Genomic DNA, 72,089 nt, shown 5'->3' on the forward strand with positions numbered 1-72,089 from the left:
ATGTCAAAATTCAGCAGTGTGAGTCATTTTCTGGATGCGTGAAACCGGCTTGCATTATTGACATGCAAGGTAGGCGTTCCCATCCAAAAAATGACTTTAAGGCATGTGCGCCTTATTTATACTCCCGCGTCATTTTGACGCACAGCAGGGGACGGGCCTTAAAAAATTGCACACAGCCTGGTTTGCGCCATTCTTTAACGCCTGGGTGAGGGCAGGCGTTAAAGGACCTGTGGGCAAATTACCATGGTCTTTGACCATGGAGGCAGTCCACAGGTGCCCTTCCCTGCCCCCAGAGACACCCACTGCCACCTTCGCCCACCCATGGAGGACACCAATGGATGGGGCGACCCATCCCAGATAAGTACAGGTAAGCAGAGGTAAGTCATTTTTTATTTTATATTTAAGTGGAATAGGGGGACCTAACTTGAGCCCCCCTACATGCCACTGTGCCCAATGACCATGCCCAGGGGACAGAAGTCTCCTGGGCATGGCCATTGGGCAGAGGGGCATGACTCCTGTCTTTCCTAAGACAGGAGTCATTTCAATGGAGGTTGTGCATCAAAAAATGGCACAAGTCCGGTAAGAGCCATGATTTTTAACTCTTGCCTGACTCACACCATTTTTTTACGCACAACCCCTATTCTTCCGTACGCCTGCGCTGCCCGGTTAGAGTAATTTTTTTTTACTCCCACCATCCCGCAGCGCTGGCTAACGTCAATCCATAAATAAGGCGCCCGACTGGCGCGTTGGAATGGCGTTAGCTGGCAGTAAATATTTTGACGTGAACCAGCACCGGCGCTGGTTTGCAACAAAAAGTATAAATATGGGCCTTAATACAGCCACTGAACTTACACAGCCAAGCAATGGTGCAGCTACAGGATCAAGTGTGGCTGAAAAATATGCCACATACTTCATTGTATTTCCTTGTAACTATGTCAAAACTGAGAGAGAACATCTCTCTCTCTCTCACAGCAAAACAAAGAAAAACGTTTGTTGTAATTGGGCATTCCCAGAGCTGGGACTCGGCACAAGATTCCTCTCAGCTCAGAGAAGGCATGCATGCATTTGTCATCAAATGGTACCAGATCAGACCCATCCTTGTGTGTCAATCTCTGTAAGGGGTTGGATAAAGGAAAAAAAAAAAGTGAATCCATTGGTGGCAGTAGGCAACCATTTCCAGAAACATTCTGACTTCCCTCTGAGTAACCAGGCAATTCATCTGCCTGATTGCTGAAGTCCTCTCTTGGGACACCTTTCTTTCACCTCTCTCTATGTGGTGATCTAAGTATCGGACTTCCTTTCTATAATACTGTAATATTGCTGGGAAAACTTTATGTCCTTTTTTTCTTAATGATTCAAAAGAGCCATGGTATCTCTTCTGCAGGCTTAGAGTATTTGACACAACCAAAAAGTCGTCTATTTACTGCACTAAGACTGAATGACAGGGAATTATAAGGAACTTCAAGGTCGTCAGAATCTGATAAAAAATTTATGGTGATTCTGTATAACTCTGTGGAGTACAACACCATGTTTAATTATGACTGCTCAATTTAAAAGTAAAGAGGAATTGGTTTTCCTCATGCAAGGGAATGGAGAATAATGTCTGGCACAAATAAATGACTGTAAACTATTCTGCTTCACATGGGATCTCAGATAAAATCACTGCTGAATTCGGTACACAGGACAAAATGGAATAACAATCTTATTCACTTTTCTCAAATTCTGAACTGCAGTATTTTCCATTGGGCTTCCACAATCCTAAAATAGGGGAATTACAAGGGCTTCCCAAAATTTTCTTCAGAACATCTTGCTCAATCAGGCTTTCAATTAAGGGTGTTATTTCTACAAATATCTCAGGTATCATGATATAAAATGATATCCTCGGATGTACTGCATTTGTCTTCACTATTATTTTGACTGCCTCAACTTCCTCTATGAGACCTATATCCTTTCCTGAAAAATCCTAAATCTCAGGAAGAACTGTCTTTCACAATTCTTTTGGCAAATCATTATGGCCCTCTTTACAACATTGGCGGTAAATCCCGCTTACCGCCGTGCAGATGACTGCCAACACACCGCCGCGGCTGCAGAATTCCGCCACAGATATTATGACCCACAGTTCTGAATCTGCCAAAATCTAGACACCCACACAAGTCCGCCACACCAAAGAACAGTGATAAACTGGGGAAAACCAAACCTCCACCGTCAAGCCAACAGAAATACGCCCACACTATCACGACACACGAATCCACACGGCGGTCTTTCAACCGCAGTATTCCATTGGCAGTACACACCACCGTGCTCAAAATACACACACATTTACAAAACACAGCCACATTGGACAATTCGAAATACACACACCTGATACACATACACACACCACTCCCACACACCTAATACAATATAAAACACACGCCCACATCACCCACAAACCCTTACGACAACAATTCCCGAACGAAAGCCAGAGAGAGACAGCACCAGCAAGAACAACAGAATCCACAGGCACACAACACCATCACCCACAGAACTTCCACACACCTCACACAACACCCCACTACATATCAGCACACTTATCACGCCACACTCCACCCCACACATCACCTACACCACCCCATGGCACGGCAAAGACACCCTAGGTTCTCAGAGGAGGAGCTCAGGGTCATGGTGGAGGAAATCGTCCGGGAAGAGCCACAGCTATTTGGATCACAGGTGCAGCACACCTCCATTGCAAGGAAGATTGAGCTATGGCGAAGAATAGTGGACAGGGTCAACGCAGTGGGACAGCACCCAAGAAATCGGGAGGACATCAGGAAGAGGTGGAACGACCTACGGGGGAAGGTGCGTTCTGTTGTCTCAAGAAACCACCTGGTGGTTCAGCGACTGGCGGCGGACCCCCACCTCCTCCCCAACAACTAACAACATGTGAGGAGCAGGTCTTGGCGATTCTGCATCCTGAGGGCCTCGCAGGAGTAGGTGGAGGAATGGACTCTGGTAAGACAAATCTTAACTATGACATCCCCCACCCTACCTGCATGCCATCACATACCCCCACCCCTTGCCCTCACCCCCATCACTCCAACTCCTCACAAATGTCCCAATATCACAAACCACACATCCTAACCCCAAGCCCTGCATGCAACAAGAAAGCATGGACACCCATCACTAAAGCATGCCCACTGCACATACCCATACACCCCCCTAAACCATCATCACACGATGTCCCACACAGGAATGCAAGCACTGGGGTACACGGTCACCCACCCATTGCACACCATGACACACACAGATGTAATAAACATCCTTTTATACCCCTGCAGGACCTCTACCCAATGTCACTGGACAGGAGGGTCCACACATGTCCACACCACCAACAGAAGAGGCCCACAGTGATGACAGCACCTCTGTCCAACTGGATCTAGATGACCAGCCCAGCCCATCAGGGACCTCTGGACAGTCGGTTCCCCTCACACAGTCACAGGCCACTACAGAGATTCCCCCCTCTGGAAACACCACCACAGCATCCACCCAGCGGGCCCATACCTCCGTCCACAGGACACGTCAATCAGCTGTGTGTCCACCACTACAGGGAACCCAGTCTAACCCACCACCCCAACAACAACAGGGACCTGGGGGCAGTGGTAGTGGGCACACGGTCCAGGGGATGGAGGCCCAGGAACACAGGGGAACTGGAAGGGCTGCTGTGCGACAGGGGGCGGACAGGCCAAAGGAACCCACTCTCCACGGGGCCCTCTCCACCATCATGGGAGCCTACCACCATTCCCAGGAGATGATGGCAACGCTACTGTCCAAGTTTCAGGAGACCCAGAGCCTGCAGGAGGAACAGTATATGGGCTTCAGGGAGGAACTCAGAACCATCAACTCCACCCTGGGCACCATCGTAGGGGTGCTGAAGGAAGTACTCAACACCAGGAGGGACACTGTGGCACTACAAGGGGCCCCTGACACTAGCATGGACGATGAACTGCCCACCACCTCCGCCGGCGCTAGTAGACAGGAGGCACAGCCAAAGGGACACCACACCAGCACCCTACCCCCTGCAGAGGGAGAACCACCTCGCAAACGGTCCCTGAGACCCAGGAACAAGACAGAGCACGATGCCAAGACCCCCACCAAGAAATGAGACCACCCTGATTGTCATCCTACTGTCCCACCTTGTCACCCTGTCCATACTTAAACTGCCTCAGCTCCACTTCCTATGCCCCTTTGGACAATGCACCTGTGAGACTAATAGACTGGACTCTGCCATGGACATTCCTCCACCATCACCCCTCACCATTTTACTACCCCTCCAATATTGAGCACTTAAATAAACACCCTAAAAGCACAAAACAATCTGGAGTCTGTCTGTGATTTCGAAATAGTGTATTAGCAATTACAGTGGCAAAATGTTCATTCAAATGTAATGTCAACATACCTATGTCACACAGCTCTAGTCCATGAGGAATCAAAGCAGATGTCACACAGTGGGACCGACATCTGTGAAATCGTAAGGGAAAGTGACAACTCAGTGACCATACACTGGGTGAAAACGACAGACAGTAGAGAGGCAGTAGTGTTTAAGTACATGTAGTAGGCAGGTCTGTATTCTTACCTGTGTCTCACTGGAAATATTGCTGGATCACTGAGTCCCTGTTGTTCATGTCTTCTTCCTCTGCTTCCTCGTCTTCACTGTCCACAGGCTCCACAGCTGCCACAACACCGCCATCTGGACCATCCTCCTGCAGAAAAGGCACCTGTCGTCGCAAAGCCAAGTTGTGAAGCTGTCTTATCCAGGTGTCTGGTTGACACCTGTTCGGTATAAGTCAATAGGGACGCTCAATGAAGGACCACACGCCAATTATAAATACAATTTAGCTTTACTAGAATTGCAGTTAAAATGTAGGCATTTAGCACATTAACAATAGTAGAATAAGAATAGCAATGAAAAGCATCTATTTATATATATAAGCAAAGAATTCATTGACAGATATAAGTTTTAATTAACTGTATCCTAAAATGCATTGCACTACGATATTCAGGAAGCAGAATATAAATAAGTTGAATACTTCAGATAAGCTTTGATTTACTGTACACCAAAATGCATGTTTCAATTACTGCAGCAGGCTCTCACTATGATGTTCAGGAGGCAAAATTTAAACAAACTGAATACTTCATTTAAGCTTTGATTTACTGCACACCAAAATGCATGTTTCAGTTATTGAAGCAGTTCACACTAATAGGTTTAGAAAGCAAAATATAAACAAGCTGAATACTTCAGGTTATAAACACAGTGCTGGCATAAATAATCAGTCATAATAATAGAGCAGAGAAACAAAGGTATTTTATCCCTGTGTGGAAACTTAACTTAATCCACGACATGCTGGGGAGCCCTCTACCGCCTGCTTGGACCTCTCTCCCCCTCAAGCACCACGAGCAAACAGGGAGGCAGCGCTGGGCCATGGCAGCTTCCACAATTCCATCTGCGAGCTTCCTAATCCCTCACCCACACTTCAGTGCTTAAATAACTCGAAGCTTGGATTCTATCTCACTCTGGCATTTTCTAGCAATGTTATTAGTACTTGGCTGCTCTGCTCTGCTCCAGCCTTTGTTTTCATTCCATCTTCTCCCTGTACTCTTGTTCTCAAGGTTGAGACGGAGTCTTCTACACAAACAAGCATGAAAATAATATCATGAACTTTTCCACGATGTTTGGGAGGGGGTTTCAACAGTCATTACGCTCATCTACACTGCTCAAGCTAATTAACCCTTCGCGTTACAATGTCTTCCGCATCTTTCCCTAATACTGCACAGAAGCATACAGCAGGCCACAATGATCTGGCACACCTTCTTCGGTGAGTACAATAAGGATCCACCTGTCATATGGAGGCACCGGAACCTGGCCTTCAGGAGGCCGAAGGTCCGCTCGATCACACTCTTAGTTCGCCCATGGGCCTCATTGTAGTGTTCCTCTGCCCTTGTCCTGGGATTCCTCACTGGGGTCAGTAGCCATGACAGGTTGGGGTAACCAGAGTCACCGCAAATGGTGAGGGACAACTGTTAGACACGCACTAACCTGTAGGGATATCCCCAGACCCAGACAACCATTCCCACTGACTAGCTTCCAGGTGCTCACCTAATAGCCACACACGGTACCTCTGGAGTTGACCCATCACATAAGGGATGCTGCTATTCCGCAAGATGTAGGCGTCATGTACTGAGCCAGGGAACATGGCATTCACATGGGAGATGTACTGGTCTGCCAAACATACCATCTGTACATTCATTGAATGATAACTCTTCAAGTTTCTCATGTGTCCCATCAATGGCACCTATGATGTTGGGGATATGTCACAGGGCATAGAAATCACCTTTCACTGTAGGCAAATCCTCCACCTGAGGGAAAACAATGTAGCTCCGCATGTGTTTCGGAAGGGCAGACGACACTCTGGACAACACGTTGGAAAACATAGGCTGGGACATCCCTGATGCTATGGCCACTGTTGTTTGAAATGACCCACTTGCAAGGAAATGGAGTACTGACAGCACCTGCACTTGAGGGGGGATTCTTGTGGGATGGCGGATAGATGACAACAGGTCTGGCGCCAACAGGGTACACAGTTCCTGGATTGTGGCATGGTCAAGCCTGTATGTGATAATCACATGTCTTTCCTCCATTGTCGACAGGTCCACCAATGGTCGGTACACCGGAGGATGCCGCCATCTCCTCACATGTCCCAGCGGACGGTGCCTATGAAGGACAACAGCGAGCACGGAGTCAAACAACTCAGAGGTACGTACCCACAGCTTACACAGAACACCATTCATACACAAAAAGTGGCCTGTATGTGTGTTGAGTCTAGGCTTAGGTATGTGTGACGAGGTTGAAAATGAAGCCATATGGGCCCCTGAAATGGCAGCTGCCTGACCTCTAAAATGGGACGATGGGATGTGAGGTAACTACGCTGGGGTTCTACACCGTCGCGGTAGGTGGTCAAAGACCGCAGCGCAATGCTGCATTGGTTAACATTGGACCCTATGGGTCCCAGGAGCCAATGACAATGTACGCCGGTGGTGATGGTCCGCACCGCCGCAGACGTGACCGCCATTTTCTATCTGTTCAATCACTCGATGCCTGATCTTCGCCAGGAAAGGACCTACACTGCAAGTGCTGCTGTGACCTTGGTCTGGAAGAGACAATGGCTCGAGTGTCTGGGGAAAGGGCCCCTGCCTTCACATTGGAGGAGTTGGAGAAACTCGTGGATGGGGTCCTCCCCCAGTACACGCTACTCTACGGTCCTCCAGACAAACAGGTAAGTACACTGGGAGCATGATGCATGGGCTATGCCTGTTTGGAGAGGGCTGGATGTAAGAACGAAGGGGGGAGAGTGCGGCGTGCATGAAACAACGGTGAATGCATGTGCCACATGGCAAGGGTAGGGATGGGGGCCAATCACTTTGACGGTGCAGTTGGTTATAACTTTCTCTTCCCGCTGTACAATTCATGTAGGTCAGCGCCCACCAGAAAAAACATATTTGGGTGCCATCGCCAAGGATGTCCGGACCCTGGGGGTCTACCAGAGACGGAGCACCCACTGCCAGAAAAGATGGGAGGACATTCGCCGCTGGAGCAAGAAGACGGCGGAGGCTCAGTTGGGGATGGCCTCCCAACGTGGGAGGGGTGCCCGTCGCACCATGACCCCCCTGATGTTTAGGATCCTGGCGGTGGCCTACCCGGAGTTGGATGGGCGTCTGAGGGCATCACAGCAGCAACAAGGGGGTGAGTACACTCTCATTCTGCTGACTTTGCGCGCAGTGGAGGGTTCCGGGTGGGGGAGGTGGGCTGTGGGTTTCCCTAGGCCAGGGTGAGTTCTGTAGCCAAGGTCTCTCCGTAAGGCAGGCCATGTGGCACCCCACCCCACCTCTGTAGAGTGCCAAGTACACCTAGTCATGCCCCTGTGTTATCTATGTGTGCAGATGTTGTCCATAGCCTTGTAGGCCATTTCCCAGGAATTGAACAGTGGAGCCCAAGAGCGCGGCGTAGTGCAGGGGGCTTCGTGTCCGCCAACAGTAGCTGTAATGCATGCTCTCAACATGTCTTTCTTCTGTCCCCCCCCTTTTTGTGGTCTCCCTGTTAGCATCATCAGGCGGAGGAGCAGTGGCACCGGAGCACCAGGGGGCTTCATCCCACATGGCCATGGAGGGCCACACTATGGACTCGGACTTCACCAGTGGGACAGAGGGCGAGGGGAGCTCCACGGTAGGGACATGAGCTGAGACCAGTGACATGGACTCGTCCTCTGATGGGAGCTCCCTTGTGGTGACGGCAACATCTGTGCCACCCTCATCTACAGGTACAGCCACCACCCCCCCCTTCCAGCACCGCCCTCTAAGCAGCCCCTAGCCTTCGCCCCGTACACGCTCACCCAGAAGGGTGGGCATCTTCTTCGTCCCAGGCACCTCAGGCCCTGCCCCAGTCACCCCTGCTTCCCTCAGTGAGGAGGCCATTGACCTCCTCAGGTCCCTCACTGTTGGGCAGTCTACCATTTTGAATGCCATCCAGGGTGTAGAAAGGCAGTTGCAAAAAACAAATGCATTCCTGGAGGCCATTCATTCTGGTCAGGCGGCCCTTCAGCGAGCTCTTCAAACTGTGGCCTCAGCACTGATGGCAGCCATTGTCCTTGTCTCTAGCCTCCCCCCTCCAACTTCCTCCACCCAGACCCAATCCCCTCTACCTCAGCCTATCCCAATCACACCTACAGACCAGCATGCACACACGTCAACACACAAGGGAAGCTCAGGCAAGCATAAAAACCACACATCCCACAGACACTCACGCAAGCATCACACACATGCAGACACACCAACATTCACTGCCTCCACTGTGTCCCCCTCCTCCTCGTCTCCCTCCTCCCTCCCTGTCTTGTCTACAATCACACCTGCATGCCCTACCTCTACAGCCACTATGTCCCTCTCCGGCACACCCACCACCACACCCCGCTCACGTGCAGTCACCACCCCCACTACCATTCACACGTCCACTGTGTCCTCTCCCAGTGTGTCTGTGACGCCCCCTCCCAAGATACACAAATGCAGGCACAAGCCCACCCAACAGCCATCCACCTCAAGACAGCCTCCAGCGCATGCACCTTCACCCAAAGTCAGCAAACGAACACCTCCTACAACCACCACCTCTTCCTCCACTCCCATACCCCCTCCAGCTACCCATACCAGTGTGTCCCAAAAACTTTTCCTGTCCAACCTTGACCTCTTTCCCACACCTCCCCCACCCCGTCTGTCTCCTAGGTCCCGAACTAGCACCTCAGCCACAACATCTCCGGGACCAGTGGTGCCTGTAGTCACCGGAATCTGGAGTGCAATGGCCACTAGGGCAGCCAGTGTGGCACGGAGCCACAGCACAGACAGTCCCCCACCTGTGAAGCATCAGAAGTTGGCCAGTGCCCAGTGGAAGAGGGGGAAGACTCCAGCCACCAAAGTCTCTCCCAGGCGTCCCGGTGGGAGTATGGAGTCAGCTGTGACACCAAGGTGGGGAAGGGCCACAAGAAACCGGGCAAGTCTGGGAAGAGCAGCACGGCAGAGAAGACCGACATCATCCCCGCTGCCCAGGAGGCCACCGCCATCATACCCGCTGCCCAGGAGGCCACCTCCAGCACCAGCCCAGCTGACCAGGACAGAACCGCCAGCAGAAGCCCACCTGCCCAGGACAGGACCACCAGGACAAGCCCACCTGCTCAGGACAGGACCGTCAGCACAAGCCCTGCTGGGCCATGAAGGACCGCCAGCAGCTGAGTCCCTGCAATGGAGATCGCTTCCTCAAGCACCGCTGAACAGGTCACCGCCGTCTCAAGCACAGCTGAACAGGGCACCGCAGTCTCAAGCACCGCTGAACAGGGCACTGCCGTCTCAAGCACCGCTGAACAGGGCACCGCCGTCTCAAGCACCGCTGAACAGGGCACCGCCATCTCAAGCACCGCTGGCCGATTAGCGGCAAGGGCACTGGCGCTACTGAGTCCCTCACGGGGTGAATGAAGCACTCTGGGCACCATGCCTCCTCCAGAACCAGTGGAGAATGTCATCCACTACCTCTGTCCTTAGCAGGATGAAGCACTCTGGGCACCATGCCCCCTCCAGAACCAGTGGCGAGATCCATCCACTACCTCTGTCCTTAGCAGGATGAAGCACTCTGGGCACCATGCCCCCTCCAGAACCAGTGGAGATATCCATCCACTCCCTCTGTCCTTAGCAGGATGAAGCACTCTGGACACAAAACCCCCTCCAGAACCAGTGGCGAGATCCATCCACTACCTCTGTTCTTAGCAGCATGAAGCACTCTGGGCACCATGCCCCCTCCAGAACCAGTGGAGAGATCCATCCACGACCTCTGTCCTTAGCAGGATGAAGCACTCTGGGCACAAGGCCCCCCTCCAGAACCAGTGGAGAGATCCATCCGCTACCTCTGTCCTTAGCAGGATGAAGCACTCGGGGCACCATGCCCCCTCCAGAACCAGTGGAGAGATCCATCCACTACCTCTGTCCTTAGCAGTATGAAGCACTCTGGGCACAAGGCCCCCTCCAGAACCAGTGGAGACTGTCATCCACTTGAGAGACTGTGGCTTTGCACTCCCCAGGATTGAACAGTGGGCAACCCACCCACTGTAGAGACTTGAGAGACTGTGGCTTTGCACTCCCCAGGATGGAACAGTGGGCAAGCCACCCACTGTAGGTAGAGACTTGAGAGACTGTGGCTATGTACTCCCCAGGATGGAACAGTGGGCAAGCCACCCACTGTAGAGACTTGAGAGACTGTGGCTTTGCACTCCCCAGGATTGAACAGTGGGCATGTGGCCCCCTCGTGGATTTGGCGTTGTGCACTCAAGCGGCTGAGGTGCCCCCCTTTCCCTCCCCCTGATCTGCCTGTTTAGTTGCTCTCTGATGCCCCTGCAATGTTCTCTCCGTCATGGTCAGGGATCTTGTGTGGACCTCGCCCATACCGTGTGGGCCCAGTGTTCCACGGACTTAATTGGAGCACTACCTGGACTACTATGCTTGGTATATATTTTGTAAATGGTGTATATATACATTTTTGCCTACTTGATTTTAATATATTACAATGGTTACACTCATTTTCTATTGTCTTTGCATTCTTCCGGTGGGTTTGGGGGGTGTAACTGTGATGTATTGACATGCATTAGTGTGTGTGTTGTAGTGGGTGGGGGTGTTGCGTGCTGCGTGTGAGAGTCACTCTCTTTTCCCTCCCACCTCCCCTGTGTTGTAGGTGCAGTACTCACCGTTGTCTTCGCCGCCGGCGTTCGTGCTCCTGGTAGAGGAGCAGGAAGACTATTGCAGGTAGAATTTGGAGTTCCGTCTCCATGGGGTCCTCGTTCCTTGTGGGGTGTGTAGAGGTGAGCGTTTTCCCTTTGGAATTCCAGTTTCTGCCGTGTTTTTATCCGCTGTGAATCCGCCCCGGAAAAGGTGGCGGATTGGCCTGTCATAATAGTGTGGGCGGTACATTGTCCTCCGCCTGTCTGTTGGCGGTGACCGCCATGCTGTTTGTTTTTACCACCGTGGCGGTCGGAGTGTTAAAGTGGCTGTCTTTGTTGGCGGTTTCCGCCACGGTCGTAATAGCAAAATAAATTCTGCCGGACTGTTGGCGGTCTTACCACCGCTTTATCACCATCCGCCAGGGTTGTAATGACCACCTACATGTCTTGACTGGATATATTGAGACAAGTGGTACTGTTCTACAATTTTACAAAGGACATATTCATCCTCATTTGTTTGTATTTCTATTCCCTTTGGTGTGCTGCTAATGGAATAGTTTAGCTTACACAGCTGGTCACGTCCTAACAGATTTTGCTGGACTTGAATCGCAAACCACAAATTAGTGCTTATCTTCAAATAAACCTATTTTTACTGAGACATGTTCTGTAAGAGGATTTGTCAACTGCTTATTTGCTACTCCTACAACCTGAATTCTCCTTCCTGATAGGGGCAAGTCTAACACTTGAACCAACCAAGAATGACACACTGTGTCCCAAAACATTGGCATTTACAAAGGGGCCACATTTATCCACCTCTAAGGATGCAGCTAACTCACAGTCCTCATCATCGGAACTATCACTTTGAAATGTTTTTAAGAATTCCTCATCACTCAAATCAATTAAGGGAAATTGTGAAGCTATCTGGTTTATGTTTGCATTTGTCAATTGGTTTAGGTTTCCATTTACCATCTGATTCATGTTTTGCTGAGGAACAATCACCTGCTGCTGTGTCATCGAAGCTTGTGGTATCTGCATCTGTTCTACCGGGGACACTTGTAAATTTGGGACTTGGGGTCTTTGGACTCTCTGAATTTGAACCTGATTATTACCTTTAATCTTGGCAACTCCCGCATCCTGTACCAAATTATTCACATTATTATGGGGACATTCTCTCCGCCAATGACCAAAACTTCAGCAAGCATGACATGGATTTGTTTTCTTCAATAACTAAATAATGACAAAATTTCCACTATGATCTATCTGAACACCACGTCCTTTACCTCTAGACTGAACAACATTGCTAACCTGCTGTTACACACCTTGCATTCCACCTGTATTCTCATCATCTGTGGACTCTGACTGCCTTTTTCAGCTGCCTTCAGTTGCATCACCATCAACTTTTTCTGCTTCAATTCAATTTCATCACCACATTCTGCAGGATCTCATCAATGAGATTGTTCTGCCAACAAATTAGATGCTGCTGAATCATTGGACTAATAGCTGCCTTTAATCCTTCAACAAACCTAAACATAAAATGAGCCATATCTTTCGGCTTTATGTTCTCTATCTCGCACTGCTGCTTGAAAGCTTTCAGCAATCTCTCATAATAGGCATGAATAGACTCTTTTGTTTCCTGTGCTGTTCTGTTAAGTTTCTGCCAATCAATATCTTTCAGTAACACTTTGTTCTTCAGGAATTCCATTACTTTATAATACATTTTTACCACCTCTTCAGAAGGCGCACCTGCTACTGGATCTCTCGGAGGTTCACGTTCAGGCCAATCAACACTTCTTTTACACTCTCTCCACAAGTCAGCTGGAACCACAATGTCAAACAACGTATTCAAATCTTCCCACAGGCATTTTGAAAGTTTTGCAAACCTTTCTGTCTGCTTGTACCATTCCAAGGCTTCATTATCAATCTCAGGTAATCATTAATGAATGATAACATATCACTCCTACTCCAGGGTACATGCACATAACCTCCACATGGTATTTCTCTCACAAGCATCATTTATACATTATACCCAGCCTGATTTGCTCCTGCCGAAGACAAATTCTGCTTTGCTTTCTTCTGGTCTCTTTTCAGCTGGAACCACAATGTCAAACAACGTATTCAAATCTTCCCACAGGCATTTTGAAAGTTTTGCAAACCTTTCTGTCTGCTTGTACCATTCCAAGGCTTCATTATCAATCTCAGGTAATCATTAATGAATGATAACATATCACTCCTACTCCAGGGTACATGCACATAACCTCCACATGGTATTTCTCTCACAAGCATCATTTATACATTATACCCAGCCTGATTTGCTCCTGCCGAAGACAAATTCTGCTTTGCTTTCTTCTGGTCTCTTTTCTTTGCCCATCTGCTTTCCCATTTATCTAATGCTCCCCATGTTTGAATGTATGCAATTAAGTACATTCTCATTCCAGGCGATCTCACATTAAGAATATCTTTGGTACTGAATGCAAATCTGTAACTTCTCTTCAAGGGTTTAGATTTTTCTAAATTCACGTCATATTTCTGAGTCAATTTTGCCAACTTCTCTTAAGTGTGTCCTGCACGTTGGGTAACAACCTTACACATGAATCGCAATTAATCTTCAATGTATGGTTCCAGTTTCTCTACATCTAGCATTCCCATAATTAATATGTTCACTTCCAATTTCAATCTGGGCACATTCACTGTCCTGTCTCTTTCTGGTGTCTCTTCTGATCTAATATTGCCATTTGTTGCACCTGTTGCACCTTGTGGGCTCAAATTGTTTAACAAATCTGTTAACTGTTGTGCTGAAAGTTCTTACATTCTAATATTATTTCTCTGGGGCACATCTTGTGGGGTACTACAATGTACACTCATATTCTGATCTGGTGTGGGCATGTAAGGAAGTGTGGTTCCCTGTAAAAACCTAGCATCAAGAACTGGTCCGCCTGATTTAACATCTGGTTAGGTTCTGCAATTTGTGTAACAGTCAAAGGTGGACCAAAAGAAGCTGATCTATCTCTGAATTGTTTAAATGAACTGATCTCTGCATACCAATTGGTGCTATCCTAGAAGACACTACTGGCATTTCAGGAATCTCTAAAACATTAATTGAATGTGCATTATTTCCAGACTTACCTGAAACATACAAGGGAACAACTGGACCTATAGTCACAGGAACTGTTAATGCATTGGGATCCATCAAATTTGCCAGACTCTGTGGAATTGCCATTCCAGTAAATCAACTTTTTAAAGCAGTATTGAAAGTCTGTCCTGTTTGATTCAGGGGAACATTTGACTGTGTCTTCACTGGCGTAGACATAGGCATAGGCTAATTACGGTTAAAATTCTGCACAGGCATAGTCACATTAGGTGTCTGAACCATTTGATTCACACTAGGATTTGACATTACCCGATATATAACTGGTCTTGGTACTGCTTGATTTACAACTGGACTTGAAATGGACTGTGCTGTATCAACAGTCATAACTGGTGGATAAACCACAGCCACTTGTGTCACTGAACCTGCAGGTGTACCTGCAACTGTCTGATTCAGGATCTGTGCAACTGGAGCAGTTGGCACATTTGGGGCAGCATTTTGTACTGCTTTGCTATTCGCTTATGCCTCCACTGAATGTTATGCTGAGGGACGATTCATCAAAAGCTGATTTATGAACTCATCATTTGAATCACTTTCATATGTAACTGTCTTTTACCCTCATCTTCTGTTGTCTCTGTTTTCCACATTTTTTTTATCTTCATCCCATCTAACTTCCGCTTATGCCTTAATTGCTTTCTGCATTATATTCTCAATTTGTGTTGTTGATTTCTGTCTTGCAATAACTTCCCAAATACTAAGAACTTCAAACTGTGGGGGTCTTGAAGGTGGCTTCAATTTGCACAGTACTCTCCTCAAATAGTCTAACACTCTCAAATAACATTTTCCATAATGAGCAAAAGCTCATGAACCCTCTTTCTCAGTTGTTTTACACCATTGTTTAGGCAATATGCACGCCAAAACTCCTTTTATTGATGCCATCTCATAAGCTGGTGATCCCTCAGGTGAGACTTCTTCACCCTATCTAACTGGAATAAACACATCCCCCCATAGCACACGTCTTAATGCCTTGAAAATGTTATTTTTTGCACAGAAGCTATTCACTACAACAGTTTTCTGTGAAATCAGGAAGTAATTTCAATCCCACAATCCTTTTCGCAAGCTTTTCACCAACCAATAGCAACAGGGTACTATCTACCAATAACAGTGCAGCCTCATACCAATGGACCTAAAGCGGCATGACACAGAATTATATCACACTCACTTCTCTCAGCAGCTGCAATCACTTGCAATTGACTCTCACACAATTGCTCACTCACACCTAATGAAAAATATTGCGAGCAAAAGCCAACAACCTGTCTGCAGACTACGGGTAGGAACTCAATCACTTTGAAAGCTGTTTGAGCTACACTTCTGACTGTGGCTTTCACAATTACACAATGAGTGAAACTTGACCAGCAATTCTCACTCCGGTTGATATAGATCCTCTGGAGGGCTTTTGAATTCACTAAATACCAACCACTAACTCAAACTATTGGCACCATCAATGATGTCTCATGACAAGTACCTCAACGCAGACAATAAATTAACCATGTCTTCTAAACTTGTGCTTTAACCAGGGATCTTAGGCCACAATGGACCCGTCAACAACAACAAGTGTGGACATTTTTTAGCACAAAGTGCCACAATCACTTCAAGTACAATGACTCCACAAAACACTTCTCAACATCACAGTTCACCGCAATCTTCAAGCCATAAGCATTGCAAGCGCAAAACCATATCTATACTCATGCAACAGGTCACCTGTAGGCACAATGCAGGAACTTCATTAATGTCTGGAACAGACCATGGGGCAAGTTACAGGTTTGGAAGCTTTTGGACTGGGTAATGACATGAGGTCAGTCCTAACTCCCTAACACTAAACAACAATGTGGTCCCCCCCTCTTATCAGCTGAAACCATCAGTCTGCTACCAGATCTGTGGACGCAATTTTCATCCTTCCTAGGAACGAAATGCACAACGATGTTGACGGACCTTTGGACCCCGAAAGATGTGTGATGAACCATCAACAATATTTCAACACCACCCCAATAATTCAGACACCATGACCAATGTGGCCACAGAAGGAAAATTACAATCAGGAATAAAGTTAAATGATTTGTTACAAACACCAGCTCAAAGTCATGTAGACAATGCGCAAAACCAACTTACAAAGATAAGGCCACGAAATAAATTCAGGTGAACTAACATTAGTAGCACTACACATTCAAAAAGAAGAATACATAAAGTCAATAAGAATATCTGTGATAGAGATATCACACGTTGCTCAGGATTTACATTCATTAGTTAATTCAAATTTAGCAGATTCAATAATCTTTGGCTTATCACAGGGCAACCCTACAGCTCACCAAATTAGGGAAATACACGTGGGGGGAGGAACACATGCGCACAAAATATATAAAATTATAAAAACAGAGAAAAACTATTTGGAAAAAGAATAACTCGGGCTACATGTTAAAAAATAAAAATTAAAAAGAGTCTCAGCATAATGGAGTTTCTAACCTAAGAGGGCCTTTCAAATGGCAATGGCAAATGGCAGAGAGGAAGATACCTCTTCCTGGATACAGCATCTGGGGAATCTTCACCAACAAAGCATCTGGTCAGCAAGGCATCCGCAAGCATCAGGAGAGCATCTGGGGCTGACCAAGACTGCAACTGTGACTGACCAAAGTTTGAATGTCCATTGGTATATCAATCCATAAAAAAGTGTTCGGATTTGTCAAAGGTGTCAGTTCATATTACGTTGAATAGGTGTCATCCAATCATAAATTATTACCAGACTTCAGTTGCAATATTTCGACAATTTTCTAAGTCTGCCATGGGAACATCTCATTTCCACGTGACATCAAACAGGTTTGAAACAAATGTATATGATCTCAGTCCAAGTTCTTGCAAGCATTTCCAAGGACAAATGGGTATGTTTCTCCACAGTTAAACTATAGACCTGTTACAAATGGTCTTTGCTCTCATGGGAACAAAATCTGAATGAAGACTTCATATTATGAAAGAAATAATTCAATACTTTTACATGGCTACAAAATGCAAGCTCTATGGGCCACAATTATGCTAACACAAAGAAAATATTTAATGTAATTTTATTAATACCGTTTAGTAAACAACATATAATATGCAAACTAATGAATTCATCATTAATAATATTTTATCATTTTGAGTTTATTTCATATAATTGGAAAACGTTTTGTTATTACATTACGTTAAGTATAACAGAGACCGGCACTTTTCTCATTTGAATTTATTTTTAAAGTTATTAATCTTCAATTAATCACACGAAATTCAATATTGCCCCAAAATGTATCCCAGAAGCCAGGAGAGACCCCAGGGAGATCTCAATCTACCAGGAACCAGCCAGGAGGACACAGACAAGACCCAGTGGAGAGACAAGAAGAAAGGGAAGTGTTGTTTAATCGCAGAGGAGTATGAAATATAGGTCAGAGAGGTGACGGAGCACCAGCATCAACTCTTCATCACCTCTAAATTGCCAATTGGGAGGAGGGAGGCAACTTGGCAACAAATTGTGGACAAGATAAACAGTGTGGCGGACATCAGGAGAACCGTCACCGAGTGTAAGAAACGCTGGCATGGCTGCAAGTGCAGGGCAAAGGAGAAAATGGCAAGGAACAGGAAGGCAGCACTGCAGGAATTGTTACAGGACTTGCAGGACAGGACAGTGCAGACTTTCAGGAAAAAACACATATGCAGGGTAAGTTGCATGGGGAAAAAATGCCTAAATGTCAAGTGCAAGAAGGCGAGGTACATACCTACTACACAATGCATGTCAGCCATGAAAATCAGGCAGTGGAAAGGGCAAAGGGGCACGGGTGCATGGGCTGTGCAGGGGCATCCACGGGCACAACACCAACAACCTTTGCATGGGGGTACACCGCCATGCTAAGGCTGCTGGAAAGGCAAAGGCAGTCCAGGAGGGTAGGGTAAAATGTAAAACTGGGCTGCTGTCACAGGATAGCTGGTATTGTCAGAATGTTAACTAGGGGACAATGCCCAGTCTCAGGCCATTGCCTCAAGCGGCATTTACCACTGACAACATTTGCATCTACTACCTGTGCTGTGTGTGCTGGTCAGTTAGGAAATGGCAGTTAGGTGCCTATGGCACAAGTACACTCAAAATGAGGGTCCAGGATGACTACGTGATCAGCCTCCTTCAATTCCTATCCAAGTGGAACTCCTGTCAAATGCTCATGTCCATAGACCATAGACTCAATAAACATCAGGCACTGTCACTTACATTATGAAGTACACAGCAATAATCTCATACCCATGCTCCCCATTCCAGGGTCTACCACATGCCTGTGTTACAATAGCTGCAATGCCACCTTGCAACATCTCAACTGTCATACTGCTAAGACAACAGCATTGAGGGGGAGGACATATGTGTGTAGCTAGTGAAACACACCGGCACAGTCATAAGAGGAAATGGAATTCTGCCAGGCCGATCAGTGCAATGCAATGTAACACACATACACAAACATTAACATGAGAAACTACCAATACTGACCCTGTAGTGTGTCATGCCAATGCAATACATGGTACGTGCTAGGTCTCAGCAATGTTTATGTGTATGTGAAATATCATAGACTGGGTCAGGGCCATATTGTTCTGTTTGGTGCATGTGGCATCAGAACACCAACAAGCATTGCAAGGCCTCACCATACTAATGGTAGCAGAGGGAGGGTTGAGTAGGACAAGAAGGTGGCAAGACACAATTTGGACATAACCTACACCTAGAGGATGTGACACAGACAATTCCCCAAACTTCCCACACTACATGTGACATGCAGATGGGGCATAGGCCTGTGAGAATGCAAATATTAATGACATGAACAATGAACGGGAACCCAGATTACAATGTTCCACTAATAGTGTCGCGTGGGCTCTCATTATCCTAAATGAGACTACTGGATTTCTAGGTAGCAGGGTTGTTCCTTGTGTGGGGGACTAAGTCTTACCCACTTGGAAGGACCACTGTCACCTCAAATCCGTTTTTGCTCCGGCTAACTAGCAGTGCCTCATTTCTCCCAAGGGGAAGAGATGATTGGGCAGCCGAGCGCATGACATCTTTGGAACTTCTCAGGGAAGTCGTGGTCACTCAGATCCAAACCAGCTCTCTCATTTATAGCATGATCTCATATACAAATGACAAAGGCAGTTTGAGTTTCATAGTTTGTTTTAATAAAACGAATGCATTTTAGATATTAAGGCGTGAGCCGCTATAACCAGAACCATACAACACAGTAGGATGGAAATAGTCACGAGGAGAGTGAAACACAAGAATAACGCTATCATGGTGTTAATAAATTCTACTCTTTCTGTTAGTTCTATTTCGAGCACAGCATGTTAAGCTTCTAACTTGCCTTTTAGATTCCCTGGGAAGCCATCAACCCTCATACCTGAGCAAAGGTCTGTGATCTGGTTCAGCATCTGCAACGAGGCAGTCAGCGTCTAGTTGTGGTTACCTGGTCGGAATCTCCCTCTTGCCTGTATTAGGACAAGGAAGTGTTTTTATAACTAACATGTCAGTGTGATCACAAAATGTCCCTACGCAAGAATGCCAAAGACTAAACTCCTACCACGTCTATCGGCAATGTACCAGACTGTATCCTTGACTGAAGAACAGAGTGAACAAGAATGTGTTATTGAAAACTCCAGTGCTGAAGTAGGCTAAACAGTGTGATATAAAAAATAAAACAAGACCGTAGAACTGGCTATTTGAAAAATAACAGTATGAAGCTGAATAAAAAGCATTTAGAGCAAAGTGCACAGAGGCTCTATGCTGCAAGCAAAGGAATAAAATACATCCAGGGCAAAGTGCACAAAGGCCTAACGCCTGAAGCTAATGCGCAAAGGATACATAAAACTGACCACACTACAATAGGAAGTCAGTGACATCACATTACAACTGCCACAAAAAAGACACACTAATTGTTCAATATTTCATTGCAGAGGACGATGGATCTCCGATGGATATGCCTGTTCTGGACTACCCTGATGACATGGATGACGAGCTGACAACCATCAGCCAGGAAACCCTCCAAGATGTCTTGGGAACCCTCCAGACACCACCTCCAGTCTCAAGGAGGAGCACAGATGTAGCAGCCTTCCCAGAGGACCCACTCACCACCCCAATAGTACAACCTGCCAGCTCAAACACAGCTGAGGACTCTGATGACACTGGGACCACCTCAGAGAGGACAGTTGTGGGAGTGCAGCAGGAGCTAGCCAAGTAGATACAGGTGGGGATGCAAAATATGGCAGCCAGCCTTGAGGGGATGCGCATGTGCATGATGAAATCCGCAGAACAGTCAGCAGCCATGCAAGTCCAACAATCACTACTGCAAGGACTCCAACAGTGTGTAAGGGACCTCACCACTGCAGTGAGGGAGTTGCCACAACACCTGGCCTCCCAATTTTTTCACTGCATGCATGACAACAATCATGACTCCCTCAGGGCAGATATGGCTGTCTACCACAGGGGTGGTGCTGCCATACTCAATAACCAGGAGCTCCTTCTTGCTGCAGTTATGCCCTTAATAGTTCCACAGTTGTCAGCTACCGGGAATTCAGAGTTCACTTCTCCAAACACTGAAGTGTGCGCAGCCCCCTCAAACCCCCACCACCACCATTAAGGGCATAGGAAACAACACACACATCAGAGGATGAAGACGTGGAACAGTCCTTCACCTGTAGGAGTACCCGGTAGCACCAGCCCATGCCACATGGGCACTGTTTTTCTTTTCTCCTGTGCTTGACAACATACCAGTCTTGCTATAGTTGGTGACATGCACTCCTCTCCGACACACTGTTAACCTTACAACTATGGACTGCAATTGTCTCTCACTACCCAATTGGCAATTCATGTTCCTCTGCACTGAATGACATTCCATCACAGCATGTCCAATGACATGTCCCTCAAAATTGCACTTGTGTTGCGTCACAATAGAATGCATCACACCAATGAACTTACAGACCTGGACTATGTAAATATTGCACTGCAGCACTTTAAAATAAACAGCACCTACACAACCACTTTGTCTCTGTGTAATGTGACACATCTACTGTGCTGGAGATTTGTGATGCATGTAACGTCAATGGTCACAGATTGTCATTACAAGAACACAGAAAGAATGTGGGCTGATACCCATGCACAAGGGTCTGGATTTTAAAATCATCTGTGCTGCTTGTGGCTCATTTCTGAAGTAAAAGTACCAATAACAGTCACAGTCAAATGCTGTGTAAAAATGTATTTCAGTCCCAAGGTATCTACAAGATGAAACTCAATGCTGGCCACATCCCCTACAAGACAATCATTGTGTATGTGACATTTGACTCTAAACATAAATGCCACAACATACAGCAGTAATGGCTGTGTAAGAGTGTTTGGACAATAACGTCACCTGGGAGTACAATCTAAACTCATAGGCGTGAATTTTGTATACTTACCCTCATAAGAATTTGACACCACTCATTTTATCAGGGTTCACATGAACATCAGGCTACAGGCAGACGTCCCACAGTGTCCAAGATTCCAACATGGGACCCAAATGATGACAGCTTAAAAAGTACACCTTCCTTTCCAATTCATGGGAACCATAGTCACCTTGAGTGGTGGGTACAAGGGATGGCAGATGCATAGAGAAGTAGCTTTGTTGTAGCTGCCAATGTGACAGCTCATTTGGAAGTGGGAATAAACATGTCAAGAATGGGATGTAGATGCAGGACGGAATACATAGGCAAACACAAATTTGCCACTGTACACTCATGCAAAGGCCCAGATCCCCAAGCATATGACATACCGTAAAGGAGTACCTTAAACTTGATTAAATATGTATAAAAGGAAACTTAAACTATGTCACACACCTATACTAACCTAAACTATTCTAACTATACATTACCCACAAGAGGCCCTAACTACCCTATGCTAAACTTACTTACCTCATGTAACTAAACATTAACCCCCCCACCCCTCATATGACGGGACACATGTAGGGCAACATATACTAATCTAAACAGATACTAAGTAATACTGAACAAATATATATTTCTTTGTATTTTTTTAAGAATACACAAAAACCCCAACATCAACCCCCACCCACTCACAAACTAACATATAATAATATAACTCCCCCACCCCCAACCTACTAATCCTATACAAACTAACAGCCTACTCTAACCTATCATTAAACCCCCTAAACCCGCTAAAAAAACAGTATAAGGAAAGAGGAGGGAGGGGACGGAATTAGGGGTGAGGCAAAACAGGACTTAGAGGTTTGCCCTCCTCAGAGTTTTTTGTATAGATTTCAGTCTCCAGCTATTGTGAGCTACGTCACGCTGGAGACTGTCCATTCTCTTTAGGACCTTACGCATGTCCTGCTGAAGCTGCCTGAATGCGGCCATGTCCATACCAGCTTCTGTGGTGGTTTGTGTTGCTGAGGTTGTAGCAACTGCTGGTGCCGTTGTTGGGGGTGGTGCCATAGATGGTGCAGCAGGTGTTGGTGCTTGTGCTCCAGATGTTGAAGGTGCAGTAGGTGTGGCAGAGATACCGGTGCCCACTGTGCCACTGCCTGCAGTCGGGGTGGTGGCGGCACCTGTTGTGGCCAATGCCAGGCCCCCTTGGCTAAAAGCCCACCATGCTCCAGTGGCTCTCTCCCGATGACAGCGTTTTGCCATCATTCTATACCCAGCTGCCACATCCAGGATGTGCCTGTCTCACACTGCCCGCCCCTGGAACTCTCTGATTTGTGCTGCATTTGTGTTGCCAGCTGTAAAAAAGAGACAGGCAAACATTAGAGTCATCATTGTGTGATGCATGTACAGATGATAATCTAACACTCTCTCACAAATTGCACGTGTGGTCCAAATCACAGTACAGATGATAGAGTGTCCCTGAGGAATGACATGGCAATGCAGCCTACCCATCAACTATCTAACAGCACAGCACATCAAAGAACAACAAGGTGTGTACCAAATTACCTGATCTGTACCTTTATGTAGTGCAATGTGTCACAATGCACATGCTGCAAGTACTCAACATGTGCCAGGTCAACTAATCCCTATCATCTGGATCAACTTAAAGGCACACAAGACCTGTGATTTGTATATGGAAATGGCAGGATGGTATTCAGTTGCTAATCATAAGGGGTCAGTGTAGTTTGGCACACATCCATTCTTAAATTAGATGTCTGTCATCTACACTGTGACCATCACACCTAGCTACAAATATTTTCTCCCCCTAACCCTGTGCCTCAGAGGGGATGGGCATGCAATACATTTTTTCAACCGTAAAGGAAAACCACAAAGCTTTGTCCAGCTGTACATGGATTTAGTGAGTGGAACACATGTAAGGAGGCCTGCCACTAGGAGTGAGTCAACCATTGGTCAATCACATCTACATTCATGTTTCAATATGTAGACAACCATCAACATCAGATCTCACTGACACATTTCCTAAATCACCCACATTGATGCAAGCACACATCTGGCCTTGACCTGCATGCACACCTATAACATACCACTTAAGTGCCACATCAATGGTTTACAAGTGGGACTAGATGCTGGGGGACAGTCACCCATACAGTCCTACATGTTCATTACATTACAGGGATGCACATGTTTGTGTGTAACAATGATGCATCACTGTCTTGTGTACATTAGGGTATGACTTGCTGACAAAATTCTGACACTGGACCACCTCCAAATCAAGGGGCATATTTATACTCTGGTTGCGCCGAATTTGCGTCATTTTTTTCGACGCAAATTCGACGCAAAACTAACGCCATATTTATACTTTGGCGCTAGACGCGTCTAGCGCCAAAGTTCCCGGAATGTGCGTCATTTTTTAGCGTGAACCCCTTCCTTGCGTTAATGATATGCAAGGGAGGCGTTCCCGTCTTAAAAAATGACTCCCAGGCCTTTACGTGGTATTTATACTCCCGGGCAAAAATGACGCCCGGGAGTGGGCGTGGCCAAAAACGGCGCATTTGCGCCGCTTTTTAACGCCTGGGTCAGGGATGGCGTTAAGGGACAAGTGGGCTCAAAATGAGCCCAGAGTGCCCTCCCCTGCCCCCAGGGACCCCCCCTGCCACCCTTGCCCACCCCAGGAGGACACCCAAGGACGGAGGGACCCATCCCATGGACATTAAGGTAAGTTCAGGTAAGTATATATTTTTTTTTTTTTTGTGGCATAGGGGGGCCTGATTTGTGCCCCCCTACATGCCACTATGCCCAATGACCATGCCCAGGGGACAGAAGTCCCCTGGGCATGGCCATTGGGCAAGGGGGCATGACTCCTATCTTTACAATGATAGGAGTCATGTTGATGGGGGATGGGCGTCGAAAATAAATGGCGCAAGTCGGGTTACGATGATTTTTTCGACGCAACCTGACTTGCCCCATTTTAAGACGCCCATGCGCCATTTTCCCCCTACGCCGGCGCTGCCTGGTGTACGTGGTTTTTCTCGCGCACACCAGGCAGCGCCGGTCTGCTTGCGCCGGCTAACGCCATTCAATAAATACGGCGCTCGCATGGCGCTTCAGAATGGCGTTAGCCGGCGCTAATTTTTTTGACGCAAAACTGCGTTAGCGCAGTTTTGCGTCAAAAAGTATAAATACGGCCCCAAATGTGGGCCTACATGTGGCTACAAATTACCTTGTTCACCTGCCCCTGCCTATTGCGCAGCACTAGACTCCCAAGATATGACTCTCTGCCAGTGAATGTCTCACCCTTGCATGGAACACTATGTCAACCTCCAGTCAAGTCACATGTCAGATCACGTGCCAGCTCATCATAGCTTGCAATGAGTCCAATACACAAAAGTCAATCAGACAACAGCTGCAATCACAACACAGGACAGACATTTTCACATTTACTGGATACATCTGGGGCCTCGAATCGAGCCACTTCCCCAATGGTGTAGGGGGCTGTTCCACCTGTAAAACATGGAAGAGAGATATATGCTCAATGTCTGACACTGTACAAACGTGGCAACAAAATATCACAGTGTGTGACATTTATATGATAGAGCTCCATGTAGACACTTCAACAGACATACCACTGCAAACTTGCATTGACACTGTCACTCCAGTGAGTGATCGACACACATATGCACATGTGCACTGGCCCTTACAATCATGTGGTGCTAAACCTGACTACACACTTTTGTGGCTAATCCATTTCAGATGGTACTCCATTTCATCATTTGTTATTGGGTGACAATTGCAATGGCACTTTCCTGGTGCACTGCAATACAAGTGACTCAGGTATTGTGGCTTGTGCATCAAGGCACAATGAGTAACTGTGTGACGGACATGTGGGCTGATTTGCATTCAGGAATTATCGTGCTTTCCATGGTCCATAAAGGTGTGCCAGCGTTGTATGTAGGTAGCATTCGCCCCATTGGCAGTGTCCCCTAAGCTGTATATGCCCCCTATAACATGATGGCAGGGTCCTTTGTGTGCAATGATGACAATAAACATGTATTGCCCTCTTTGCTGTTCCAAAACTGCAAAAGAATGTATGCTGATAGTGTCTTAGCTGATCATCATTGACAGAATGAATGGGCACAGGTGTAGTCATTGCACCTGAAATGTGTCACTCAGGGCCATATGTACCTATATCAGGTAATGTGATTCACAAATTGCAAGACTCAGCAACTATCAATTAGCAAATTGGATGATCAGAGGCAGAACACTTGAGATGACACTGTTTGCAAATAAAACATGGGGTAACAAATGACCTACCTCTTCAATCATGATGAGGTAGGTCTCATTTTGCAAACCCCTTGGGAATGGTGGCACTCACAGGAATGCTGGCCTGTTGACCTCAGCAGACCACCATATCTGTGACTGCTTTCATATTGAGATGTTAACATTTGTTGAACTGCAGCAATATTTCAGCAGGGGTGTACAGAAACTATTTTAACAACCTATTTTATTACTAAAATAGATTTTTGGAAGCAGTCAGTGGTCCCTTTCACAGCTTCATGCTCAGAAATAGTTTATGGCCATGCATTCAAAAAGAGGAGGGATCCCATGGTGACCCTTCCCCTTTTGAAAATGGGTTGGCACCAATTTGAAACAGATGGTAACTGCAATAGCTCCGTCCTGGCAATTGTGCCCAATAAAAAAATGTAAGAGGTGCCTGTGACTCAATTATAAGATTTGAACGCCTAATCCTAAATGCCACTAGAAGACCCTGTTTTGTGATTGTGCAATCTGATAGCAGAATGGGCCATTTGGGTTTGTCCATGTGAAAGAATATTTGCCCTGACGTAAACACAAAAATTCAGTAAACTTAGCCATTAGTGAAAGTTATCAAGAGCTTGGTACATATGGCCCTGAATAATAGTCGGACATGGCTCAACGAAACTGTGGACTGCATTGTTACCATGTATTAACATGTATAATACATCACATTACTGGCACACTAGCAGTTTGTTCAACTTGCATTCCACATGGCCACAAACTTTGCATGCAGCATGTCGCGACATCTGCTACTGTCACTCAGGAGCGTTCAACAGTACACATTTGCCAATGTGATACTCACCAACAGGGCTACAAATCACCACACCCAGGTGGTCCAGCAGGTCCTGCTCTTGGGCCACCAGGTTTACCCAGGGATGCTTGAGCTGGTGCTCATTCTGGGAGGTGTTGAATATTCTTCTTAAGTTGAACAGCACCTTTGACCAACACAGCCGTCTTGCCTCCGTGTGGTACCCCTGTATCACATGGCCCCCTGCCTCCAGCATCATAGGAAGGAAGTGGCATACTAGCCACACAAATGCCCCAAGCTCCTCCTCACCCTTGCGCCCCAGCCTTGCCCTTCCCAACATGGTACAGTACACAATGTATAACAGTAAAATGAGAAATAAAGGAAAAGAAAGTAGAAAAAAGGAAACTTACAAGCCCCAATGAAAGTCCCAAACTCCCTCAACTATTCTTACCTACAAACAGACCCCCAGCAGTACAAATACAATTCTGACAACAATAAAAGACACAAAAACACGTACACAGGTACAAAATACAGTTAGGTAACACCAAAAGACAAAAGATAGACAACACAAGAGACAAAATACACAATCCACAAGAAAGCAAGACCAACACACAGCCACACAGTCTAGAAAAATCACAGACTGCAAAGTGAAAGTGAAAGTACACCCACTGTACTATTTCTGTAACAGGATATTACATCACTTCCTGTCCCATTTGCGCCCCGTTTTCCTTCTTGTGTATAAATTTGTGACACTTACGTAGTTTGCGTCAATATTTTTTACGCATTAGCTACATAAGCTTCAAAATCCCACGCATTCACGGAAAAATACAATTTCTATGGACATCTGCATGCCTGGGGTGCGCTGGTGGAATTTACACTACAGACCCATTGATATTTAATAGGATGGTATGGCCTACAGTGTGTGTTCTAGTGTTTGGCCACATGTGGTACACCATGCAACTGTGGCCCACATTTCTAATATCTTTGTGCTGGATTTGCTTTTTTAACTGATGCAACAGCAGCGCAAACTTAGGTAATTAAAATGAATGTGTAAGTTTGCACAGATGTTGCATCAATAGAGGACAGCAAGGCTATTCTACAAAAATATAAATCATTGCCTGTGTGTTTTGTGTGTGATTTGACTTTTTCAACTAATTGTGTGCCTCTGTTGGAATGGCATGCAATACATTATGCGTGATGTTCATGTATGAATGTGTTACAAAGTGTATCAATATCTGATACCAATCAGTGAGGTACCACAGTCATGATCATTGTTTGTAATATGTGTTGTCTCTTTTGCTTTGTGTAGTTGTTTGATTTTGGGGACAATACATTCCCCAATACAAACAATACACAGGGAAGAACAAGGATGGCTGACAAGGGCTATGTCGGATATGTTACCCCTCACATGTCATTATTTGTTGCGTACCATTTCATGGTCACTTGTATGTATACTACCCATACGTCAGGCATTTGAAGATGTTTGGTAGGTACAGTGTTTGCGACTTAAAGCCTCAATTCCAATCATTAAATTGTTATGTACATGTCAGTTTTCCTAATGTAAATTACCTATGTTCCTCCTGTGGCTGTGGTGGATCAGCAGCCCAGGCTGCATGTGTTCAGATATTTTCAGAGGTGCACAGCACAAAAGTGTCCAGTTCAAGTGTGTGGGCATGTGCACCATGTGTCAGTATTGGCCTCCATGCTGTAACGGTTTCATGCAGGTCCAGTCAGGAATCTGTGGAGGCAACCCTTGAGTTCAAAAAGTATTTTTCAGAGCAGATTTGACCTAAAGCCGAAGATCTGCCTAAGGCATACAAGGGGATAGGGCAGCTATGGTACAGCAAAAAATAGAGAAGAGTAAAGACAGAGAAACCTTGGTGTGGACAAATGTGTTATGGATCAGTAATGGACAAACACACAGGTCTCATCACAACGTTTGTACACGGTAGGGCTCTGAACTTCCCACAGCAACAGGGAACATCAGTGCCTCTGTGCAGATTAATCTCACAGCTAATCACCACGCAAGCCCCATCGAAAGGTGGCGGCAGAAGTGAATCTGTGTCTGGACCGTCAGGGCACAAACATGGATTGTGCTTACATACACAAGACCAGCCATTATTTGTTGGGCTGGAGGCACAGTAACAAATCCAGGAATACAGCCATAGCACACTGTCACTGTTTGGCACTAATGAATATATGCAAAACCAGACAAAGGATGGGGGCTGGATTAGCCCACTGGAAAGCATGTACCAGTACAAATACAAAATGAAACTATTCTATACAGTTGAGGACTGATTGTACACTTACCAGACACAATACCCCAAGAGCAAACGGAGGGCATAGAAACCAACTAGGAGGCAAATGCAGGCACAGGGAACAGACTCCAGTTGATGCAAAGACTGGAAACGGTCTGGCTAACAGGAAGCAGGCTCTGTCAGGAACAAACAGGAACAAGGCAAAAAAACTGGGAGCAGAGTCTGACTGGAACAAGCAGGTACAACACTGTGGAAGCATAGAGCAGTTTCAGGGTTACTCAGAACTGTAACACAATCCAACAAGGGCTCTGGTACACAAATGAATTGTACTCCAATGCACAACAAGGAACTTCAGGGAATGGCAGCTTCTAAGATGTTCCCTGCAGCAGCAAGGCCAAGGGACAGTCAAATGGCTGGGCTGCATGAGAGAGCTCACAGGCGTGTGCAGCTTTAGTCTCTCACAAGTCCTGGAGGAGAGAATCCAGTATAAGGGGCCAACCGGACTTTTCCCATGGGAATCAATGGACAGACGATTACAGGTCTTACCGACTGCCAGGCAGTGCATTATGAGGCCTGAAGTCCATCCAGGCTAATGCAGTTGTACAATGCATGCCAAATAGAAAAGGGAAACAAACAGGATTCAGAATGGGAGTCTGGGTGAGTGTTGATGATGATTCCCAGGGTACCGATAATCCAATAATTACAGCGCCCCCTAGAGAAGGGAGGCCAGAGACTTAATAAATGGCTGTGGCAGGACTTATTACCAGGGATGGACTGTGCAGGGCATGTCTTGTGAGCATTGCTTGTCATACCTGGGACATTCGTGCTATCGATTTTCAGGATTGATGCACCACTTGCACCCAAGCTCCTCACAGGTGTGTGCAGCTTCAGTCTCTCACAAGTCCTGGAGGAGAGAATCCAGTATAAGGGGCCAACCGGACTTTTCCCATGGGAAGCAATGGACAGAAGATTACAGGTCTTACCAACTACCAGGCAGTGCATTATGGGACCTGAAGTCCATGCAAGCTCATGTAGTTCTACTATGGTATGCTATACTGAAAAGGGAAGCAAACATGAGTGAGAGTGGGAGTCTGGGTGAGTGTTGATGATGATTTCCAGGGTACAGATAGTCCATTTACAGCGCCCCCTAGAGAAGGGAGGTCAGAGACTTAAAACATGGCTGTGACAGGACTTATTACCTGGTATAGACTGCGCAGGGCATGTCTTGTGAGCATTGCTTGTCATACCTGGGACACTAGTGCTATCCAATTTCAGGATTGATGCACCTCTTGTCACACAAGCTCCTTGCAGAGATAACTAATGTCACACTTACTGATGTCAAGGGTCTGTTCATACATTCCTATTACCAATGTGATTTTGCATCCACTGCCTCTTGTATGATGGGCTTATTTACCTTATGATTAAAGATGTCATAGTTGTGTGTCATATGCTACAGTAGACCATGTTGGCAACATGGATGTCTGTCATAGCTGTGGTCCTATGAATTTGCCCTTCAAATGTGAAATAGAAAAGATGGTTTTCATACAAACTGTGTGTGATGTTTGCTATACAATCAGACTCATCAAATGTGATTTGGCATCAGAAGTAGACAGATTTGTCTTTGTGACATGTTCCCTGAGGTAATACTCAGATTCCTAAAGAACATGTGATGCATAAATAATTACCCAGAGCAGGATTGAGTGATAAAGTGAGGTGTTTAATTCCATATCATAACAATGTGTTCATAGTGACTATTGTTGAAAAAGGTTTTAAACTATCTGTTGTCTGCGACGCATTCCTGCAGCTGTGTTTGGATGTTCCCCCTCATTTTCCCGGGCACCATTCACCTCCCCCTCCTCTTCAGGCAGTTCTTGTTCAGGTTCATATAGGGGGATGTTCCTCCTAACAAAAATGTTGTGAAGGATGGCACAAGTCAATATGATCTTGCAGACCATTTCTGGGGAAAATAGGAGGATGCATCCGGTGATGTCCAGGCACCTGAATCTGGACTTCAGGATTCCAAAGGTCTGTTCAACAATGGTGCATGTCCTCCGATGTGCCTCATTATAGGCATGCTCGGCTGCTGTGCTTGGGTTGGGGAAGGGGGGTCATGATCCATGGCTGAATCCCGTAACCCTAATCAGCTGAAAGAGAAAATAGGAGTAAGTATTTTGTTGTTGCTTGCACCAGGAATGACATGCAGCATGGCAGTTGATATCTTGTGTTGTCTGTGACTCATATGTGGTTGTGGCATTGTGTGGGATCCTGGGTTTCTGTGAGGTTCTTTTTGCATTGGGTTGGTTGACTTGTAAAATTGAGTTTGGCTCATTGACCTGATATCTATGGTTTAGTTTCAAAATTGCAGCTCAGTGTGTATCTCCCGTGCGTTATGTAGTGAGCAAGATGTTTTAGTGTGCGTTCATTGGAGGGGACATGATACTTTCACACACACAATAGATTCCAATGTGGTTGCACTACTTAGCCTGGACATCCCATCCACTTGGACATATGTAATTGCAGATGAAAATCAGAGGTGAGGCCCTTTGTTTGGGCTTGGTGGCAATGCCCAACACATCTCCCTAAATTGGCAGCATGGAGGTGTTCAATATTGACAATGCCCAATTGTCTCATGTGTTATTTGGTTCTATGTAGACCTTTGTGGTTCCCTCTGCCAGTGGCTCATGTGCAACCGTGCACCTACACTACTGAACTTGCTCCAGGTGAGCTGGGTAACTGGCTTGTGGAAGTGGATGTATGTGTGCAGGAAGAGCCATCTCCCTGTACATCTGTTCTGTAGATGGTGAATTGGCTCTTTCAGTATGTGCAGCAGTGTGCATTTTGCATTAGTATCACACCAATATGTGTTCATAGCACAGTCCACTTCCTTATTGCTAGCTGGCAACGTCACCCCCGGAATGATGTGAAATGTTGGTACTGCCTCAGTATTTCTATGGGGACCTACGTGTGAGTCAGCATCATCATGCTATGTGTCTCATGGTGTTTGACCTGCAGCAACACACATTGCACACCCCATCCACAGTACTTATTGCTTGAGAGGGTGTGGGATTGACTAGGTGGCCTTATGTAATATTGAATGGTTAATCTTCCAAGGTGTACTGCCAGTGCAGGCCATGTCATTGTCACTGTGTGGTTTAAAATTGGTCCCTTGTGGCTCTAGAGTGGCATCTGTTGTCATTGGCAGCCGTCATTTGTCCATAGGTGTGTATCCTATTGGGTCAGGATATCAAACATAACTACCTGTGTCACATCTCAGTGTCTTCCTGGCCACGTGTCAATGTAGTAGTGTATGTCTTGTGTGTCATGTGTATATTACTAGGTTTATGGACTTACCAACAAGAAGGCCATTGCCATATAGTCCATCCTGGAAGTGCCGATTGATGGTGCTGTGGCGGAAGATGAAGGAATCATGTACACTCCCAGGATACTTTGTCAAGTTGTTAGTGAACAATCTCTGGTGGTCAATAATGGCCTGCACATTTATGGAGTGGGTGTGCTTTCTGTTGCGGTATAGGTGCTCAGTTGCAGCAGGTGGTACAACCCGGACATGTGTGCAGTCAATAGCACCAAGCAAAAAGCGGGAAGCCATGTTTTTGGTAAAACCCCTGTTTGGTCTCCTGCTGCTTCTGCTGTGTGTTGGGGAAGCTGATGTGGCAGGGTGTGAGGGAGATGATGACATTAAGAACCTTGGGAAGGAAGGCGGAGAACGAGGGCTGTGATACCCCAGCAACCAGGGAACCTGTAGTTTGGAAGGCGCCACTTGCCAAAATGTGCAGGACAGCTAGCACCTTGGTCTCTGGTGGAATATTGTGGGGTGTCTGCAGGCTGTCTGTTAACTGTGGCTCAATTTGGTGCAGCAGCTGCTATATGGCTTGCCAGTTGAGTCTGTACCTCTGGATGATATCCTGTTCCCTGAGGCACAGGAGGGTTGTCCTGGCCTTAAAGAGCCTCTCCTGCCTTCTGCGTTGCCTTTAGGGTCCATGTTGGTGTGGTGGTAGCTGCTGCTGTTGGTCCTGTGCTCTGCATCATCTGGCATACTGCATGAGTAGCACCTCCATGTTGTCCTTTTGAGCAATGATGTTGCTTGTGTGAGTTTTCCTCAAATAGTGGTGTGTTTGCCCCATTTTATCGTCTACCCTGACCCAGGCATTAAAAAATTTTCTTGGGTCCACTTCCCAGCCGTGCGTCATTTTTGCCCAGTTGGATAAATATGGTGCACAGGTGTTTGAGTCATTTTTTGGATGGGAACGCCTACCTTGCATCTCATTGAGGCAAGGCGGTTTCACGCATCCAGAAAAAGACGCAAACTCTGATATTTTGACGCTAGACGCGTCTAGTGTCAGAATATAAATATGGTGTTAAATTTGCTCTGGATTTGCATAAAAATAAAATACGCTAATCCGGCGAAAAGAGAGTTTAAATATGGGCCCATGTTTACCCCAAATACACGCTTCTCTAGTAGCTGAATTAGTAGTCCTTATAATTTTTCCATTCTACCCACTCAGAAAAGTGTAATAATCTTCATCTAATCCCAGTATATTTTTGGAGTTTCTCTTCATCTTGGGTTTCTCTTGAAGAAACAATGGTTCCTCACTTCACCTGGAACTCTGTTCAAGAAGGTGTTATAATGCGAGTGTGTTGTGCTCAATGCTCTTTAATTCCTTTAAAAGTTGCCATTGCTAAATTGAACCGCTCAACAATCAATTCAAAATGAAATATTCAAGGATAATGCAGACTAAACTGCTAAAAAAGCTCCCCTGTGCCCTGGCTCATCAGTCCCTGATTTCTAAACCACCATGCCCACTCACATAGACCTTGCTGAGCTACAGGAGAAAGGCCCAGGAAATAAAAAAGTACACTGGTGAAACACAAATGTTAAAAGCACCACGAGGCATTATGGGGAGATAAACAGGAAGTGGGAGTTGTGCCTAAAATGTTGCTCCCAAAATTAATTCAACTATACCACGGTGTAGCTCTTAACGAACCCATGGTGCAATGGCTTATACCTGCAAAGGCACTTTATTTCTGACTGTGACTACTACACTACTAACGTTACTCTTGCTGCCTGCATTATGCCTTCTGCCAACTGGCAACTTTTCCCCTTGCTGTCCATCTATCATCCATTGCACAAAGATTGCCTTGCGAAGTTGGGAATGGCTTTATCGTCATGTGCAGCGGTGGACGAAAGATGTCTATCCCCAAAAACATCTCTTTTCCAGCCGTTAGCCAACCTGAAATCCAGTGAACAATTTCCTTGTTGTTCACATGCAGTGGCACTGATTATTAAACCAACTTTCTCTGTGTGGAAAAACTGCATATATGTGGTTGCCTAAAGCGTAGTCTGTTCGCTGTCATACTACCCATGTTGTGTCTGTCATTAGACATTTCTCAGCACGAATACCTTACCTACAAAATGCTCATTTGTAATTCTCCATTTCAACGTGTTCAGTCAGATGAAACTACTTCTTCCATATCTATCTGTAACTGCTGTAAACGTCTATGCAGCTGCAGCCAAGCTGTTGCACAATACAATTTTAAACGCATGGCAGCAAGTTGTGTAGTGTGCAGGTGGGTAGGGAGGACATACTAGCTGTCTAGTATGCATGTCTGTGGTGCGTTGTACGCCTCAGGAATACAAAAAAATGAGGAGTGGAATACTTGACTAGGACCCAGCCACATGTAAATCAACATTATTCCAGCTCTATGAGGAACAATGCAGCTTAAGGTCCCTGGCTAGGTTCAATCTGAATGGGATCCCAAGCAAACCCAGATTGGTTTCGATATGTTTGACCTCATCAGTTGGCAAGTCCTATGGCACAGTGAGAACGGGACACACATATGGGCCAGCTCACTGCACTTAGGGCATTGTACTGAGGAATACAATAAGGGCCAGATGTAGGAAAGGATTTGCGAGTCGCAAACGGCAAAAATTGCCGTTTGCGAGTCGCAAATCGCATTTTCCTATGCAGAAATGCATTTTGCGAGTCGGGACCGACTCACAAAATGCATTTCCGAATCGCAAATAGGAAGGGGTGTTCCCTTCCTATTTGCGATTTGCAGTGGTATGCAATACCATTTGCGACTGCATATGCGGTCGCAAATGGTGTCGCAGTTACCATCCACTTGAAATGAATGGTAACCCACTCGCAAATTGGAAGGGGTCCCCATGGGACCCCTTCCCCTTTGTGAATGGACCACAAATTAATCACTACCTGCCCTGAAAAAATACCGAAACTAAAGGTTTCGGATTTTTTTTTAAGTGCAGCTCGTTTTCCTTTAAGGAAAACGAGCTACACTTTAAAAAAAAAAAAAAAAACTGCTTTATTTAAAAGCAGTCACGAACATGGAGGTCTGCTGACTACAGCAGGCCTCCATGTTTGTGAGTGCCCATAGTCGGTATGGGGCCGCAATTTGCGACCCACCTCATTAATATTAATGAGGTGGGTCTTTGCGACCCCATACCGACTCGCAGACGGTGTCTGAGACACCGTTCTGCATTGCAAATTGCGACTCGCAATTTGCAATTTTGCTACATCTGGCCCTAAGTGTTTTTTTGAAATCGATGAATTAATGTCAGCTACTGGTAATTATTTGCACCCTATCCCAGTTCATTGTCCCCTTCCCCTTCCATCTCACACAGGGGATAGCCATATGCAAATCAGTCTTGGTCCCGCGCTCATGGGAAGAGTCTAGCCTGGACTGCCATGCCACATTCCCGCCGAATGGGAAAACAAGCACGCCCAAACCAGTCGCAACATATTTGTGCCTTGTAAGAGTGCAGCTTGAGTCCTATGGCACAGTGAGCAGAGGTCCCATGCCTACGCTTGGCCTTCACACACAGTGCATTACACCGCAAAATACAAACTAGTGATGGGTAAAATTCTTGAACTGATTGTATCTACTGGTAACTATTTTGAAACCTACACCTGTCAGGTAACAGGTTTTCACATGTATGCACATAATCAGGAAACTATCCACTCACCAATCCTTTGACACATTCTTTCATTCACCCATCCACATAACCGTAGACCACAGACATACACATACTATTCAATGAAGAAACACTTTCACTTATTAAACAGCCAGTCCTACGGCCTCTTCACAGTTTTTTCTCTTACATCGTTATTCACTAAAACCATGGGTTTTCTAGGTGAAACTGAGATAGATCTATCTAATATTTTCTAGCTCTCCGCTAACTATGTAGGTGAGGTCCATTTAGATTCATGCCATGGACATCTTCATTAGGAATATCCTCAAACCATGGCATGTATTTAACCGCACACCTCCTTTGAATACTGGCCTTGAACGCCAAATCTGAAATGAGATTTAATTAAACGAATACATAAGAAAAAAAATGCGTAGAAGAACATAAAGAAGTATGCAAACGAAACAAAGAACAGGAAAAATAAGACGAAAAGAAAGAGTGGAAGAAAGAAATGGGAAGGCAAATTAATTAGAACAGAGAGAAAGAGAGGGGCAGAACTAGCGAATTAAATGGAAAATGAGTGGACAAAAGAGAATAATCAAGGAGAAAGAAAAGAGTTAAAAGAGAGAATTGGAGGGATCGTCAGCGCGATGCAGGATAAAAACGTCAAGAGAACAGCGGTAAAAGAAAATAAAGAAGGCCAGGAAGAAAAAAAGAGTAAAGGAGAGGGCCAGGGAGGCTATGAAAGAGAAAGGCCTGTGTGAAATGCCTGGCCCTTTGTGTGCTCCCTTTTCAGGCTGATTTGTCCCCCTTTGTAGTGTTAATTATTTGTGAGAACGGGATAACAGAGGTACTGAGCTCTTCCATTATGCCCCACATAAAAACAGCACACAGAAGACGCTGATCACTTGTGAATTAGCAAACATGATACTTACAAAAAAGAAGGAGAGAAGAGAGGGAGAGGAGAGGGGAGGGAGGCAGGGAGAGAGGGAAAGCAACACAAAAAATCATTAATACCGTCAGGGATTAGAAGGCTGATTAAAGTGTGGCTGTAAGCGTATGCAAATGGAAGATATGCGTTTATCGCGGCTCATGCAAGCTGTCTGTGTGCTGCAAAGCCCTGCATATGTTTTTCAGCTGATTAAAAGAGTTTTAACTTCAGGAGGATTTCTTTCTGGGTTTTTTTTGGATGGGGGTGATGAGGGGGAAGAAGAAGCAATTTGTCTGCTTACAGCTTCCTTTTGGCTAAGTTCCTCTAAGTACACTCCAGACGAATTCAGATCCTTGCTCTACCCTTGTACTGTAGACAGTTCTTTTCTTTTTTATCCATAAGAAAAATAGAACTGGTTTTATAGTATCGCCCTTTATTTCCACATGGCTTCCTTGAGGGTTGCTCTTGATATGAGACTCAATCGGGCTAGTGAGTTTGTGATCATGCTTAAAGTAAGATTTATTGGCTTCTGCCTTCTACTGTCAGAAAAAGAAAAACCGTGAAAAACATTTGGAAAGAAGGCTTCATTAAAGCTAATTCTGCCAACGGAAATGGCATTTCATAAGTATAACACATAATTCTTGCTTAGTGTTACAGGTCTGCTGACAGAGCTGCCGATATAGTGTATCAAAAGAATCTCTCTGAGAATTCCTTCAAGTGTCCTTGGAGTTAGATTCCATATTCACATGGGTTTTGTAGACATTTTTCAAGTGAAATTCTCAAATATCCTCCACGATTAACCTCTTCTGGGACTGGAGAATAAAAACAAGCTCTGGCTTTGTACTGTTAAAGGCTTTCGGTGGTGCAGCATATTTCCAGTATCCCAAGTTACGCCTGTTATGTGGAATTTGTGAAATTACGCATTACTGGCGCAATTTAAAGATCCTGGGCCAGATTTGTCAAAGGATTGCTTGTACTTGCTTCACACAAGGGGACAGAAGTGCAACGTAATACTTAAACTAGATTTACCAAGTCATGCAAAGCCACCTTGTGTGGCCCTCCGTATGTAAGCCATTGTTGTTGGCATCACATGTTTTATTAGCTGATTACATAAAAGGAAACTGTGAATTTTACACATCTCAACTCTTGGTCCCCATCACCACCAATGATGAGGGGCATAGTTTACCGCTGACAAAAATGGCTGCACTCTAAAATGACTTTCTAACGGTCGGCACATAATCCCCTGACATCCGTAAGTAATCCGCACAGTGCTCGCAATTTAGAACACCTAGCACATAAAACAGATCATGGCAGCCCGCCTGGGGTACTGCGAGGCGGAAAGGAACCACAGATACAGAAGAAAATCACCAACCAGTCGAAGTGTGGCAGTCTAAGGGAATACGACATAGCAGAGGAATGGCGTGCTGGAGCGGCACAACACAACACAACAGACCTTCCCTCCTTAACTGTGTGGAGAACTGAGGTGAGGATGCAGAGGGGGTAGAGCAGTGGCCGAACAAGGTTGTTCTGGTCCTCTCATAGGACCCAGCCCAACGGGACCCTGGAAGGAGAGAGCCGGCTGCAACATCCGAGGATGAGGCAAAGCTGAAGCATAGAGTGGCGCTCTTCGGGAGTGGCAGTGGCAGCGTTGGAGGCCTGGTGGAGTACTGAGGCAATGTAACCCACTTGAACCTCCCCACGATGCAAAGGGAAAAAATGCAATGAGGCACAGAGGGGATAGAGGCACCAGGGGTCTGTAGCACCTACATCCTGGTTGCAGGGCCTGACAGGACCTTCACCAGAAGGGGAACAGGTGACAGGTGCAGACCCCCAAATGTGGCTGAAGACACCAGGGGCGGAGGGCCCACCGGCAATTGAGCAGCGGCCCCTGAGAGTGGCATACAGCTGCAGTAACAGACTCCCCCCCTCAATGGTGAATATCAGGAGTGGAGGGTAAAGGAACAGGCTGTGGGTCGGTCTCCAGTCCCCCTCCACTATCTCTTTATCTGGAGGACGTGCTCCCAGCCTGTGGATTGATTGAGAGGCATGGGGGGATGTGATAAAAAATCTTCCCCCACACCCAGCTACTTGGATGATGAGGAGGTAAAACCCCTTGGGCTCTGGTTGGAATTGAAACCGTGAGAAGACCCTGAGGTGGGGATGGAGGATGATAGCCCCCCAGGGGGCCAGGAAAATCAGATTTTATTGGTGAGGGAGACAGTGACCGGGTGGGGGGAGCACATCCAGCAAGGAGAGGTTCCCATGGAGTTATTGGTGTGACGGGATTGTAGGAGACCCCATTATATCGAGGGACGGATGGAGAACCATTGGTAAACTCTCTCCCACCCACCAAGGTGCTGTGCAGCGGTGAATAACCTAGAGTGAGAAACAACTGGGTTCACAGACTACTAATTTAAAGCGACATTGGGGAGATGATGGCCTGCTGCAGTGCCCTCTAACTCTCTCCCAGTGCTGTGGGGTGATAGCACTGCATCTAGACTACTGGACATTAATTGTGCCTACTTCCTGACCAAGTGGCTCAGCAGATACAACCAGGGCCAGAGCACCACCATTGATTCAGTGCATTCCCGGCTTGCTTGCAACAGTGCCGCCCGGCTGAGATATCCACAGCGTACAGAACACTAAGGGCTAATATTTCAGAATCGGGGCATTAAACTCGTAGAGGCCAACAATTTAGACAAGTACACATGACCAATGGCTATCCCTAGTTAGGGGACACCAACAACACAGGACAGAGAGAGAGAGAGAGAGATTGGAAGCTCAACCTCTAGGGTGACCCCCTCACTTCGAGAAATCATGACAGCCATATGGGAGCTCAAAGGCACTGTCGAGCCAAAACCAGATGCTATTACTGTTGATGTTAACTTGTTACGAGCAGACCTCCGGAAAAAAACGGAAAAATTCTCATGGGCAGAATCACAAATCAACAGACTAAAATTCCACTGCAAAGCACCTAGAGGAGCAGGTCCACCCCCTGACAAAACAGAATGCAATTATGTCAGCCAGACTGGAGAACCAAGAGAGGAGACCATGGCGCAACAATAGTGGTGGGGGTTCCTGAGGGGTTGGAGGGACCGAGTGTAGATCATTCCATAGAAGACCGTATCCTCAACACACTCCTTCCCAAATGACTATCCAATTTCTTTTCCATTGAGCGAGCACACAGAATGCCAGGCCCTACGTCATGCACGGATGCACCACAGTGCACCATCATCCCCAGGATCTTCAACTTTAGAGAACAGGATGTGATCCTGCAAGTGGCCCACATACATGGAAATCTCAGCTACAAGAATGTGCTTATACATATTTTCCCAGATTTCACCCTCTGGTGCAGAGACAGAGGCGCATCTTTGAAAAAGTCAAGAAAGCCCTTAGGGCCAGAGAGATAAAATATATGATTTTGTACCCAACCCAGATAAGAGTGGTGGCAAGAAGCTGCACTTCGCTTCCATGGGACTGGCTTGAGGGTTGGAAAGTAGTTGGCTGGAAAGACATTAGACAGCAGAGAGCTCCACGCTCTAATAGTGCTGCTAAGGGGCCGGGTCTGGCCTCGCCAGGGAGCCAGCAGACTTAAGACCTGCCCAAGGACATGTAAGAAATTGGCCCCTGAGGCTGTTCTGGTATAAGGGGTGACAATAGCAAGATTGGAAACTGGGGATTGGAAACCAAGCTTATGCCCGGTGGGGGGCACAAATATGTCTGATGGGGGGAACAGTCAGAAACTGATCAAACAGAGCACTGGCTGCTTAGGCAGTCCTACAGTTTGGTATATGGGGTTAGAATGACTTAAATGCATATTCTGATGATAATGGCGGTAGCCCACCTAAGATTATACATTTTCTTACTGGGGTGACAAAAACTCTACAAGTTGGGGACGTGGGTGGTTTTGAACTCACATTGCAGGACGGCAGGGTGGGTGAGTTTGAGGGGTTGTTTTATTTGTTTACATTTTCATATAATACTTGCTCATCTGCATTGTTATGCATTTTGGAGGGGACGGGAACTGGGAGACCACCCCCCAGGAGTCCAAGGGGATCCATGCAGGTGGACACCTGCTTTACAAAGGGGTTCTATACAGGTTTACTGTGGCTACATTTTTGACCCAACAGGCTTGGGAGGGGCTTAATATCTGTTCATGGAACGTTAATGATCTAGGTGGGAAGATTAAGCATACATTAGTGCTTCAACGCTTGCATCGACATGCCCCTGATCTGGTGCTACTCGGGGAGACACATCTCTGGGGAAAACCACTACAAGGCCCTTGGTAGATATGGCTATGCTCTCCTGGCCCGTCGGATGTACAACACATTCAAAGGGAACAGGCATTTTAGTCAAAAAGTCACTTATCCATCACAGCATATGGCACGACCTCTTGCGCCATTTTGTGGAACATGGGAAGGGCTTACTCTCAAAATCTGCTCTCTCTATATACACTACCTAGACTGCATACCACAAGGATCCCAGATGTAGGCACCCTGCCCCTGGAATTTCAGGCCGGGATACTCAGATTGGGGGGCGAAAGGAACTCAGAGTTAGATCTGGGGATGATGGACAGGACAAGGGTGTCAGCCCCTCAGTCTACAGCGGGTCCACTGTAGAACTTCTTGTATGCATTGGGTCTCCTAGATCTCTATAGAGAAAACAGCCCCACTCAGAGGCAATATACATACTTCTCATCCACGCATAGTAGTTCCTTGCATGTAGACCACATAATCACAAACCATAAACGTATTCTACTTCTGAGTGGCGACATACTATGCAAAGGCCATCTCTAATCACTCTCCGGTAGGTGTCACACTGGTCAGACTACCACGTGACAGAACACTGTCCCCCGGGCTAGATCCATGACATCTCCAGGATACGGGAATTAAAGAAAAGCTCTGACAGGGTACTGACTGCTATTTTGCAGAAAATCAGGAGATGGTATACTCAGCCTGTATTCTATGGGAGGCTTACAAGACGGTAGTGAGGGGACAGGCCAGACATCGATAGGAGGAAAAAGCAAGGAAGTAAAATTGGAATGTGAAGCCACAAAGCATGATATTGCGGCACTGGAGGCCAAGGAGTTAGTGGATGCTGCAACCAACTACTGCCACCAATTGTGCCTCTGACAGCAGAATCTACAGACGTTAGCTGTAAATAGGGCAAAGACCCATGCTTGGTGAAACAACGCCAGCTTTACAATATTGGAGACAAATCCGGCAAACTGCTAGCTTGACTGAAAAAGAGAGACAGTGTCTGGTCATGGGTGCTAGCAGTGGATGATGCGCATGGTGTCCAGCAGCCAACCAGCACTGCCATAGCCACTATATTTGCGGCCTATTACGAGCGGCTCTATACTCCTGTAATGAAAATGTTAGACAAGGACTGTGAGGATTTAAAAAAATACCTAATACTTCCCACTCTTACGGTGGAGTAATGGAAGACTTTATAGGCAGACCTGATGGCTGAAGAGCTCATGTTGGCTGTCCATGGAATGCAGTCGAGAAAGGCAGCAGGACCCAATGGCCTACGTATTGAGCTATATAAGGGGGTAGCAGACAAAGTAGCCAAGCCAAAACTAGACATGTTTCCAATAGTGCAAATGGAGGGCTGCCTTCCAGTTGAACACCGGACCACCACCATTGTGGTCAGTCAAAAAAAGGGTAAGCCCCCAATAAACTGAGGGTCGTATAGACCCATCACACTACCCAATGTTGAGGCCAAGGCTCTCGCAAAGCTCCTGGTGACTCGACTGCGAAAGGTCATGACTTCACTCATACACCAAGACTAGTCAGGTTTTATCCCGCATAGAAGCAGCCACCTTCATCTGCAATGGCTTTATGCAGCACTACATCTGACACACTCATCACGAACAAAGTGAGAGCTGGTAATGACCCTGGATGCCAAAATGCCATTTGACAGCACTGAATGGAATTATCTTTTTGCCATACTCGCAAAGACTAGACTTCAGGCCTAAGTTTTGTAGCTGGGTCAGACCCCTCTATTATTGCCCTCTGGTGAGGGTTAAAGGAGCAGTCTCTTGTGAATTTGCACTTCAGAGGGGTACCTGTCAGGGGTGCTCCCTCTCCCCTATAATATATTAGGCTTGTAACCTGGATCTTCCAGGACCCATTAATACAAGGAGTGTGGGTGGAGGGAGGATGGGAAGAGTGCATCTCCCACTACGTAGATGATGTCCTATATATAATGCTCCCTCTCCATTAATAGGATACTTCAGATCTTTTATATCTTCAGGAGCCACTAAGGATACAGAATAAAATGGGTTAAGTCATTAGTCTTTCCCTTATCAGTTGACGCCCTGACCCTCCGAACTGAGTGCATGGCACCGCTGGTGCTGGAGGGCTTCCAACATTGGGGATTTATGTCACCTTGAACCCACAGGAATTTTTACCCAGGATCCTGCCCCCCCAACTGGACAGACTTTGACAAGATGTGCCTCATTGGAGGCCCCTGCATTTGTTTCTTATGGGTAGGGCAGCATTATACAAAATGATGAACCTCGAGTGCCTCCTCTATGTCCTCCAAAATACACTATACCAGATCCCCCTGAGCTTTTTAAAGAAATTGACCATGAGGTTGTCTTACTGCTTTGGAATGGAGGTGCCCCACGCATTGCGCTGAATAAGCTACAAAGTGCAGTATATGAAGGCTACCTTGCAGTGCCAGGCATCCTGAGGTATTATTGGGTGATGCAGCTTAGACTGGCAAGAACCCGCCTATCAAGTGGAGACCGAGGTCATGGCCTGTTCAGGGCATGAAACTGTACCATAACGTAGGGGGCAGGTGTGTGCCCTTCACGCACACACCAAGACAGTAGTTAGTGTATGGAGGGTGGCTTTAGATTACTTGAGCTGGAAAGGTAAACTTTCCAATATGACTTTACTGTGGGACAGTGACCTAACATATGAGGTCGGTGGCTTACTCGATTTCTCAAGATGGGAGTTAATTGTTATAAAACACCTGGGCGGTATCCAGCGAGACCAGCCCCTAGTACAATTTGAGGACCTCTGTCAGAAATGCAAACTGGTTAAGTCAGAGAAATACAGATACCTTCAACTGGGACACGCCCTCCAATGTCATATAGTAGAAGGGGAGCAGCCTACTGAGGTGACCCCACTGCAGGACTGCCTTCTGACATAACCTGTACCTGAAAAAACGATTTCAGTAATCTGCAGAAAGCTGGTTAACAACTCCCCTGACCCGATGGTGGCACTGAGAAAGGCTTGGAGGAGTGATTTGAGAAACCTTGAGGACAATTATTGGGTGGAGGCACTCCAGAGCCCCAGAGACCGGTTTCAGATGGTTCAGCTCAAGATATTACACAGGTCCTACTACTCCAGGGCCCTCCTCTATAGGACAGGCATAGTGCCCATGCCACTGTGTCCTGGCGGTGTGGCCAGGAGGGTACTTTCTTTCACATCTTCTGTGTTATCCATGTACTGGCAGAAGATTACAGAGACATTGTCCTGTGTTCTGTCCCAGGAAGTTTCCCTTGATCCCAGGTTGCTCCTACTAATGATATCAGGTGAGAGATCTTGGACACGGTATCAAGGGATGCGGCTGGTGATGGAGGTGGGGGTGGGCAAACAAAATATAGCAAGAAATTGGGATATTAGGACTTCCCCTCAGACTCGAAGACAGGGAGTCAGAGTTAGACTGGTGCCAAAGGGCAGAACAGGTGATATACTAGAGCAACGGGTGTCCCAAAAAGTGGGAAAAGGTCTGGGGGCCTGGCATGACTATAGAGGCTACTAATGGTGAGCTGCAAGACCAACATACTAAGGCCCTCATTAGGACCTTGGCGGTCGGTGCAATAGTGGCGGTAGTACCGCCAACAGGCTGGCAGTGCATACTGCCATATTATGACATTGGCGCAATGTAACACACTGACTGCCATGGCGGTAACGACCGCCAGGCTGGAGGCTACAGTATCCATCCCGGCGGCTGTCACTAGGCCGCCCATGGCAATATGACTCCGCCCACCACCATGGTTTCCGTGGCTCTTGTACCACCACAAAAACCGTGGTGGTAGGCACTATCAGTGCCAGGGGATTCCTTCCCTGGCACTGATAGGGGTCTCCCTGCCCCCTCCCCAAAGTTCTCCCCCACCCTCCCTCTTTCGTCCTCCCAACATAAACACACATACACACGGCAAAACACACGCATACACACACGCATACCCACATTCACCCATGCATTCATACATCCATGCACACACACACACACTACACTACACACAATGACATACATACAAGCACACACGCATTCACACATCACAACATACATGCACACTCACATACTTTCAGGTGCACACGCATCACACACGGCCCACTACCGCATGCACGCACACAGACACAAACACACACACCCCACACACACACAACAACCCCCACACCCCTCTCCTGTCAGAGCACCTGACTTACCTGCATGCAGGGGCTCCCCCGGCAGGAGACGGGATGTGGCCTGCTGCCAACAGCAGCGTCCACCAGCAGAACATCGCCAGGCCGCATCATGTGTCATGAAATGGTCGGCGGGATTCTCCTGGTGCGGCACTGCTTCTGGCAGCAGCGCCACCTTACCGCCGTCCGCCGCCATGACCGTAGCCGGAATTCCGCCAGCCTTCTGGTGGAATTCCGGCTACCGTCATAACATGGTGGACGGTAGGTAGCCACGGCGACGGTTGTTTGGCGCCCGTCGCGGTGGCTGTAATCCTGCAAAGCTCCAAACAAGCATCAAAAAGTTTGACGCTTGTTCCCTAACTATTGCCACGGTGCGTTGTATCTTAGATACAGCACATACATGGCGGCATTAGGGGCTGCTATGAGGTGCTAGAAATGTTCTTAAATATGGCCCCAAATGTTTCAGGCCTTACACTACACTAACTTAATGAGGCTTTGAATGTACATTCGAATTACATGATCATAGATGCATCTTGCAATCATAAATGGAAACAACAATTGTAAATGAAACATGAAGATATGCAGTTTCATCATCATACCAAAATCAGAGTACACAAATATAGATCTGCTTGAGTACTATATTTCAGCATGTTAAAATTAAAGATGTGAATGCACCTTCGATGATACAATTTAGATTCTCAACTTTAAATTAATAACATTAAGACTCACAATATATGTATAGTAGATTACATTATTTTGTCACTTCTGTAACACATGATGGTGCAACCAAAATTAGTCTTTACCAATCCCCCTTCTGATGCCAAATTTGGTTATCCCATCATGATAATTTCTTTCAATTAAACAGACTAAACCCTTTTACTGTAGTGTTCATCTGTTTTTGTCTACTCTCCTTCAGACGCTTCATGTTATCATAATATTTACATTCCAAATCCCCTCTCTTTCATTTCACTGTCTGTTTAGCTTTTATTATCTGAAAAATTCCCAAACCAATAGCTAAGATCATTGCACCAATGGCAATAACCAACAATGGTTTCAGAACAAAACCCACAATTCCACGCCCCAAATTTCCAAACCATCTGCCTAAAGCAGTAAACCCATATCCAATAACCTCTTATGAACTTGTTGCTTTCAACCCTTCCCAATCCTTGTTCAAGGCAGTAATGTTCTCAATGTATTTCTCTAAATCTTTATTTGGTCTGGGATATATGTACAGCATTGCTGAACTTTTAACATCCAGCAGACTCTGCACTCTTTTGCATGAAGTAGGTCTAACGCAAGTCTGTTCTGCAAAACCATAGATCTCATCACTACCATCTCACTATTCACAAGCAATAAGGGATTTGCTGTTCTCGTTGCCAGTTCATTCACTATCGTAGACAACTTCCTAATTTTCAAATCATTCACAATTACACCTACAGATGGAATCATTGCACCAAAAATATTTCCTACCACTTCCCTAAGAAATAAAATTTCTCCTAGTTCTAGGTTTCGTTTCCCATACAGGGTCATTAAAATGTTCTCCTTGATCAATCTTAGGAAATACCATACCTAAATAACACATATCATTCCATCCCTTGGTCAATTTTTAAAAAAGCATTCCTTCCTCAAACAAAGTGTACTCCAGGAATCACAGGATCCTTCCCATAAAAAAAAAACAGCTCATTCTTTCCTCTAACCTCAAAGGTGTGTTCACATTCACTCTGCTCTATAAATAATGGATCCAAATAACTTGTTCAATACGTATACACAACTTTCCCTGATGCTGCCAATCTAAAGCTACTGATGGCTGGTTTCAAATCAAAATCAAATTGACTCCTCTGACCTTCTGGTCAGCGTGTGTTCTCCCTCCTCTGTGCAGCTTCACCCGTTTGGTGCTTCTGCTGTCTCAGCTGCGAGCGAACTGAGAGCCTGCCTGACTCTCAGTTCCAGGCCCACCTCCACCTGCATGCTCCTGTCTGCACCTTATTCCCTGGGGCCTAGTGGCCATCTGCATGTAAGTGTCTTGCTGTCTCTCTTCACTTATACTTTTCACTTCTGCTTTTACCTCTCCTTATTTTTCTGTCATTTTTATTTAATATTTATTTTCTTTATTTCCAGTCTCTTTCTCTCGCCTTTGACTCTCCCCACATTTTCCTGTGACACTGCTGACTGGACCCCCACCTTCTTCCCCTTCTAAATGGCGCCAGCACCACTGGCACGCCAAAGACAAGCCTATCTGTGCATGTCTGCGCATGGACCGCAACCAGCGCCATGATCCTTGGCCCTCCGACTTTCCATCGATACAACGCGAAGACCTCCCACGCACTGAACACAGGACGATCCATCACCTGCCATTTCTTATCACCCAGACACACCCATGGACCATTCTCCTGCCTTCACTGCCACCGCACCCTCAACCAACACCAAACCATCGAACACCAACCAGAGTATCTCAGCTGCATCCTCCTCAACATTTGCTCCCTCCACAAATACGCCAGTGAACTCTGGGACCTACTGGACCCCATCCTCACTGAAACTTGGACAAACCATGCATCTGCATCCATCTCCAGCAACTAGAAACTGCTCTGTAAGAACTAGCTTTCTCGCCCAGACGGTAGCCTGGCCATAATACACACCATTCTTCCCTTGACAACTAATGCAGAAGAACACTCCCCCCTCATAGAAGCACCTCCACTTCCAGGTACACGCCTCACCCAAGTCAACCGTCCACAGCAGCCTTATCTACAGGCCACTTGGCCCCGTCCAGCCTTCAACGACTTCATCGTCAACATAATTTCTCCTCATGCTCTCGTCTCCTTGAACTACTTCCTCCTCAGTGACCTCAACTACCACAGTGACAGCAGCGAGGACACCAATACAGATTCCCTGATCAAAAACCTCACCATAATAAGACTAAAGCAACTGGTCACCTCGCCAACACTCATCGAAGGACACACGCAATGTTTCCCACCAGCAACAACATCACCGTTGACAACACCTCCACCCTTCACTGGACTGACCACCACTGCATTCTTTTCACCATCACCTCATTGACCATCCACCTTCACACACTCCGAGCCCTAAGGAGGAAATGGAACTGTATTACTGAGGAACAGCTCTCCAACACCCTCAGCAAGTCTCTCCTGCCAAGACATCTACAACAGCTTTGATTCCCCATACCCTCCGAGCCCTCCAACAACCCCCCAGATTCGACCCAACGAACCACACACACACCACTGCACCACCCTCACCACAGACGAGACCCGCACTATCATGAGCAGCATCCATTCCGGAGACCCTACGGACACTTGTTCTCACCACATTTTCAACAAGGCCATCACATCCGTCGCACCTGAGCTCAACACACCCTCAACTGTGCCATAGAGACAGCCACCTTCCCAGAGGATTTGAAGCATGCCGAGATCCGCCCGCTCTTGATGAAACCCACGGCCAACTCCTGGATCCCAAGAATTACCGCCCCATCTCTCTATTACCTTTCCCAGCGAAGGTCATTGAAAAGGCCCTCAGCACTCTGGACCCCTCCCAATCAGGTTTCAGGAGCAATGACAGCATGAGACCACCTTCCACACTGCTACAGATGACATATGCTCACTCCTCGATCACGGCCATACAGCAGCCTTCATCCTGCTGGACCTACCAGCTGCCTTTGGCACAGTCTCACACCTCACCCTCTGTTCCAGGCTCCATGCAGCCAGCATCCGCAGAAAGGCCCAGCAATGGATACACTTCTTCCTGTCTTGCCGAACAAAGAGAATCAGACTCCCGCCCTACCTGTCATAACCTATGGAGATCAGCAGCCCAAATTTTGGTGCTAACCCTGAACAGTAAATCAATAGCATCAGAAATTCTAAAGCTATTGCCCCCTACCTTGCACCATGGTACACAGTATTTTAAATACAGCATACACATGTTGGCAGTAGGTGGGTGAAAGGGGCTGCAAGAAAAGTGGTCCTACATTTAGACCCTCATTTGGAACATGGCAGTTCGGCCCGCCATCCCGGCAGTGGCGGCTGAAGCCGCCAGCCAGCATGGCGGGCTGAACCGCCATATAATGAACAAGGTGACGTCCGCCAGCGGCAGCTGTCACCCACCGCCAGGCTCCTGCCCTCATTTGGAACATGGAGGTTCGGCCCACCATGCCGGCAGTGGCGGCTGAAGCCGCCAGCCAGCATGGCGGGCCGAACCACCATATAATGAACAGGGAGATGGCCGCCAGCGGCAGCCGTCACCCACTGCCAGGCTCCTGCCGTCAGGCAGCCTGGTGGCAGGATGTCACACCATCCGCCAGGGTAGCGGCGCTACCCTGCGGATAATGATTCGTTTCCCGCCAGCCTTTTCCTGGTGGGATATCCCGCCAGGAAAAGGCTGGGGGAGGGAGTGCCCAGGGCACCCCTGGGGCTCCATGGGCAGTGCAGAGGCCCCGGTGCAGTGCCCCGTCGCACAGGTCACTGCCCGATTTTCGGGCTGTGATCTGCGTGACGGGTGCTACTGCACCTGCCGCACAGAGGCATTGACGGCGGCTCTATGTGGAGCTGCCGTCAATGTACCGGCCGAGCCTTTCTGAGAGCTGGCGGGTGGAAACAAGGTTTCTGCCCACTGGCTCTCAGAAAGGTTCATAATCTGGCTGGCAGGGTTCCGGGATCGCTGGCGGTCAGTGTTTTGACCACCAGCATGAACACAGCGGTTGTTTCCGCCGTGTTCATAATGACCCCCTTAATGTAACACCACTTTTCTTAAATCTGGCCTAGGTCCTTCGTCAGGGTCTGAATCGGAAGATGACTCATTCACCACTGCAGGACGAGACTCTTCTATTTCAGCTTCAGACCCCTCAGACTGACAATGTGCTGTTACAGGCTCTTTTTGCTCTCTCTGGTTCCTGACAGCTTGACTAACCTGCTCCCATTATCTCTCTGACCAAAAAAAAAAGGTGCAAAGAACTAAAAAAAAGGTTTCTTTGAGTCATTTTTTGACATTCCTTGAAGCTGGGACATTTCAACAACTCCTGAAACTGTGCAGACTTCACAGGACGCTTTCAAACTTCTTCAATTGTCTTGCAAACATGAGCCATCCACATATAGCTCAAAATCAGACTCAGTTAATGGTTCATCTTGTATATATGGCCTCAGCTTAGTGCATAGTTCAGTGACATTGAGACAGTCATGCTCTACCTTACTGTCATCATTTTCATTGTCTGGTACAGGTCACAGAGTAGCAGGATTTAGAACAGCACAGAGCTTGACAATCACATTTTCGGATGCAAGTATGGCTTTTTCATATTTAGTAAGGTGGCTACTTGTCAAAGGCTGGATTCTAGTTCTTTACAACAGTAACTCAACAGAGTGAGGTACATAAACAGTTAGTGGGTGACCCATAACAATGTTTTCACACCTCTGTATGCTGACACTGACAGTCGCCACTGCTTTAAGGCAACCTGGAAGCTTGGATGCTACGGGATCAAGAGTAGCAGAGAAGTAGGAAACAGGCCTTCTGATGTTGTTGTGTAACTATGTAAGCACTGAGAGAGCAAAGTCCTCTCTCTCACTGCAGAAAAGTGCAAATGACTTATTGTAATCAGGCGTTTGTAGTGCTGGCGCACAACAGAGACTTTCTCTCAGCTCTAGGAAGGCAATTAAGCAATCATTATTCCCGGGTATTGGATCAGGCAAATCCTTGTATGTCAGCCTCTGCAAAGGCTTGGCCACTAGGGAAATGTTGGCTACCTACTGACGATAGTAGCCTATCATTCCTAAAAACATTCTGACTTCTCTCTAGGTAGTTGACAGATTCATTTTCAGATTTGTTGAAATCGTCTCTTATATCACTTTGCTTGCCCCTTTTTCAATGTGATGTCCAAGCTGTTGGACCTCTTTCTTACAGTATTGTAAGTTGTTTGGGGACACTTTGGGGGTTATTCCAACTTTGGAGGAGTGTTAATCCGTCCCAAAAGTGACGGTAAAGTGACGGATATACCACCATCCGTATTACGAGTTCCATAGGATATAATGGACTCGTAATACGGCTGGTGGTAAATCCGTCACTTTTCCGTCACTTTTGGGACGGATTAACACCTCCTCCAAAGTTGGAATAACCCGCTTTATGTCCATTCTCGGCCAGGTGGTTAAACAATGCAAAATAATGTTGCTTACAGGCTTCTTTAGTATTCAACGCCACCAGTAGGTCATCAATAAATTGGACCAGGACTGAGTTGCAAGGCATGATCTTAGACTCCATGTTCTTCTTGATAATCTGATTAAAGGTGGAGGGACTCTCAGTATACCCTTATGGGACTCAGCACCAGGCCAAAACACGTCTGCTGAATAGAAATGCAAAGAGGAACTGACTGTCCTCATGCAAGGGTAAGAAAAGAAAGCCTGACACAAATCAACAACTGTGAACCACTCAACCTCAAATGGAATCTGAAACAAAATCACAGCTAGATTCAGTACCACAGGACAACAGGGAACAACAATGTTGTTCACTTTCACCAAGCCTTGAATGATGCAATATTTCCCGCTTGGCTTTTACAAGCCCACAATGGAGGAATTGCATGGACTCCCCATAATCTCTTTCAGAATACCTTATTAGATCATAGATTCAATTATCGAAGTAATCCCAGCTATCATTTCAGGTGTCAAATTATATTAGGGTGTTTTCAGATATTCAGCATTTGACTTCACTATGATTTTAATGGATTCAACACCTTTGATCAACCCGTTCCCTCCTGGAGGATCACCGGACTAGGTAAGGGTGATCGTCCATTAGGGGAGGGGTGTGGTGGGTGTTGTGTGTTGTGTGCGTGCATGGGGGTGTGCGTGTGAGTGTGTAGAGGGGGTGTGTGAGTGCGTGTATGCATTCGGGGGGTGTAGTGTGTATGGGAAATGTGTGCGCATATGTCTATGTGCATGTATGCGTGTATGTGTACGTGTATGTCAGCATGTATGTGTAGTAGGTGTATGAGTGTGCATGTAGGGTGTGTGTGTGTGTGTAAATGTTTTGGGGGCTGTGGAGAGGGGGGTCCTACTACCTTTGGCGGGTGGTAGGGGGGTTGTGGGTTTGGGGGGAGGAATCTGGGGAGGGGTAGGGAGGTGATTTGAGACACCTATCAGTGCCATTGAATGAATTCCCTGGCACTGATAGTGCCTACCACCATGGATTGAGTGGCAGTACAGAACCCCACTAAATCCAAAGCGGTATGCAGGGTTGTGATACCGCCGGCGGTGTAGTGACGGCTGCCAGGCTGGAGACTGAAGTCTCCAGCCCAGCGGTCATTACCACCCTGACGGTCGGAGTGGAGAAGTGGCGGTTTGGCATGGCGGTCAACGCCATGCTTTTAATTTTTTTTTTTTTACTGCCAGCCTGTTTGCGGTATTACCACCACTTCTCCATCGACCACCAGGGTTGTAATGAGGGCCTGTGTCTTTAAGGTCTGACTGCAAGTCATCACTGGTCATCAGAGTAAACAATGGATATCCTCACCATGAGTTTGCATTTCTACGCCATTGGGCATACAATAGATGACACAGTTGAGCTTGCAAATGATATCTCTCCTCAAGGGACTCACTGGACTAGAATCACACATCATAAATCAGGGATTCCTCTTAAAGGGCCCTCTTTTCTCAGGCACTTCTGTTGTTTCTGCGGTTGTCACTTGTTTATTTGCAACTTTTTTGACTCGGATTGTGTTACCCTGTGGCAGTAAAACCCTCAATTCTGGAGTTGATTGATTGGGTTAAGACAACATTCCCTTTTCCAATACCTCAACTTATTGCAGAAATGACAAGGGGTTGTCTTTTTCAGACTAACCATATCCATTCCTGTACTACGATCAATTGAAATGCCTCGACTTCTAACCTGCATTATAGTGACTCTTTGCATGGCACTGGCCTTCCCTACAAAAGCCTGGATCTAACTACTTCTCTGAGCAGCCTTCATCTGAGCAACCATTAACTTTTCCTTTAGTTTCTTCTAATTGATCTCCATGTCAACATTGCAGTCAACACAAAATGTCCCATATCCTTAGGTTCAAGCTTCTCCATTCCACTATTCTTATTGAACACCACAACAATCTCATTAGTATGAATCGACTCTCTAGGTTCCTGAGCATTCACTAGGCTCCTCTGGAGATCTGTCTTAGGCCATTCAATGGTTAAGAACATCGAACGGAGTATTCAAGTCAACCCTCGGAAGCATGTGAAATCTTAACAAATCAATCAACCTCCTTGTACCACTCTATTGGCATTTTTCTACCTTCTGAAAGTCGTTAGCAAATCATATAACATCACTTCTACTCCAAGGCACATGAAGATAACCTCCACCAGGCACTTCTCTCTGGAAGTTTGATGTGCTTGAGTCTCCTGCTACAAGAGGAGGTGGTTCCCCTGCCTGTTTCTTCAGTTCTTTCTTTCTCACCCATTCACTTTCCCATTTGTCTAACTCATACAATTTCTGAATCTTTTGACTTAGGGGGTCATTCTGACCTCGGCGGTAAAAGGGCCTTACCGCTGGTCAGAAGACCGCCATCATACCGCCGCGGCCGCGGTAAACCGCCACGGTCATTCTGACCTCCAACTGCCAAACCGCCGAAAACCCGACATCCACGGAAGGCCACCTCATCAGCGGGCAGTGAAAAACTGGAGATGACCAAACCTCCACCGCCACGCCAACACAAACACGCCCATGCCATTACGACCCACGAATCCACGCGGCGGTCTTTCAACCGCGGTATTCCATTGGCGGTACACACCGCCGCGGTCAAAATACACACACCTTTACAAAACACAGCCACATTGGACAATTTGAAATACACACACCTGATACACATACAAACAACACTCCCACACATCCAAGCAACTATAAAACACACACCCACATCACCCACAAACCCCCACTACTAGAAAATCGGAGAGAAGGCGAGAGATAGAGAGAGAGCACAGCTATCGAAAACCCCAACACACACAGGAACACAACATCATCAACCACACCACATCTACGCACACATCACCACACACCACCACTCATCACCACAAACACCACCCCACACCTCATCCACACCACCCCATGGCACCCCAAAGACACCCCAGGTTTTCGGAACAAGAACTCAGGGTCATGGTGGAGGAAATAATAAGGGTAGCGCCCCAGCTCTTCGGCACACAGGTGCAACACACCAGAATAGCCAGGAAGGCGGAGCTATGGCAAAGGATCGTCGACAGGGTCAACGCTGTGGGACAGCATCCCAGAAACCGGGAGGACATCCGAAAGCGCTGGAACGACCTACGGGGGAAGGTACGGTCGATGGTGTCAAGACACAACATCGCTGTGCAGAAGACTGGCGGCGGACCCCCACCCATTCCACCCGAATTCACTGCATGGGAGCAAGAGGTCTTGAACATCCTGCATCCTGCGGGCCTCGCTGGAGTAGGCGGAGGAATGGACTCTGGTAAGTCGAATCTCAACTACTCCCCCCCCCAACCACCAGCATGCCAACCCACACCCCCACCCTCACCCCCAACCCCCCAGCACACATCCTCCCTGCCAATGTCTCACCAGCACAACCCAACCAACCCAAAACCAAACCCTGATTGCCAACACAAACCATGGACACCCATCACCTATGCATGACCACTGCACATACCCACCCCCCCCCCACAAACCACCCTCACAACTCCTCCCACAAGGGAATGCCAGCACTGGGGGACAAGGGCACCCACAAATCGAACGCCATGGAACACACAGAAGCAATAACCATACTCTTTTACCCCTGCAGGGCCCGAACGCCAACACACCGGCCAGGAGGGTCCAGATTTGTCCATCCCACCCCCAGAACAGGCCCCCAGTGAGGACAGCAGCTCTGTCGACCTAGAACCTGATGACCAGCCCGGACCATCGGGGACCTCTGGACAGTCGGATCCCCACACACAGACACAGGCCACAGCAGAACCAACCCCCTCTGGGAATACCAGCACAGCTCCCATCCAGCGGGCCCATGCCTCTGTCTCCAGGACAGGTCAATCAGCGGTGTGTCCGCCACTACAGGGCACCCAGGCTGACCCAACACCCCAACAATAACAGGGACCTGGGGGCAGTGGTAGTGGGCACACCGTCCAGGGAACAGAGGCCCGGGGAAACAGGGCAACTGGGAGGGCTGCAGTGCGACAGGGGGGGGAGGACAGGCCCAGGGAACCCACTCTCCAAGAGGCCCTCACCACCATCATGGGAGCATACCACCGCTCCCAGGAGACGATGGCGACGGTACTGGCCAGGTTCCAGGAGATCCAGGCACAGCAGGAGGAACGGTACATGGGGTACAGAGAGGAGCTCAGGAACATCGTCCTGGCCCTCAACCTAATAGTCACCACATTGCGGGACCATGTGGCACCCCAAAGGGCCCCTGCCACTAGCCTGGACCAGGAACAGCCTACCACCTCCGCCGGCGCTAGTGGACAGGAGGCCCCCACACAACGACAGGCCACCAGAACCCCACCTCCTGCTGAAGATCAACCACCCCGCAAGAGGAACCTGAGATCACAAAGGAAGACAGAGTAGGATGCCAAGACCCCCGCCAGCATAAGATACCCCCTGATGTCATTCCACTGTCCCACATTGTCACCCTGTCCAACCTTGAACTGCCCCTGCTCCATCCTTCCACAGGCATATGGACAATGCACCTGTGCGACTGAGAACTGGACTCTGCCATGGACATTACTCCACCCCCACCCATCACCGTTTTACTATCATGGACCTATATGTAGCACTAAAAATAAATCACTAATTGCACTTAAAACACTCAGGAGTCTGCTTGCATTCTTAACAAATGTATTACACATAACGGTCCAATAATGTTCAGTTACATTGTGATGACAACATACCAATGTCAATGTGCTTTACTCCATGGGCAAACAAAGCAGAAGTCACGCAGTGGGTCATACAGCTCTGAAAAGGCAAGGGAAAGTCACAATTCAGTTGAAAGGAACTGGGGGGAAACACAGAAAGTAGAGATGCAGGAGGCCTGAAGTAAATGTAAAATGGCGTGGGTGATTCTTACCTGTGTGCTACTGAAAATACTGTTGTATGACTGTGTCCCTGTTGTCCGTGTCGTCCCCGCCGTCTTCCTCCTCCTCACTCTCCACTGGCTACACAGCTGCTACAACACCACCATCTGGACCATCCTCCTGCAGGAAAGGCACCTGGCGTGGCAATGCCAGATTGTGAAGCATACAGCAGGCCACGATGATCTGGCACACCTTCTTTGGTGAGTACATTAGGGATCCCCCTGTCATATGCAGGCACCTAAACCTGGCCTTCAGGAGGCCGAAGGTTCTTTCTATAACCCTCCTTGTTCGCCCATGGGCCTCATTGTACCGTTCCTCTGCCCTGGTCCGGGGATTCCTCACTGGGGTCAGTAGCCACGGCAGGTTGGGGTAACCAGAGTCACCTATTAGCCACACACGTTGTCTCTGTAGCTGTTCCATCACATAGGGGATGCTGCTATTTCGCATAAAATATGCGTCATGCACTGACCCAGGGAACTTGGCATTTACATGGGAGATGTACTGGTCAGCCAAACAGACCACCTGCACATTCATAGAATGGTAATTTTTCCTGTTTCTGTACACCTGCTCATCGTCTTTTGGGGGTACTAAGGCCACATGGGTCCCATCAATGGCACCAATGATGTTGGGGATATGTCCAAGGGCATAGAAGTCACCCTTCACAGTGGCCAAATCACCCTCCTCAGGGAAAACAATGTAGCTCCGCATGTATTTCGTCAGGGCAGACAACACTCTGGACAAAATCTTACAAAACATAGGCTGAGACATCCCTGATGACATGGCCACTGTTGTCTGAAAAGACCCACTTGCCAAAAAATGGAGTACTGACAGAACCTGCACCAGAGGGGGAATTCCTGTGGGTTGGCGGATGGGGGACTTCAGTGCTGGCTCCAGCTGGGCACACAGTTCATGTATAGTGGCTCGGTCAAGTCGGTATCGAAGTATAATATGACGTTCCTCCATTGTCGACAGGTCCACCAGCGGTCGGTACACGGGAGGATTCCTCCTTCTCCTCGCAAGTCCCAGCGGACGGTGCCTAGGAAGGACAACATGGAGCACAGAGTCAAGCAACCCACAGGTACGTTCACCCAGCTTGCACAGTACACTAATCGCTATGCATGGAATGGCTTGTATGAGTGGCAATGCAAGGCCTAGGCCTGTGTGACGCAGTAGAAATTAAGCCATGTGGGCCCTTGAAATGGCGGCTGCCTGACCTGAGAAGTGTGACAGTGGGATGTGAGGTCAATGCGCTGGCATGGCATACTGTGGCGGGAGGCGGTCGAAGACCGCGGCGGCAAGCCGCATTGGTTAACATTGAAGCCTATGGGTTTCAGGAGCCAATGACGAGGTGCGCCGGCGGTCGCGGTACGCACCGCCGCGGGCGTGACCGCCCTTTCCTATCTGATTAATCACTCGAGACCTGATCATCCACAGGAGAGGACCTATACTGCAAGTGCTGCTGTGAACTCGGTCTGGAAGAGACAATGGCTGCTGCGACTGGGGAAAGGGCCCCTGCCTTCACTACAGAAGAGTTGGAGAAACTTGTGAATGGGGTCCTGCCCTAGTATGCGCTACTCTACGGTCCTCCAGACCAACAGGTAAGTACACTGTGTGCACGTTGAATGGGCTATGCCTGTGTTGAGTGGGGTGCAGATTAGATGGTGGGGTGGGGAGAGAATGAATAGTGCAAGGCACGACAGATGAGAGCATGTGCCACATGGCAAGGTTGGGGAGGGGGGGGCAATCACATCTCTCATGCGGAAAATTGATGATGTTTCCTATTCCACCTTGTACATGTCAAATAGGTCAGCGCCCATCAGAAGATCGACATTTGGCATGCCATCGCCAAGGAAGTCCGGACCCTGGGGGTCCACAACAGACGGGGCACCCACTGCCGCAAGAGGTGGGAGGACATCCGCCGCGGGACCAGGAAGACCGCCGAGTCACTGCTGGGGATGGCCTCCCAACCTAGGAGGGGTGCCAGTCGTACCCTGACCCCCCTGATGTCCCGGATCCTGGCGGTGGCCTACCCCGATTTGGATGGGCACGTGAGGACATCACAGCAGACACAAGGGGGTGAGTACCAGCACATTCAGCTATGTTTAAGCGCAGTGGAGGTGTCTGGGTGGGGGAGGAGGGCTGTGGGTGACATTAGGCCAGGGCGCTTTCTGTAGTGTAGTCCCCTCCTTTAGCCATGTCCATGTGCCCCCGCCCCCCACCTCTGTAGGGTGTCAAGTACAGCTATCCATGGTCCTGCATCACCCATGTGTGCGTTTGTTGTCCCTAGACCTGTTGGCCTAGTCACAAGTACTGAGTAGTGTACCCCGATTGCGCGGCTTAGTGCATGAGGCTCCTGTGTCCATCCTCTCCGCCAACGGTGTTGACAATGCATGCACTAAACCTGTCTTTATTTCTCCCCCCACCCTTTTTCTTTATCTTCTTGTGCATGTGTGCATTAGCATCATCAGGCGGAGGAGATTTGGCACCGGAGCATGAGGGAGCTGCAACTCACAAGGCCCCGGTGGGCCATGGCACAGACACCGAGGCCACCAGTGATACGGAGGGCGAGGGGAGCTTCACAACGGGGACCCGTGGTGACACCAGCGACACCGACACGTCCTCGGATGGGAGCTCCCTAGCGGTGGCGGCAACATCCGTGCCCCCCGCCTCTACAGGTACAGCCGCCACCCAGCGCACCAGCTCCGCCCTCCCAGCAGCCCCTCAGCCTTCGCTCCGTGCCCGCTCGCCCAAGAAGGCGGGCATCTCCTTCGCCCCAGGCACCTCAGCCCCTGCCCCTGTTACCCCTGCTGCCCTCAGTGAGGAGGTCATTGACCTCCTGAGGACGCTCATTGTTGGGCAGTCTACCCTTTTGAATGCCATCCAGGGGGTAGAGAGGGAGGTGCATCGTAGCAATGCATGCCTGGAGGGCATTCATTCGGGTCAGGCTGCCCATCAACGATCGTTCAATTCTCTGGCCTCAGCAGTGACGGCAGCCATTGTCCCTGTCTCCAGCCTCCCTCTTCTAACTGCCTCCACCCTGTCTCTGTCTCCTGTTCCTCAGCCTATCCCATCCACACCATCAGACCAGCCTGTGCACACCTCAACACCCAAGGCCAGCTCATCCAGACATAAGCACCACAGATCACACAAACCTTCACCCAAACAACACCCAGATGCAGACATGCCAACAGCCACTACCACCTCTGTGTCCCCCTCCTCCTCGTCTCCCTCCTCCCTCCCTGTGACGTCTCCACTCACACCTGCATGCACACCACCAACAGCCAGTACTTCCATCACCAGCACACCCTCCAGTACAGTCCGCACACGTGCAGTCACCACCCCCACTGCCATTTACACGTCCCCTTTGTCCTCTCCCACTGTGTCTGTCACCCCCTCTTCCAAGACACACAAACGCAGCCACCCACCCACCCAACAGCCAACCACCTCACGACAGCCTCCAGCCCATGCACCTTCACCCAAGGACAGCACACCTGACTCTCCTACAACCACCTCCTCTTCCTCCACTCCCATAACCACTACACCTACCCTTTACCTTGGTCCTAAAAAAGTTTACCTCTCCACTCTTGACCTCTTTCCCTCACCTGACCCACCCCCTCCATCTGCTAAGAGTCCCAAGAGCACCTCAGCCACCACCAGCCCGGCTTCAAGGGTCACCGTTGTGCAGGGATTTTTGAGTCCCCCCTTTGCCAGCAGTGATACATCGGTCAGCAGCAAGGGGACAGCCAGCCCCCCCCCTGGAAAGAGGACCCGTAAAGTAAGGGGCCGCCGCGAGAAGACTGACACGGCTGCCCCCAAGGACCAAAGTTCTGCCACTTCACCTGCCACAACATCCAGGGGAGGCAAGGTCCAGAGAGCCACATCGAAGGAGGGCAAGGGCAGCAGGGCGGAGAAGTCAGCCAGCGGGAGCGCGGACCAGGAGGGCCCCACAAGCCCCATCCCGGGTGTGAGGGAGGACACCCAAGGGCCCAGGACACCGTCCCCGAAGGGTCCAGCAACTGCACGGTCGGAGGGCGACTGAGCAGGGAGTCCTGGCCAGGTCTGGCTCCCTTGACTTACCGAACAAGCACCGCTGAACAGGGCCCCGCCGTGCAGGAAGGCACCGCTGAACAGGGCCCCGCCGTCCAGAAAGGCACCGCTGAACAGGGCCCCGCCGTGCAGGAAGGCACCGCTGAACAGGGCCCCGCCGTCCAGAAAGGCACCGCTGAACAGGGCCCCGCCGTCCAGAAAGGTACAGCTGAACAGGGCCCCGCCGTGCAGGAAGGCACTGCTGAACAGGGCCCCGGCGTCCAGAAAGGCACCGCTGAACAGGGCCCCGCCGTCTCAAGCACCGCTCTGCTGGGCCCTTCCTGTCAAGCACCGCTCCGCTGGGCCCCGCCGTCTCAAGCACAGCTCCGCTGGGCCCTTCCTGTCAAGCACCGCTCCGCTGGGCCCTTCCTGTCAAGCACCGCTCCGCTGGGCCCTTTCTGTCAAGCACCGCTCCGCTGGGCTCTTCCTGTCTAGCACCGCTCCGCTGGGCCACGCCGTCTCAAGCACCGCTCCGCTGGGCCCTTCCTGTCAAGCACCGCTCCGCTGGGCCCCTTCCTGTCAAGCACCGCTCCGCTGGGCCCTTCCTGTCAAGCACCGCTCCGCTGGGCCCCGCCGTCTCAAGCACCGCTCCGCTGGGCCCTTCCTGTCAAGCACCGCTCCGCTGGGCCCTTCCTGTCAAGCACCGCTCCGCTGGGCCCCGCCGTCTCAAGCACCGCTCCGCTGGGCCCTTCCTGTCAAGCACCGCTCCGCTGGGCCCTTCCTGTCAAGCACCGCTCCGCTGGACCCTTCCTGTCAAGCACCGCTCCGATGGGCCCCGCCGTCTCAAGCACCGCTCCGCTGGGCCCTTCCTGTCAAGCACCGCTCCGCTGGGCCCCGCCGTCTCAAGCACCGCTGGCCCAATGACAGTGCCGGTTCTGTGTCGAGCTACTGTTCACGCTGCACTCGGCCCACCCTGCCTCCTCCATTGCCTGTGGAGACTGTTATCCACTTGAGAGACTGTGGCTTTGCACTCCCCAGGATGGTACAGTGGGCAAACCACCCACTGTATGGACTTGAGAGACTGTGGCTTTGCACTCCCCAGGATGTAACAGTGGTCAACCCACCCACTGTAGAGACTTGAGAGACTGTGGCTTTGCACTCCCCAGGATGGTACAGTGGGCAAACCACCCACTGTATGGACTTGAGAGACTGTGGCTTTGCACTCCCCAGGATCGAACAGTGGGCAACCCACCCACTGTAGTGACTTGAGAGACTGTGGCTTTGCACTCCCCAGGATTGAACAGCGGGCATGGTGGCCCCTTCGTGGATCTGGCGTCGTGGACTCATGTGGCTGAGGTGCCCCCCCTTCCCTTCCCCCTGAGGTGCCTGTAGTTTTATCATCTGATGCCCCTGCAGTGTTCTCTCCAATGGACTCAGGTCTCCTGTGTGGGCTTTGCCCATGTGTTGATACACTTTGGCCCACGGACTGTTGCAATTTCAGTGACTGTGCTGGACTTATTGCCTCTATTTATCGGTTACGGAATGTTTAAACTTAAATTTTTATTTTCATTTTCCTATTTTACCATGACTTCAATGAACCTATTTTAAACATAAATTTGGTTTCTCACTTTAATTATATCTTTGCATTATTCCGGGGGGTTTGGGTGGTGTCACTTTGACTTGGTGCTCTGCATTGGTGTGTAGATAGTTGGGGGGTGGGTGTATTGCGTATGTGTGTGCCCGTAACCTTTCCTCCTCCTCCCTCCCCTGTGTCGTAGGTGCGGTACTCACCGTTGTCGTCTGCGCCGGAGTTCGTACTCGTGGTAGATGAGCAGGTAGACGAGAGCAGGTAGGATGTTCAATTCGGGCTCCATGCTGTCCTCCGTCCTCGTGGAGTGCGTAGAGGTGAGCGTTTTCCCGTTCGTAGTCTGTTTCCGCCGTGTTTTTATCGGCGGTGCTCCCGCCCCGGAAAAGGTGGCGGATTGGTGAGTTGTGATAGGGTGGGCGGTACGTTGTCTGCCGCCTGCCTGTTGGCGGTGACCGCCGCGCTGTTTGTTTGTCCCGCCGTGGCGGTCGGAGTGTTAAAGTGGCGGGCTGTGTTGGCGGTTCCCGTCAGGGTCAGAATTCATTTTTTTTTACCGCCTGCCTGTTGGCAGGTTGGCCGCCGCTTTATCACCGACCGCCAGGGTTGGAATGACCCCCTTAGTGCTTTAATTTGTATTTTCATCCCTGAGGTTCTTATAGAGGCCATGTCTTCTTCACTAAAGCATACATGCTATTTCCTCTACAAAGCTTTGGACTTGTTCAAGTCTATCTTATATGTCTGACCCAAATAGTTTGTCATAATCTTGCCCTGTATATCTGGTAACATCCTTACACATGAATACAAGCTCATTTTCTTGGTAAGAGTCTAAACAAGTCATTTCAAAGTTTCCACTAATCATCTTATCCAATTCTAACTTAAATTTAGCCACATCGCCCCAAGTTCTCTCTCACAAGTGATGGAGTTGTTCCCTGACTCAACTTAGAACTCCCGCTATCACTCAAAGGAGTGTTGGTATTACAAACTTTCACCCACTTGTCTTTTTTCTTAGCACTGGGACTCCGTAACACTAGAGGGACCTTAGAAATATTCCCTTCCTCATGGTACCACTATTGAAATTGAAAGGCAGCTCCCATACAGAAGTACCAGAAGTTGGCATTCTCTGATATGTACATATGGAACTGCTCCCTCTAAGATTTAAAGTCTATTCAGCACTCACCACACATGGATAGCTTGTGTGTGTTGTTACTAGAGGAACAAATCCTCTTGTATCTGGACTTAATGCAGCATTACCTGGAGCACCTGGTGGCAAATTATAAGCTGTCTTTCTCTGGAAATCAAGCTCATACATGGGGACAACAGGACAAATAGTAACTGGGACAGTAAGAGCATCCGCAGTGTTTGGGATAACAGGGTTAACAGGATAACAAATTCCTGAACCTTCTCTCATTCGATCACGATGCACGTTCACCGGAGTAACCCCCACTGAACCAGAATTCACTTTTATTGGGGCAATAGCTAATCTAAGATTCCCACCACCATTAGTGATATCTCTACCCTCCACTCAGGTCTTATTATAAAGAGGTGGACATTCTGACAATAATACATCTAGAAGGTGGTCACACGAATCACTGTCACTGATCTCAATCATATTATCTGCCTTCTTCCGCTTCCCATTCTTTATTGTCTTGTCTTTTTTCTTTTCCCTGTCTCTCTCTTGAATGCTTCTTTTGTTTAGGCTTGGTATAATCTAACTCAATCTATCATGTCAGCTCTCCACTTCTTTTGTTCAGCATCCCATCTAGCATCTGCATAAGTATGCACTGCCTTTAGAGCGCTTCCCTGATACCTCTCTTTCTCTCTCACATGAGAAGCATATTCCCAAGCATTCAGCACCTCATACTGTGCTGGTCTAGAAGGTGGTTTCATCTCATATAATGTCCTCCTCAAGTTTTCAATAATTGTTATATTAAATTTGCCATAATGTGGAAATCTCAATGCACCTTCTTCTTCTGTGATCTTGTGCCATTGACCAAGCCAAAAACTTGTGTGGATCCCTACATTTATTGCCGTATAATGACCTGGGGTATCTTCGGGAGGTGCCTCGTTCCCCTCTCTACTAGGCACAGGCACATCTCTTCTAAACAAATATCTTAAAACCTTGAAACAATTAATTTCTTAATCACATATCAATAATAACCAATATGCTATTATTACGGACCAGGAAATAACTCTTAGTCCACAGTTCTCATTCAACAGCAACACCCAAACACAGTGCAACCCTTTGTGACATAGAAAACCCATATCAGTGCTGTACTACGCCAGCAGACCAATACCAGTGCGGCCCACTATGAAGCCAATCTCTTCCCTTGCAGTGGTTCATCTTTCTTTACAATCCGCACGCACTCTTCGCTGCATCAAACATGTGAGAAAAAAAATACAAATAACTTTTGTCTGCTACTCTAAAGAATTGACAATATTCAATCTCGCAAAAGAGTCAAAGTAATCAAGCACTTCAAATGACCTGCGGAATATCAGTTGGGTTGGTAAAGATTCACCCTGCTCATTAGGATCCACTATACCATCTCATGTTCATGCACAGACCACTGTCTGTATCTTAAGTGTGCCCTTGATAAGGTCTCACGACAGGCACCACTAAACTTAGCAGACAATTACAATATAGTGTCTTCTACACTTTAATACTATCCCAGGATCTGGAGTCACATCAGACCCGATAACAACTTTAAGTTTTTTGTACAAAACACCACACTCACATGATATACAAAACATCTCAGCAAAACACCACTCAACCTCCACAAAGCACTGCAAGCTAAGCATGAAACACTACAACTCTATGACCCTATTGAAACTCACTCATGACCCTTTCGAAACTCACTCCTCCGCTGACACAACTTTCTCTTGAATCTCTGGAACTCTGTCAATCTTCCAATTTCTGGACATGGGCACTAGGGACTGGGCTCTAGGGACTTACTGTTCTAGAATAAAGGGCTCTAGCTTTCCTTACTTCTAGACCTAACCATACTCCCTCTGCTACCATTTGATGACATTCGGGCTCATTTTCTTATTTTTCTTCTTCCTATCATTTTAGGATGCTAGATAAGTAAAGGAGAGTTAAAATCAACTTGTCAGCAGAGGATAAAGTTCAAAGGTGTATTACAAATTTAGTGGCAAACTGATGTAAATGAATCTCAGAAACATGTTATAGAAGTACAATATCATCAAAGGTGAACTAAAACACCGAATGAAGGTAAATCGTCTAAGCACAAGGCATACAAAAGTTTCAGTTGAAGCAATACAAAAGACGTGGAACAATCTGATGATCTGTATATAAATTGTGCTCCTCTTCCCCAGTCATTGGAGCATCTAAGTTAACCTAAGTACCCTAAACTAAACTAAAGAAAAATCCTAATTAAGTCTCAGGAAATATAGCAGAAACCCCAGTACAAGTTATGATTAAAAGGTATTGTGTAGAATAAAGCCTACAATGGAATAACAAGTAGAGAGGTCTATAGCCCTTCAACTATCAAAGGAATCTGCTCTCGTCTAATTAGGAAAATACCAATGAAACCCAAAGAACCTGTGAGAAAGCAAGGTCAACTAGTCAGTCAGTCAGTCAACAATTTTTATTTAATTTCACATGAAACCATAAAAGAGCACATTACAAAATCAGCTAAGACACTTGATAAAAAACAGTCAATAATAAAAAGAAAAAAATACCAGTGCCACAGTTCATGGAGGCATACATCATACAGCGAATAAAGTTTTCATCAAATGGACTGCAGCAGACAGGAAGAAAGCTAAGTTAGAACAAGTCAATGCATCAGGCAACGACATTAAGTAAAACAGGGAGGTCGGACTTGTGCAAACTGTTTAACAGAATGCCATGGAACAATGTAACACTTTCTTAGTCTTTTGTAAAGAATGCAGAGTTTAGTAAAGTGCAAAGTGTCCTGGGCCGAGCAGTTATTATAACTAGTGATGATCAGACATATAAAAGAAAGTGGTGTGTAATGGTAAATACGGTCTGACAGTTGGCTTACCTTTGACCAACAATGCTCTCTCCCTGACCCTCCAGGATGCAAAAGCTCTTCTAGTTCAGGAGTAATTCTCCTTGGCTATGGACTCTGGGTGATTAAAATAATCTTGACAACCCACCTTCATTAAACAATCTTTTACATAGCTGATCCAAGGAATACTCGTGGCTCGGTCAAGAACCAAACAATCTTTCAGCAACAATCGATTTAGTTGTTTGGCTGGGTAAACCCACACTGAGACCCACAAAAGCAGGGACTGCAGCATCAACAAATCCTTTAAAATGAAATCCCTAATTCCTGATGGATAACAAAAGAGGATGTGCTATTAGGAAAGGGGAGGAGCTTCCTCAGGAACTTCTTTTAAAAAACTAGCAGAGAGGACACCTTGCTATGCCTTCAAAGTTCTCTACCATAGGCAGCCACAGAAACAAGCACACTTTATAGAAGACAACCATGGTTTTAACATGCTTGCAGCCCAACCTAGAAGCATAATTAGACACAGAGACTGTGCTTCTAGTAAACATGTTCCCCTTGCCAAAAGCAAAGGAGACCAAGAAGGGGAAGAATCAAATAAAACTCCCAGGTAGGAAAAGACAGAAACCAAATTTAGGGCCAGATTTAGATTTCAGCAGAGGGGCTACTCTGTCACAACAGTGATGCAGAAATCGAAATCCCATTGTTTCCTATTGTATTTAGATTTCAGCGAATGGGATATCTGTCACTGTTGTGACAGAGTAACTCCTCCACTGAAATCTAAATCAGGCCTTGAGAATATTACCTTTAATGCATTAGATCCTTGTCTTGGAATACGTAGGTCTATAACCATTATGTGTGACTTGATGAGGTCTGTACTTAAATCAATACTTTCCATAAATTCCATGAAACGGTTCAGTAAAAGCTCTAAGCCCAGTGCAGTGTGTGGAATAAGAACAGTGCAGTGTGTGGAACCTGCATAAAGCAGAGCTGTGACTGGCCGAGACCCAATTTTGGGCATATCCCTGCCAACTTCAATCAGTGCTTTTCCAAACTGTTGACATATAGGTAGTCATTTTGACTTTGGCAGTAAAAGCCGCCTAGCGCCGTGGTGACGGCCGCCAAAATACCACCACCACAGCTACCATCCATCTGCCATATTATGAGCAGTGCCGGACATCCGCCACAAGAATGGTGGCGGACGGTGGTAAGGTGGCCCAGCACCACCGGCACCGCCACGCCAGTAGAATGCCGCCAACCGTATCATGACCTGTGACACGGCCTGGCGGTGTTCAGTGCCCCTTCCCGTCCCCTGCCGAAAGACCTCCTTGACAAAGGTAAGTTGTGCTACCGATAGGAGAGGAGGGTGGGAGGGTAGGGGGTGTTGTGTTTGTGTCTGAGTGTGTGCATGAATGTGTGAGTGAGTGTGTGAATGCGTCTCTGTGTGTTGTGTTGTTTGTGTGGTTGTATGCGTGTGAGTGAATGCGTGTAAGAATGGTGAAGTGAGTGCGTGTCTGCATGTCAGTGTGATTGTGTGTAAGAATGTGTGCGTGCATGCCTAGAATTATGCGTGTATGCCAGTGTGAGTGATTGGGTGTATGTGTGGTGCGTGTCTGCTTGTGTGTACGTGTATGGGGGTGGGAGGTGAGTGAGAGGATCGGAGGGGGGTGGGTGTTTGGATCAGGAGTGGGGGTGAATGTGAATGTGAATGTCAGGGTTGGGGGGAGTGTCTGTTTCAGGGTTGGGGTGGGGCTTTGGATGAAGGGGGGTGTCAAATGTGTGTTGGGGGTAGGGGAGCTGTCTACCGGTGACAGGGAAGAAATGTCACTGGTGGGACCTACCGCCATGGTTTTCGTGGCATTGCTAACACCACGAAAACCATGGTGGTAGGCAGGCTCATAAAGCCACCGGCGGTACTTTGCCAGCCGCTGGGCAGGAGATTGATATTTCCTGCCCAGCCGCTCATACCACCATCGCGGTATGAGTGGAGAAGTGGCGGGTTTGGCTGCAGCCAACCCGCCATTCTCAAAATGTGGCGGTATGTACCGCCAACCTGTTGGCGGTACTACCGCCACATTTACACTCACCGCCAGGGTCATAATGAGCACCATAATGTACACAAAAAAGGAGCCAAAATGGAACCTTGCCAAACAATCTGATCAAGCTTGAAGTACACTGTGCATTCACCCCCTCACCAAATCTCACACATGCTGCTAAGTTAAAATGAAGTTCATGCAGAAATGAACGAGCTGTAGGTCTGCTTACCCCCTCCCATATGATACCCCAAAGTTTTTCTTTATTCACCTTGTCAAAGGCTGTACTAAGGTCCATAAATGCAAAATGTAGTGTCCCTCGTTTGGCATTTGTGTACTTAGCAGCCATCATATACAAATTAAGACACTGGTCAATGATGCCTAGGCCTGGCCGAAAGCCATACTAAACATCAGCTATAATAAGCTGCTCCGTGGCACAATCTACAAGACTATTCAGCAGGACACGGCCAACTATCTTAACTGAAAAACTAATCAACTAAATGGGCTTATAGCATTTAGGGGGTCATTACAACATTGGCGGTAAAAGCTGCTTACCGCCGTGCAGAAGACCGCCAACACACCGCCGCGGCCGCGGAATTCCGCCACAGCTATTACGATCCACATCTCAAAATCCGCCAAAATTCAGACACCCACACAAGTCCGCCACACCAAAGGTCAGTGATAAACTGGCGAAAACAAAACCTCTACCGTCACGCCAACAGAAATACACCCATGCTATCACGACTCACGAATCCACGTGGCGGTCTTTCAACCGCGGTATTCCATTGGCGGTACATACCGCCGCGCTCAAAATACACACACACATACAAAACACTGCCACATTGGACAATTCGAAATACACACACCTGATACACATTCACACACCACACCCAATACAATATAAAACACACACCCACATCACCCACAAACCCCCACAACCAAATATTTTACGAAAGAAGGCCAGAGACAGACACCACCATCCACAAACTAGCAGCCACAGGCACTCAACACCATCACCCACACAACTTCCACGTACAAAACACCACACACCACTATATATCACCACACTTATCACCACACACACCACCCCACACATCACCTACACCACCCCATGGCACGGCAAAGACACCCCAGGTTCTCGGAGGAGGAGCTCAGGGTCATGGTGGAGGAAATCGTCCGGGTAGAGCCACAGCTTTTTGGATCACAGTTGCAGCACACCTCAATTGCAAGGAATATGGAGCTATGGCGAAGAATAGTCGACAGGGTCAACGAGGTGGGACAGCATCCAAGAAATAGGGACGACATCAGGAAGAGGTGGAACGACCTACGGGGAAAGGTGCGTTCCGTGGTCTCAAGACACCACATCGTGGTTCAGCGGACTGGCGGCGGACACCCACCTCCTCACCCACAACCAACAACATGAGTGGAGCAGGTCTTGGCGATTCTGTATCCGGAGGGCCTCGCAGGAGTCGGTGGAGGAATGGACTCTGGTAAGTCAAACCTTTAACTATTATATCCCCCACCCTACCTGCATGCTATCACAGACCCCCACCCTCGCCCCCTCCCCTATCACTCCAGCTCCTCACAAATGTACTAATACCACAAACCACACATCCCAACACCAAGCCCTGCATGCACCAACAAAGCATGGACACCCATCACTAAAGCATGCCCACTGCACATACCCATAACACCCCCCTCAACCATCATCACACAAGCCCCCACACAGGAATGCTAGCACTGGAGTACACGGTCACCCACCCATTACACACCATGATACACACAGATGCAATAATCATGTTTTTACACCCCTGCAGGACCCCTACCCAACGTCACCAGACAGGAGGGTCCAGACATCTCCACCCCACCAACAGAAGAGGCCCACAGTGATGACAGCAGCTCTGTCCAACTGGATCCAGATGACCAGCCCGGACCATCGTGGGCCTCGGGACAGTCGGTTCCCCTCACACAGGCACAGCCCACCACAGACCTTCCACCCTCTGGTAACACCAGCAAAGCACCCACCCAGCGGGCCCATACCTCTGTCCCCACGACACGCCAATCAGCTGTGTGTCCACCACTACAGGGAACCCAGGATAACCCATCACCCCAACAACAACAGGGACCTGGGGGCAGTGGCAGTGGGCACACAGTCCAGGGGACGGAGGCACAGGAACACAGGGGAACTGGGAGGGCTGCTGTGTGACAGGGGGCGGACAGGCCAAGGGAACCCACTCTCCACGAGGCCCCCTCCTCCATCATGGGAGCATACCACCACTCCCAGGAGACGATGGCAACGGTCCTGGCCAAGTTTCAGGAAACCCAGCGCATGCAGGAGGAACAGTATTTAGGGTTCAGGGAGGAACTCAGAACCATCAGCTCCGCCCTGGGCACCATCATAGGGGTGCTGAAGGAAATACTTAACATCAGGAGGGACACTGTGGCACTCCAAGGGGCCCCTGACACTAGCATGGACGATGAACTGCCCACCACCTCCGCCGAAGCTATTGGACAGGAGGCACCGCCACAGGACCACCACACCAGCACCCCACCCCCTGCAGACGGAGAACCACCCCGCAAGCAGTCCCTGAGATCCAGGAACAAGACAGAGCACGATGCCAAGACCCCCGCCAAGAAATGAGACCACCCTGATTGTCAAACCACTGTCCCACTTTGTAACCTTGTCCATAATGGAACTGCCCCAGCTCCACTTCCTATGCCCATATGGGCAATGCACCTGTGAGACTAATAGACTGGACTCTGCCATGGACATTCCTCCACCATCACCCCTCACCATTTTACAACCCCCCTCCAATATTGAGCACTTCAATAAACACCCTTGAAGCACAAAGCAATCTGGAGTCAGTCTGTGATTTCAAAAATGTGTATTAGCAATGACAGTGACAAAATGCTGTTTCAAATGTAATGTCATCATACCTATGTCACACATCTCAAGTCCATGAGGAATCTAAGCAGATGACACACGTTGGAAGCCACACCTGTGAAACCGTAAGGGAAATGTACAACTCAGTGACCAAATACTTCTTGAAATTTACAGACAGGATAGAGGTAGAAGTGTGAAAGTAAATGTATTAGTAAAGAAAGTGTTCTCACCTGTGTGTCACTGGAAATATTGCTGGATAACTGAGTCCCTGTTGTCAATGTCTTCTTCCTCTGCTTCCTCCTCATCACTGTCCACAGGCTCCACAGCTGCCACAACACTGCCATCTGGACCATCCTCCTGCAGAAAAGGCACCTGTCGTCGCAAAGCCAAGCTGTGAAGCATACAGCAGACCACGATGATCTGGCACACCTGCTTTGGTGAGTAGAATAGGGAACCACCTGTCATATGGAGGCACCTGAACCTGGCCTTCAGGAGGCCGAAGGTGCGTTCGATCACCCTCCTAGTCCGCCCATGGGCCTCATTGTAGCGTTCCTCTGCCCTGGTCCTGGGATTCCTCACTGGGGTCAGTAGCCATGACAGGTTGGGGTAACCAGAGTCTCCCAATAGCCACACTCGGTGCCTCTGGAGTTGACCCATCACATAAGGGATGCTGCTATTCTGCAGGATGTAGGCGTCATGCACAGAGCCAGGGAACATAGCATTTACCTGGGAGATGTACTGGTCTGCCAACACACCATCTGTACATTCATGGAATTATAACTCTTCCGGTTCCTGTACACCTGTTCATTCCTGTGGGGGGGGACCAGAGCTACATGGGTCCCATCAATGGCACCTATGATGTTGGGGATATGTCCAAGGGCAAAGAAGTCACCTTTAACTGTAGGCAAGTCCTCCACCTGAGAGAAAACGATGTAGCTCCACATGTCTTTCAGAAGGGCAGGCAACACTCTGGACAATACGTTGGAAAACATAGGCTGGGACATCCCTGATGCCATGGCCACTGTTGTTTGAAACGACCCACTTGC

Source organism: Pleurodeles waltl, chromosome 11, assembly GCF_031143425.1.
Source record: "Pleurodeles waltl isolate 20211129_DDA chromosome 11, aPleWal1.hap1.20221129, whole genome shotgun sequence".
Taxonomy (NCBI): Eukaryota; Metazoa; Chordata; class Amphibia; order Caudata; family Salamandridae; genus Pleurodeles; species Pleurodeles waltl.